Source organism: Bidens hawaiensis, unplaced genomic scaffold (assembly GCF_021521415.1).
Source record: "Bidens hawaiensis isolate Kalapana, Puna unplaced genomic scaffold, B.hawaiensis_p1.1 tig00011661_1, whole genome shotgun sequence".
In the NCBI taxonomy this organism is placed as follows: Eukaryota; Viridiplantae; Streptophyta; class Magnoliopsida; order Asterales; family Asteraceae; genus Bidens; species Bidens hawaiensis.
The window spans coordinates 159440-228004 of NW_027491918.1; the positions used below are offsets into that span (position 1 = coordinate 159440).

The 68565-nt window shown below is 34.7% G+C and overlaps 6 protein-coding genes across 6 annotated transcripts; 4 read left to right on the forward strand and 2 right to left on the reverse strand.

Moving 5' to 3' along the window:
- Nucleotides 1–9179: 9179 nt before the first annotated feature.
- LOC143538607 (uncharacterized) lies at nucleotides 9180–9674 on the reverse strand. The gene has a single exon (XM_077032125.1). It carries the CDS (start codon nucleotides 9672–9674, stop codon nucleotides 9180–9182), a length of 495 nt encoding a protein of 164 aa, XP_076888240.1.
- A 6121-nt stretch (nucleotides 9675–15795) lies between these two features.
- On the forward strand, nucleotides 15796–17069 carry LOC143538624 (chlorophyll a-b binding protein CP24 10A, chloroplastic-like). Its single transcript, XM_077032140.1, has 2 exons — nucleotides 15796–16025; nucleotides 16269–17069. Exons 1-2 carry the CDS (start codon nucleotides 15796–15798, stop codon nucleotides 16816–16818), a joined length of 780 nt encoding a protein of 259 aa, XP_076888255.1. The 3' UTR covers nucleotides 16819–17069.
- A 4697-nt stretch (nucleotides 17070–21766) lies between these two features.
- On the forward strand, nucleotides 21767–27558 carry LOC143538625 (uncharacterized). The gene is made up of 6 exons (XM_077032141.1): nucleotides 21767–22056; nucleotides 22163–22258; nucleotides 25505–25545; nucleotides 26173–26290; nucleotides 26514–26594; nucleotides 27348–27558. The coding sequence occupies exons 1-6, from the start codon at nucleotides 21844–21846 to the stop codon at nucleotides 27402–27404; spliced, it is 606 nt and encodes a 201-aa protein (XP_076888256.1). The 5' UTR covers nucleotides 21767–21843; the 3' UTR covers nucleotides 27405–27558.
- A 3551-nt stretch (nucleotides 27559–31109) lies between these two features.
- Nucleotides 31110–33488, forward strand: LOC143538626 (F-box protein At1g10780-like). Its single transcript, XM_077032142.1, has 3 exons — nucleotides 31110–31894; nucleotides 32749–33029; nucleotides 33117–33488. The coding sequence occupies exons 1-3, from the start codon at nucleotides 31156–31158 to the stop codon at nucleotides 33351–33353; spliced, it is 1257 nt and encodes a 418-aa protein (XP_076888257.1). The 5' UTR covers nucleotides 31110–31155; the 3' UTR covers nucleotides 33354–33488.
- A 216-nt stretch (nucleotides 33489–33704) lies between these two features.
- On the reverse strand, nucleotides 33705–36660 carry LOC143538627 (guanosine nucleotide diphosphate dissociation inhibitor At5g09550-like). The gene is made up of 13 exons (XM_077032143.1): nucleotides 36514–36660; nucleotides 36036–36098; nucleotides 35835–35918; nucleotides 35646–35753; nucleotides 35398–35570; nucleotides 35200–35311; nucleotides 35020–35100; nucleotides 34868–34930; nucleotides 34673–34774; nucleotides 34325–34449; nucleotides 34033–34243; nucleotides 33841–33915; nucleotides 33705–33761 (listed from the first exon to the last, which is right to left on the reverse strand). Exons 1-13 carry the CDS (start codon nucleotides 36598–36600, stop codon nucleotides 33705–33707), a joined length of 1341 nt encoding a protein of 446 aa, XP_076888258.1. The 5' UTR covers nucleotides 36601–36660.
- Nucleotides 36661–38199: 1539 nt separating this feature from the next.
- Nucleotides 38200–39051, forward strand: LOC143538609 (uncharacterized). Its single transcript, XM_077032127.1, has one exon. It carries the CDS (start codon nucleotides 38200–38202, stop codon nucleotides 39049–39051), a length of 852 nt encoding a protein of 283 aa, XP_076888242.1.
- Nucleotides 39052–68565: the final 29514 nt, after the last annotated feature.

The window sequence follows — 68565 nt, forward strand, 5'->3', positions numbered from 1 at the left end:
CATCCCCTTTATCCAAACCCCCCAAACAACTATTCCCACATGTCCTAGCAGACCTATTAATCTCCCTATGCAACAAAAACGCCAACTCCGCATCATCCACAACCTTCTTCTCACAGCGCGCCACAACCTTCTTCTCACAACGCGCCACAACCTTCTTCTTACAACGCGCTGTCGCCGTAACCATTCTACTCGCAACAACACCCAAAACAACCTTCCTTTTACTTTCTCTAACTGAAACCCTAGATTCTTCAGTCAACTTAACACTCTTCTTATTTTTATTATTATTCCGCTTCCTCGCCCTAACCGACTTGGCAATGGCATCCGGAATCCAACAATCAACACAAACAAAACACTCAAACCCTAACCCTAAGTCATACCTCCCAACACAATCCTTATGCACACTACGCGAACACTCGCGGCACTTTACGATATCATTATCATTATCATTATCATCAACAACAGAATTAAAACAATACGGACATAAAGCGGAAGAGCTTACGCGCTTAGTACAGCTTTTGCATAACAGAACGATGCGCCACATGCTGTCCAAGGGGTGAAGCCTGTCCCTAGGGTTTGTGTGGTTAATCCGGACGCCGCAGCTGTGGCAATCGGAGAGATTTGGTAAGTCTCTGGTTTTTTTGATTAATCGATCGGAGGATGAGTCGAATGAGACTGTGGATTCAGGTGAGTGAGTGATGGAGGTTTGGTTAGGGTTTAGATGATGATGATCGGTGAGTAGACGCTTACGTGGCGGAGGAGAATCTGGTGGATCTGGTTTTGATGTGTTAGCTTCCATTGAAGTTGAAGTTGAAGTTGAAGGTGTGTTTTGGATTTGGGAATTTAGGTTTTTGGTAAAACCGTTATTGTGAGAGGGTCTTCCTCCATTTGAGTCAGAGTCAGGGCCTTAATTTCGGGTTCGAACCCGACAAGCGGCAGGGCTGGAGTTTACGGATTTCACCCATTTCTCGCGCATTATGAAGGGTACGGTCTCGTTAGGGGACCTAATTCACAACCGGACCTCCACGACTATAGCCAAGTAGCTGACGGGCGGTGTTCCCTCAATCCATCTTTCACGGTTCGACTTCTACTTGTTCAATTCAAGTATTTTTTCTATTTTTATCTAAACTTGTAATTGTTAATTTGTTTATACAAAATTATTAACTAGGATATAGGCCCGCGTGACACGCGGGTGGAATAGCTTGTCACTAAATATATTGAAATATAAAAACATTTTTTGGCCGTCATTTTACACCTAACAAAAAATTTTATACTCTTCTAAAACAACTTGTTTTGAAATATTTTCAAAATAGTTACAAAATAGATAAAAATTGGAATTAGTCAACTTTAAAAAATTATGAAATTTTGTTTGATTTTTGACCAATCTTGCAACAAACTTTTAAATGATCACTGACATTAATATTTTATTAAAATTGGAAAACTTGAAAACATTTTACAATAAATGAATTTTCAAATAACTTTGGAAAGATTAAAAAATTTTATGTTGACTTTGAAAATAATTAAAGGTGAAAAAATATGATGTAAAATCAATGAAAACAAAATATAAACATATAGGAAATAAATTATCAAATATTTTTAATATTCTTTGAAAACATTATGAAGACTTAGACTATCAAATTGTTTGGATTTTATAATTAGAAGATTTATATTATGTTTAAAAAACTTTTTAGTTAAAATGGATAAAAATATAATACGTGTTTATTATATATTATTGAGAAATTTAGTGACATTAATATTTTGTGAACACACATTCAAAAAAAAAATATTGAACATACATAACCAAATTTAAAACGGTGAATATAAAAAAAACTTATGTTTCGGGTGTGGAATCTCATAATCAATTGAATCTACTATAAATAATAACAATAAGAAATTAATATGTGATTAATTTAATTTTTGAAATAGAAAGTGACATTAATATTTTATGAAAAGTTGTCATTTTAATAATATTCACTAAATCATATGTGCCGAATAATATTTATAAATGATGATAAAACGATTATTTAATTTATGATATATTAAGTATTAATTATTAGAAATTATGTCAATTTAAATATTGTGTTCTAAAATAACGCGGTTATTATTTTAGTATTAGTTAATAATAATAATTAATATTCACGTAAATTAAAGTAAGATTAAATTACAATTATGGTAAGTATTTTTAGTTTGACAATCAGTTTTTTGAATATTAAAATGATAACTTATTCTAGTTAATGCCAAATCACAAAAATTAAAATCAAATCGGTTTTAATTTTACTAATATGACTAATTAATTTAGAAATAATTACAAAAATGAAAATTAAATCGGTTAATTTGAAAACTTCAAAAAGTAATGGAAAGATTTTGAAATGAGTTTAAAATTATGGAGAGTATTAAAACCTTTAAAAATTTGTTGAAAGATTGGTCAATTTCTGAATTTAAAAAGAGTTTAAATATGTTAATTAAAAAGGAGTTTTTATTTTGTAGTTTTAAGTTTGAATTTGGTCTTCTATGTAAAGATATACATAATTTGAAATATCTTGATTCATGGGAATAATAATATTAATAAATTAGGAAAAGTTGTCATGTTTAATAATATTCACTAAATCATATGTGACGAATAATATTTATAAATGATGATAAAACAGTTATTTAAATTATGATATACTAAGTATTGATTATTATAAATTATGTCAATTTGAATATCGTGTTCTAAAATAACACGGTTATTATTTTAGTATTAATTAATAAGTAATATTCACGTATATTAAAGTAAGATTACATTACAATTATGACAAGTATTTTTAGTTTGACAATCAGTTTTTTGAATATTAAAATGATAACTTATTCTAGTTAATGTCAAATCACAAATATTAAAATCAAATATGTTCTAATTTTACTAATATGACTAATTAATTTAGAAATAACTACAAATATGAAAATCAAATCGGTTACTTTGAAAACATAAAAAAATTATGGAAAGATTTTGAAATGAGTTTAAAATTATGGAGAGTATTAAATAAAACCTTTAAAAATTTGTTGAAAGATTGGTCAACTTCCGAATTTAAAAGAAGTTTAAATATCTTATAATTAAAATCAACAAAATTTTATAACTTATTTATTGGGTTTTCCATATATAACGTAATTGGTTATATATAGAAAATATAATGTATCTTACAATATAATAACATAATAATGTTTTAATTCAAATATATTGAAATATAAAATTGGTAAGGTGTAAATGTTATTATTTATGTCAAAATAAGATGTAACAACTAATTAGAAAATGTAATGAATTAATAATAACAAAATTACTAAAATTATAATAATTATTATAAATTATAGAGATTATCATTAATAAATAGATAAATATAAGATACAAAAATAAAATTTTCTTTAATACATCGGTTCTGATTAAAATATATTAAATGGACAAAACCAACAACTATATATGATTGATTATAAAAATCAAATAAATTACATGAATTGTGAAAAATACATAAATACATGAATAATAACAAAAATATACATCAATATTAAACAAAAAATAAGATATCTTATCAACAAATCTTCAACCCATGAAATTAGCTATATCAAGTTGGAACATAACCTGAAATAAGAAAATTAAATATTAATATTCGTTTTACAAATAATAAATTTTAATCGTAGTAATGTTACATGCTATGAAATATTTACTCAGTAATTCATAAAATTCAACTTTAATTTAAATTTGGAAATTTATAAATTTTAAATTACATCGTTTTAGAAATAATAAATTTTAATGATGGTAATTTTAGACATTATGAGTGTTTGTTTAATCAGCCATTTAAAAAGTTCAACTAAAAGTTAAATTCAACTTTAATGTTTGACCAGATAATTTAAAAATGTTTGACCAACAATTAAATAAGAAAATCAACTTTAATTTAAAATTGGAAATTTAAACTTTTTAAATAAAATCGTTTAACTTACCAACTTAAATGTTTGACCAACAATTAAATAAAAAAATCAACTTTAATTTAAATTTAAAAATTTAAACTTTTTAAATCAAATCGTTTAACTTACCAACTTAAACGTTTGACCAACAATTACATAAAAAAATCAACTTTAATTTAAATTTGCAAATTTAAACTTTTTAAATCAAATCGTTTGGAAATTTAAACTTTTTAAATCAAATCATTTAACTTACCAACTTAAACATTTGACCAACAATAAATAAAAAAAATCAACTTTAATTTAAATTTGGAAATTTAAACTTTTTAAATCAAATAGTTTAACTTACCAACTTAAACGTTTGACCAACAATTAAATAAAAAAATTAACTTTAATTTAAATTTGGAAATTTAAACTTTTTAAATCAAATCGTTTGGAAATTTAAACTTTTTAAATCAAATCGCTTAACTTATCAACTTAAACGTTTGACCAGCAATTAAAGAAAAAAATCAACTTTAATTTAAATTTGGAAATTTAAACTTTTTAAATCAAATCGTTTTAGAAAATAATAAATTGTAATGATGGTAAGTTTAGACTTTATGGTATATTGACTTACCATTTACAAATTTCAAATTTAACTTAAATTTGGAATTTAAATTTCGAAATTGTAATCGTTTTAGAAATAAAAAAAAATTAATTGCGGTAATGCTACATGTTATGGAATGTTAAACCACTGATTTACAATTTATTATTGGCCTTACCGAAAAAGATTAATGATAATGTCCATGCATAAAACTTTTTATTTAGAACCTAGAAGAACAACATGTGAAAGAAAAAAACAAGAAAAATATAAAACTTCAAATAAATATAAAACAACCATTGTTATAGGTATAACACATGAACGGAAAAAACTTACCGGAAAAACGTAAAAACGTAGAAATATTAGCTTAATCGCCGTTTTTGATTTAGAACCTAAACTGATTTTAAAAAAATTAGTTAACAATGAAAACAAAGATAAAAATGTTAGATCTACAATAACCGGAAGAAAATATGATGTTTCCGGAAAAAGATATAACCTTGCCGGAAAATCATATAACATTGTTGGCCATTAGAGTATAATATATAACCTTACCAGAAAATGATTAATCTCGATCTACATTATCGGAATATAGAAGATGGTGGATGGTGGAGTTAGTAAGCCGAGAGAGAGAGAGAGAGGGGGGGAGAGAGAGATAGAGATTAAATACAAACAAAAACGGAAAACAAAAATCTTACCGGAAAACCTTACCAGAAAATCGTAAAAACTTCAAAATATCAATTCAATCTTGGATTTTGATATACAACCAAAAGAGAGTATTACAAAATCATATAACAATTAAAATAAATATAAACCATATCGGAAAACCTTACCGGAAAAAGATATTACCTTGGCGGAAAATCAAATAACATTGTTGGCCATTAGAGTATAATATATAACCTTACCGGAAAACGATTAATCCCGATCTACATTACCGGAATATAGAAGACGGTGAATGGTGGAGTTAGTAAGCCGAGAGAGAGAGAGAGAGAGACTAAAATGATTCTGATGGAAAATATTAAGGTTTAAATAAGTATTTTGGTGTTTGGTCAACATGACACAATATTAGAGCGTCTGAAAATGGTAGTTTGATGACTTGATTGCACATGTGGACAGCCTAGTTGAAGGACATGTGTCCACATTGTATTGCTTTAATAGTATTTAAAGATTTGGAATTGTTTATGAGCAATTGATATTTGAATAATTGATTATGGTGCATTAGATATTTGGATAATGTAAATTGAAAATTGTAATTGATCAGGAATTTAAGGTTTATGTGTAAATTGGAATTGATTAGGAGTTGATTATGGGTTCATGGTTTAAATTTTGTTTTTTTCTAAAATTAAGGAACGTAGAAGATGAAACGACAAAGTCATATTTACAATCTTTTTAAACAAAAATTCCAAAAAAAATGATGACATCGGTCCAACACCAAGTTCAAACAAAAAAAGATGTATTGTATGAAATATGACTAAAAAAGCGGTTATTTTATAAAATATGACAAAAAATTTCGGTTACATTATATGAAATACAGTAAAAATAAACAAAATTAAACGTGACCCCTGAGATTTTGGTCTAGATCCGCCACTAGGTCTCATGGAGGTCGAGGAGTTGACTTTGTACATAGCCCCGAAAAGTGTAGGTTTACACATGAGATCCTATGTTGTTCAAAAATAATTAGTGTTTTGAGCCTCACGTTGCGGCGGGGTGTGAAATCTTAACCGAAGAAACTAACAACGTTCAAACGTTACCACAAATCAGTTGTTTATCATTAGGAGTAACGAATCGAAGTAATTGTAGTGTGTGGAATTGCAAGAGTTACAGACAACCACAAAAGACAAAACTCAAATTCTTTGGCTGGTAGTGAAACATGATCTCCCCGACATATTTTGATATGCCTTATATTGAAAATATTAAACTTCAAGATCCTTACACATATGTGCATATAAAAGTTATATGTTAAGCCTCAAAGTTTAAACAATTCATGAATAGTAACATTTGTTAAAGGCAGACAGTTAGTTTTTAATATAGCTTAATGAGTTGCGCTTAATATTTCTATATTAGGATCTCTTGTATTACACTAGTTAAATAAATGTAATGTAAAATACATTAGTAATAAAATGTTTGTATCTTTAAAAAAATTAAAAAACTTTTGTATTAAACGGGTTAAAAAAAACCTATGCATATGCGTGGGGGTTAACTTTTAACGGTTAGTGTTTGTGGAAGGGTTGTCCATCAAATGTTGGGTCGGTGGTGGAAGCGACGAGGTACTACAAGACAGCCACTTTATCTTCTTGATGTACATAGAGAGATCGTACGTTTGGTGAAGGTTTTGAATTTTTGATGGTTGTGTGATGTACTTGGTGTTGATTGTTTTTTATATCTTGTTTAAGTTTTGATACGAAAAACAATAACTAGCACTTTGAAATTCAGTTTGATGAGTTGCGAACATGGTGGTTTGTTGAAAGAGAATGCCAGTGGCTAAGCACGATTAACGATCGATCCGAATAGTTGATTGACTGTTTGACAATTGACAAACTTTAGTTCTCGCTATCACATCTATTTAGATATTATTTCGTTCGACAATTCACAATTAATATAAAGCTCACTCTTCACAATAGACCGTTTTCAGGCCTTATTAGTAATCAGACCCATAACATATTCGGTAAGCAATATGGCCATAGCTGACAAGTCGTTAAGTAATTATGTTGATCTTTGAAAAAAAACTATATATGAGGGCTTTTTTTAATAGGCTTCCGAAATCTTAAAGACAACCTTGTTTATAAATAAACAAAAGATGTTAAATGTAATTTATAAAAAGAAAACGATTTAAGTTGCTAGAACTTAAATTAGTTCATAATACATTGGTATTATCTGCATTTATGTAACTCTCTTTTACATGTCTTATTTTCTTAATAAAAAAATTCAAAAAATTTATAACAAACATCGAGTAAAAAGTTTAACTAGAAAGTGTGATTACAATATGGTGACAATTTATGACACGACCGAAAACATGGAAATAAATCAAATTTTAGGTTGGCATATTAAACTCGTTTAAATAAAAAAGGGCCAAAATTTTAATATAACGTGTCTACTTCAAATTGACATGTTTAACCCATTCAATCAAACAACCCAACCGAATAACCCGTTTACCCATTATTGCATGTTACAAAAATACAACAAGATATAATTTATATATTACATTACAAAATTATGAAAAATAAAAACCAACGAATCATAAGCCCCGTTCAGTTAGTCACAATGGACCATGTGAATGAATGTGTATATTGGCCACTACGAGCCAGAAATTCATTAGGCTCCACGCTTGTCTCAGCCCGTCAAGCCGCTCAACCGGATTCAATTGCTCGAAGCTTAACCTGTTTCCAGGTCCAAAGGGCCCGGGGACTTTCACGCTTGTCTCAAGCCCGTCAAGCCATTTTTGGCTCAACCGGATTCAATTGCTCGAAGCTTAACCTGTTTCCAGGTCCGCATCTCTACGTAAAGGGCCCGGAGACTTTCCTGAGCATAAACCCACCAAAGTGAATTTTAGAGCCCAATCACATCGTTCTCTGGTTTAGGGTGATCTTGCATGCGAAAGTTTAATTATATAAAGCAGCAATTGTTTTCTCTTGTTACGATGTGGGATGATTCATGATTTTCTAAAATCGTACACAAACAGCATAAAGCTATTATAAATTTATAATTCATTAGGTTGCGATGGTACAATCGAACCAATTACCGCATTCGGTTAAATTTCTGTCAACTTGGAGTCTGGGCTCTCTAGCGAATATTTAGAATTTGAGACTACACTTAGGCAAAAACACGAACGAAGGAGGTTTGCAGTCGTTCATTTAATTTAATTGAACAAACAATCGAGTAATCAAGCGAATAGAGTTTTCTTGTTTGTGTTCGCTCGTTAAGAAATGTACATGTCCATCTAAGTTTATGTTCGTTTATTAACAATATAAACGAATGGTTCGTAAGCGTAAATAAACACAAAAGAAAAACATAAATGACATAATGTAGCGAGCAACAATCAAAAGTACGTAAAGATGAAATTTAATTTGTTTGGCTAAACAAACTTATAATAACTTTCAGTTTTATAAAACTAGATGAAATTGTTATGGATCTAAACTTTTTAATGAATATATAATTAGCGAATGTAAACTATAAAACATAAATGTACATAAACGAACATATATAAACTAACAAACATAAATGAATGTTAGTGAACAAAAATGATCGAACAAGACATGTGTTCATCTTCGTTCGTCTAAGTAAATTAACAAAAAACATATTCATATTCGTTTGATTGTTAAATAAACAAACTTCTCACCAAATAGTTCACTGGGTGTTCGGCTCATTCACAGGCCTAACTACACTAGTATACCGTTGATCTCTCAGCCAATGATTGTTGGGTGAGCCAGCATCAGGACCCAAAACAAGTATATGCGGGAGCGGTGTAGCGCTTGAAAGTAAAATGAGTAAAAAGGCACAGGCATTGTTTTCTCCATATCAAAGAGAGAGCTTTAAAAAATCGTTGGCCATAAATCAATGGAACAAATATTACATCAAGAAAATAACACAATCATATAATAAACACAAATTAAGAAACAACGAAAGAAATGTTTCATGTTTGGCGACACAATAACTGTTGCTTGCTTCACAGGGTTCCTTATTTTTGTCTATTAGCATACCTTACTCTATTTCCCCATGATCCCTCTTTATGCTCAGAGCGAAAACTAGACCGTTTCTTGAGCTCAGCTATCTGACCCTCCCACCCCCGACACTCTCCAACATGATCAACAGACACACGACCAACACAAAAATGACCAAATTCTCCACACTCGAGTGCACAATCGTACTCTTCACGTAAAACTGGGTCAACAAGTGTCTTGTACGCGGTTTGCAACAAAATAAACATTTTGGTGGTGTCTTGATCATGAGAAACATCAGGATGGTACTTGAGAGATAGTGTTCTATAAGCTCTTTTGATCTCTTGGGTTCCTGCTTTGTTTGAACTCAACAAAAGTAGTTTGTAAAAGTTAGTTTTATTAGAGCCTGATCCTGATCCTGAGCTTGTGTCATGGGACGCATATGTTGATCTTTTTGCAAATATTAAGGGTTTGATACATGTGTTTGAACCAAAATACAAAGAAATATTGGCCATGAAACAAAAGTTGTGATTTTAGTAGGCGGATGGCTATACAAGGTTTAGGGTTTAGAATCGGGGACGGAATATATAGCTAATAGTTTGGTGCTATAATTACCGCGTGTATTTTATTACTGACTGTTTCAAAAGTACGAGTAAATATACATATAGTATATCTTGTTAAAGCTTTATATAGGGACAATAGGACAAGAGGAGTGTAGAGACATGACGAGAAGCTCAAGGGATGAATATGAATATTCAACAAATTAAACAGGAAAGCGTGTTGACTCCATGGTTAATATCGATGGGAGGTTAATAGCTCTGCACAAAACATTCTTTGAACGTTTGAAGTTCATTTTAATATTATTTTGAAATAGAATAAATATTTTTTTTATATATATCCGCCGACTGACTGGTTCGTTGGTGAAAGTAGACAAGCGGTACGGTATGTAATGCGTCGTTTAAGTTTTGTAAGAATCTTACAGGTTAATATGGGGAAAGTATTTATTAGTTGATATAAATTACATGACAGTGTAAACTGCTGATCATTTATAAGCAATAAGTTAAGTCGTTAACGATCTTAATTACCTCGTTCCTCAAGCAACGTTCTTAGGAACCGAGGACCAGCTATGACTATGAGATATCGATTCTATAATATTTGGCTAGTAGTATAAATATTTATAAAAAGATGAGAACTGATATAAAATAACAAAATACACCTTAGGCAAAAGAAAAAAAAAGTAAAAAGTCACATACAGTTGGCAAGAAGCATGCAGGGAGATGAGAGCAAAGGCCAGTATATTGCCAATAGCCATAACCAGCTCATGTTACCCAAAACCGAATATGTTACACGGTCCCACCTAAAAAACCATTGCTTGCAAGATATTATATAAAGTTATATTGGTTTTTATTAATCTCAAACTATCGTCTTTTGGTTATTACCGGTTTTAACAAATGGATTGGCTGCTGACGATCTCAACTTTTAACGTATCTGTTCATAACGGTCCGCGACTAACAGAAGCCTAACGTAATTAGTTGTAGGTCGCCGGAAAAACATTTTTTGTCGGAAAACTCACAAATTTTTTCCCGAAAAACTCAGTATTTTCATCCCAAACATCTTGGTAGCTTTGTATCGGACATTTAGGAACAGTTTTCTACTAGAAACCCCAATTATTGATGAGGTCACCGGAACCCTATAATCATCGTCGGAATTGATTGGTGGTGCTCAACTGGTGGTGGTTGGTTGGTGTTGACTGGTGAGTCCATAGGTGGTGGTGGCAGTGTTCAGGTGGTGTTTTCCGACAAAAAAAATGTGACTTTTCCAAACAAAAACGTGTTTCCGGCGGCCAGCGACTATCGGCGTTAGGATTCTGTTAGTCGCGGACCGTTGAGAACAAATATGTTAAAAGTAGAGACCGGCAGCAACCAATTCATTAGATGGGACCGGCAGTGACCAAAAGACGATAGTTGGGATTAATAAAAATCAATATACCTATAAAGAAATATGCAAGAAAATGTACAAAATAGTAAATACCATTGTTTTGTAATGCATTTTTTTCAAAATAAGGGTTACAAATCTAAAAATATTCATTAAGAGGGTTAAAATGGATTGTGTTGTATTGGTTGAGGTAAAAAAAAATGTTTTGCAAGTTTCATTTCAATACATACTCGATAAAAAAAAAGAACTTTCAATATGCGCACTAGCAATATAAGTCCTTAATTGAGTTAATTCTAAGAAGCCCTTACTTAAAAAAAAAACAAATCATTTAGCTAAGTAATGAGTCCACATTTTTTTTAATTAAAAATTATGTTGGTTTAAATAATCTAAAGAGCCATGCATAATCATTTTTTGAGCTCAATATGTCTACCAAGCATGTTGGTATGATGGTATCTACTAATTATACTACTTGACTATTGAGAACTAAACATCTACTCACCATGATTTATTAACAACTGTTTTTAACCACCAACAAAATCTTTCATTAACTTGACATAACCAATACTAACTAACACTAACTGAAATAACGAAGCACATCACATATATGAATATATGATATATCAAGGACTAAGATATGCTTAGCTTAAAGAATGTAACATCATTTATTCATTAGTAATATTAGGGAGAAAACCGATCAAAACTAGCTGAAAACCATAATTAACTTTATTAAGTGGCGGAGCCACATAGAAACCATCGAGTTAAACCGACACCAATGTAGTTTGCATCTTACATAAAACATATGGAAATTTTCCAACGAAACCATTTTTAGTTTGAGATTGACCCCATTAATTTATTTAAAAAATTTTGAGGGGGTGAAAAAAACTATATATTTATTTACTAAATCAAAAAAGTCTATACGCGTTTTACCTAATAAAAGTTATAGTTTAGTAATTAAGCCCATGTCTTATTGTATAGCCAATTAAAGGCAGGTGTCTTTTTATTTGAACAATAAAAGGCCCAATCCATCTGTAACTTAGATTATATGTTGTGGGGATTAGTTGGGGGCTTTAACGAGAGGCTTCATCCCACTCACGGCCACTAAGGGAGGTTGGAGGGGAAGGTTTTGTTATTTATAGCTCGCGAGTATGGCTTTATCCACAACATGGTCAAGTGAGCGAGCAGGGCCGGCTCCGAGAAAGCAAAAAAAATGTTGGGCCGAAGACGAAATTTTTTTTTGGCCTTAAGTAAAAGGAGTATTTGTTGGGTTTAAACAATTTAATTTTTATATGAGTTTATTTGGTTATAACTGGGTTGTGTAAAAAACTTTTGTATTAAAATAGGATTGAACATGACTCAAATGAGAGTAAAACTCTTTACCACTAGACCAAACTAATGGTTATTTAATTGAGTTTAAACACTAAATATGCATATCGTTTTAATAAAAATACACGTAATTTAAAAAAAAATTCAGGCATGTGGCCGTCGACCACCCGGCCACACCTTATGGACGGCCCTGTGAGCGAGCAAGGGCTTTATCCAAAGCCTAGTCAACGTCCAATCAACACGTTGTGACATAATATTAGAGGATGAATCTGGGGTCAAGAAAGCCCCACGACACATAGTCTTGAACATAACCCAACAACCAATTACCCAACTTTTAATCTAAATAGAAAAAGACAGCCTAAAATCCAAATTGGCATTAGACAACTGAAGAGTCGTCGAGTTGATATTCTTAGATCTGCATTTGCCTTCTTATCAAAATTCGCTTCTAATCAAATTCGCTTTTTAATGCTGATAAGAAAGGTGACGAGTCAATATTGAAGAAACAAGAACGATTCTGATCAAACATAAAAAAATGAGTAAATTGTTAAACTTTTAGCGGGTGAATCAAGAACACAAACACGAGATTTGATCAACACACGATCGACTCTTTTATTAAAAAAACGACAAACGAGAAAAACTTAATTAATTTTGATACAATGTATGGCTTATATAGAGCCTATACATGACTAGTCCTATACTAACTCAAATACACAACTTGAATCTAAAACAATAAGATTAAATAAAATAAGACTAACTTATCTTATAATAATAAACTAATTATTATATTAAATATTCTCCGAGATATTAGGAGCCTTCAATCTGATTTGGTGTTGGATACGTTTAACACTCCCTCTCAACACCAAACTTCTTCTAACCGTGACACACATGAAGCACCTCGACTCGAACAACCCGTGATTGAACACAACAGGTCACGTCTTTCGGCTTCAACTCAAGTGTTGAATTCCAACACTCCCTCTAGATCCAAACTTGTTCCTTTAAGGTCTTTCACAACCCGCAACACTCGTATCTCTTTGGACTTGATTCTTGGACTCATCACACGCCTTCACACGAAGTTGCGTCTTGGTCCGTTACTCCTTAATCTACACAAGATCTAGGATATATTCAACTCACCTCCAAACGGCCTTATCACATGCCTTGATCATCTTCGGCGGTCTCCTACGAACCATTGTTCGTACAAACCGAAACCTAAAACCATCGAACCCGCTGTCTTGACAGCCCCAAAACCATAACTATTTGACCATTTTTAGCCATTGGTTCTAGCTCCGTAAATCATCCCTCGTTGTTGTCAACAACCCGAACCGTTACTGCCCTATACGTTACGATTTGGTCCCGAAACCAAACCCCGAACATATGATGATGTTGTCTCGTTTAGACAGCCCCGCAACGCTACCACTCGGGACTGTTGGGTCATCGATCCAACCCACTAAACTACCCCCGACACACGGAGATTTTATCATCTCGACACACGGAGATGTAACTATACCGACACACGATCATGGCACAACATCATTGCTCGACACACGGAGATTTTACCATTCCGACACACGGTAATGGCACATCATCACTGAAACCTTCAACGTGACGAACACCAAAAAAAAGTTGACACACAACCTCGTTGCACTCCGTTATACCGGCAGACCCGAACCACCTGGTAACTCTCTCACGTCACTTGTTCAATGTTGAACCTGGACACCTTTGATTAGAAACTTACTGTGATCGAAACACAGACACACCTTCGATTGGACTTTGCTTCCTACGATTGGCTTCTTGGTTCAATCACTAACCCGACAAACAGGTCGCAACTTGTTCATGATTAGAACCCCGGACACACCTTCCTTGATATGCATACACTAATATCAACCACCAACAAAGACAATAGCATCCCACTATTCCGTCTTTTCAGTCGCTAAACGAATTCCTTAGCTCCCCGCTCTTTCGTTTCTTCCACGACACGCCCGCTAGTTTTTCTGCCATAAAAGTCGAACTCGCTACGATTTTCAACCTTGGCTAGAAACAGTGTATGACACAATAAAAACGATAAATAACCGGGTTTGATAACGTCATCAGAGTACCCTTAACACCTTGATTCCTACAAATCAAATCAAATCAAATCAAATCAAATCAAATCAACATGGACACATGGTGGTTTGCTTTCCATGCAATATTCATTCCATGCAACCTCATGATTCTCTCTTTAGCTTTGAACTTTGAAGTGCTCCACCGACCCATTTAATTTCCAAACTGACCACATGCATAAACACTTAACAATGCGGGCCATTGAGCCAATTAAAAATCTCCCAACACATTAACATTCTTTCACAGTCTATACGACAACCAAATTACTAGTACTATTTTTATTTCCGTTTTTTTTTTCAACCACCGCCTGTGTCATCGATGTTGCAACCCTGGGAGGGGCTGCTCCGCCTTATGAAAAATGACTCTCAAAACCGCCAACACCAAGCTCTGATACCACTTGTTAAACTTTTAGCGGGTGAATCAAGAACACAAACACGAGATTTGATCAACACACGATCGACTCTTTTATTAAGAAAACGACAAACGAGAAAAACTTAATTAATTTTGATACAATGTATTGCTTATATAGAGCCCATACATGAACTCAAATACACAACTTGAATCTAAAACAAATAGGATTAAATAAAATAAGACTAACTTATCTTATAATAATAAACTAATTATTATATTAAATATTCTCCAAGATATTAGGAGCCTTCAATCTGATTTGGTGTTGGACACGTTTAACATAAATCATAGTTTTTTTATTATTCTTCAAACTTTACAACTGCATTTGAGGGTGTTTATGTGATTAAGTGATTTTATACATGATTACATTTTTTAAAGTTGAAAATTATATCGTATACAGTTACATCTTTCTATGTGATTAAAGACTTAAAGTTGAAAATTTCGGTGTCATGTGCTAGTCCAAGTACTCAAAAACGAATGACATTATAGGACAAAATTCTTAACCGTTAACGAGTGTACTGAAATACTTACATCATAAAACACTTTATTAGAAGAAAAGGAGTAAGATTAGTTTTTTATGGTAGGGTATTTGTCATCATATTTAAACACTAATAATAGTAATAATAATTTTTATTAATATTAAAAAAGGATTAAATTGTTTACATGAATATTTAAAAGACCAAACCAACATAATTTCTAGCTACCAATTCAAAACCAAAAGGACTTAAAAGTGGGGAACCACCAAAACCAAAGCTCATGGATACCATCATATCATTAGCCAAAATAATTCTATCCAACATTTGCCCATGCAGATTTCACTTATCCTACATGGCTCCATTTACTCATCCCATATAACATACACATTTAAAAAAAATGGCAGCTGCTACATCTGCTGCAGTGTTAAATGGGCTGGGATCATCCTTCTTGACTGGTAGCAAGAAGAGCCACACCTTGTCTGCACCAGCTGCAGCCGCTATCAATGCCGGTTCTGCCTCCGTCCCTAGGCGGTGTCTTATTGTTGCGGCTGTTGCTCCCAAGAAATATTGGATCCCTGCCATTAAAGGTGGTGGCAATTTACTCGACCCCGAGTGGCTTGATGGATCGTATGTCTTCTTTTACAATAACAGTTTTTTGTAACAAAAAAAAATCCATTTTTTCAATCTTTGAAATTAATTATAACATATAAGAAAATGGTCGAAATACAATGTAACGTTTTTTTTATACATAACATAGTCATATGTAAGAAGTAAAAAAGAATTTAAAAAAAGTAAACTATTTATAAATAAAATAATAATAATAATATTTTAGGTGTATTAATTCTCACAATAATTTATTATTTTTAACAGGCTCCCAGGTGACTTCGGGTTCGACCCACTGGGCCTAGGCAAGGACCCAGCATTCCTAAAATGGTACCGAGAAGCCGAGCTGATCCACGGACGGTGGGCCATGGCTGCAGTCCTTGGCATCTTTGTGGGCCAGGCATGGAGCGGAATCCCATGGTTCGAAGCCGGAGCCGATCCGGGTGCCATTGTCCCTTTCTCATTCGGAAGTCTTTTGGGCACCCAACTCCTACTAATGGGTTGGGTCGAGAGTAAGCGATGGGTTGACTTTTTCAACCGGGAATCACAATCAGTTGAGTGGGCCACCCCGTGGTCAAAAACAGCTGAAAATTTTTCTAATTACACGGGCGAACAAGGGTACCCGGGTGGCAAATTCTTTGACCCGTTAAGCTTTGCGGGTACGATCCAGAACGAGGTTTATGTTCTGGATAACGAGAAACTTGATAGATTGAAGTTGGCTGAGATTAAACATGCGAGACTTGCTATGGTTGCTATGTTAATTTTTTACTTCGAGGCGGGCCAAGGGAAAACGCCTCTTGGAGTTCTCGGGTTGTAAAGGGAAAACACGGGGGTTGTGTTATTAAGCTTCCTTGTAATCACGTGACATGTAAATTTATTAAGAGAAACACGGAAAAATGAAGCGGGTTTGATTCAGGAGCGTGTACAAAGCCAAAGTCAAATGAGTCAACGGGGTTGAAAATTTTAGGGAAACAGGTCAAACAAGTTGAAAGACGCCGAAGTATTTTTATTGCATGCATCCTCGTAAATCGTTTTACTCAAAATATAGATAATTATGGTAATAATATTTTTTTTCACAATCATAGTTCACACAATAACTTTTCATAAAATATTGGTTTTCTAACCTCGCCTTGTCAATTTCCGCAAAAGAAATAGACCAACGAATCATAAGCCCCGATCAGTTAGTCACAACGGACCATGTGAATGACTGTGTGTATCGGCCAAATTCACTTCGAGCCAGAAATCCATTAGGCTCCACACTTGTCTCAGCCCGTCGAGCCATTTCTGGCTCAACCGGATTCAATTGCTCGAAGCTTAACCTGTTTCCAGGTCCGCATCTCTGCGTAAAGGGCCCGGGGACTTTCCTGAGCGTGAACCCACCAAGGTGAATTCAAAGCCCAATCACATCGTTCGTTGGTCTTGGGTGATAAAGTAAGTGCCAGTTAATTATATAAAGAAACAAATTCTTTTCTCCTATTACGATGTGGGACGATTCGTGATGCTAAAAATGATAAAATCGTGCACAAACAACATAAAATTATTAATAATTCATACGATACAATCGAATCAATAACCGCATTTGGTCAAGTTTTTTGTGACCAGGTTCTCTAGCGAATTTGTAGAATATCTACGCTTAGTCGTGTAACTGTGTAAGGTTGTACACGAATCGAACGAAGGATGTTCATGCCTGTTCGTTTAGCTTAACTAAACAAACGATCGAGCACGGATGATTAGTCGAACAAAGTTTTCTTGTTTGTGTTTGTTCATTAATAATATCAATGAACAGTTCACAAACGTAAACAGACACACAAAGACGAACATGGATTTAATGAACATAAACAGCATAATTGAGCGAACAACATTTATTAAAACTACACTAAATTGTAAATTGTAATGGACCTAAAAAGTTTATAAAGAATATATAACCGAGTGAACTTAAAAAAAAAGTAAACTAACGAATATAAATGATTATAAATAAACGTAAACAAACGTTCACAAACGAGCCATGTGTTCATGTCCGTTCGTTTATTTAATAAACGAACTTCCCACCTAACGATTCGTTGGATGTTCGGTTCATTTACAGGCCTAATTACACCGTATACTATCAGTCTTTTAAGTCATTGATTGTTTGCGTAAGACAACACCAAGACCCGAAACAAGTATATGCGGCAGTCGGTGTAGCACTTGAAAGTAAAATGAGTAAACAGACTGGTTCTACATATATCAAGTTATCAAGAAATTGTTGGAAAAATTTTTACGTGTGCATTAGTAGGTTGTTATGACACAACAAATGCACACTAATAGACATTGATGCATGAGATATCTTTCATGAGGGGAGACATGTTTTTGGGTTCACTCTTATGGAGTGTGTATGTGTGTTTTAGTGTCCGTATCTTTACCACATACATACAGGGTAGGCTAAGGACCAATATGCTTTTGGGAGCGTCTCATTCTCAGTGTTCTCTGTGTGTTGTGGTTGAGGGAGGTACTTTGCTTCGTGTTTCCTTTTTGTGTGACGTGTGTTAATTTTTCTCCGTGGGAATGGGGGTGGGGGTGGGGGTGGAGGTTGAACACAGGAATTGCAAAAGAGAATTATCGTTGAATGTTTTCACATTTGAACATTTGAACTGGACGTAATGCTATATGGGTGGCATACTTTCATTTCATTATGTGGTTGCTAGTTAAGAATACTCAATACATGACGTTTATATATATTCAGGGTTGTTCACGTGTTGGTAACCACTTCGTGATGCTTTTCATATGTGGTTGTCGTTTAAGGATATATGTGTTATTTATTATATGTTCAGTGTTGTTTGTTGGTCGATATCCACTTCATGATGCTTTTCAGTAAGTGGTTGCTACTTAAGGATATTTTTCAATCCTTGATCCATGTACTTATTCATTTCGTGTTGGACCCACTTTACAATAGGAGTAGTATGCGCATTAACCAATTTGTATGCATAATGTAACAAGACCAATAGGAGAAAATGGATTAGAATGGTGACACTTGGATGAGACACGTATGTATAGATCAGTCCAATGTCGCTAATTATTATTTTGTTAAACGTTGTTAAAAATATAGTAGTCAAACACGTCATCATCAACGGTGCATCATAACCCATGCACACAACTCATTTGTAAAACCTACAATCCATCATCGCACTTATTCCGGTGTAAAGTTATGAAATACACGCCAATAAATTTGCACAAAATCTAGTTTTTAAATTCGATATCGTTTATCCTATTTTTTTTAAATGATATGATAACCGCTTAATCACATAAACTTTATATATTTTTAATTTATGAGAATCGAACAAGGGACACATGCATCAAAATTGTAAAAAAAATGATCAAATTTGAAAAGGAAAAAAAAAGGAAGCTTATTATATTTAATTTGTATTGTGTGAACATGATGATTTGTAATAAATGATATTAAATGAAAAGATATCAAATATTAATTTGAAAATTCACACATTGATGACACCATCTATAAATAAACCCTGCTTCTCAAGAGCCTGCAGCTGTCGAAAACCCAAATGTGTAATTCTGTCTTGTTTCTGTTAATCGGTATCATGATGCATGGTACCGAAGAACACATGTCAGCCGTTTACAGCATGTTGATTGCTCATAGCAACTACGTACAAGAAATCTGCAATTTGAGGGCAATGTGGTAAAAAGTTTAGTATTATATCTGTTGCAAATGTTGTTTAGATCGTGTGGACTAATTTCTGTTAATTTCAGATGATATTGGGAGCAAGTGAAACAAAGGAGGTGAAGAAGGGAGTTAACAAATCCAGGATTTCGAAGCGGATTGGTTCTTCCTACTTCAGTCTGCCCGCGGCTCACAAAGGCATCCATCCTGATCACACGAGTTCTGCAAAATCAGAACCCCAGCTTATGATTCAACCCATACATGGCATTTATTATATGTTTAGGGTTGTTCGCGGGTCGAATTCCATTTGGTGATGCTTTTCATTATGTGGTTGTTTTAGGATACTCCATACATGGCATTTATTATATGTTTAGGGTTGTTCGTGGGTCAAATTCCATTCGATGATGTTTTTCATTATGTGGTTGTTGTTTTAGCCTTTTAGGACACTCCTTTCATGACATTTATTATATGTTTAGGGTTGTTCACGAGATAATATTCACCATGTGACGCTTTTCATTATTTAGCCGTTGTTTAAGGATACTTCATATGTTTGAGGATGCTCGGGAGTCGGTATCTACTCTCATGTGATGCTCCTAATGATGCTTTTAGATTCTAACCCCACCAATTTACTGTTCCTGTTGTACTACATCCACTTAAAATTTGTGTCGTGCTCACTTTGTGATTCAAGTCGGCCCATTTTTATATTCTTTTATGAATATGAATAGTATTCGACTACTTAGGAAACAATTAATTACTCTCACCAAAATTAAACTTTTATTAAAGAGGTTTTCTTTTTAATTATTTTAATTTATTGATTACTAATTCATCAATAAACTTGAGCATATATATTTAGCTCGAGATTTAAAAAAAACAAATGAAAATGACCAAAGAGTAAGTAGTTGGAAATAACAAAATAAAGTTATAAAACTAATTCGGGGAAATTTTTTTAATAAACTTCAAAAATGAATAATTACTGAAAAAGTAAAAAATTAATATATATATATATATATATATATATATATATATATATATATATATATATAACTATGGATGAGATCGGTACTGTACCAGTACCAAAAATCCTGATCCTAAAAATCATAAATTATTGATAGCGGTACTGGTGGTATGTAAGGTAAAGTTCGAAAATAGATATAGTTTTGGCATATGGTGACACCTTTAAAATTTATAGGATCAAACTCGTAAGGGTCATGCTATACATACACCATCCCCATGGTATGGGAATAGGGCTATACGGCTCGTATAGGGCCTATACGAGTCGTATAGACCTAAGTTATTGACCTGCGTACAAACGTGTCAGTGTGTCAGCTTTTTGCAGTCTATACGAGCCGTATAGGCCCTATATGAACCGTATAGATTATCCAGCTCGTATAGCTTACGTAACTCGTCTGACCTATACGACCCGTATACGTTCTATACGACTCGTATAGACAGCATGTCAGCATGTACTTTGACCAGAGATTTTTAATTACTTTTCTAGTCTATACGACTCGTATAGGTGGTATACGACCCGTATAGACCAGGTATCATATTTTCTTTCTCAAACCAAGTAAGATTTGTGTGTTGCTTTGTAAGATAAATACGTTAAATAATGCGTCACCCGACAACTTCTATTTCATTTGTCATGTGTCTATAAGGCATTAATGTATAATATTAAAATTTATAAAGACTATATTTCAAAAGCTGAGTTAACACGAGCCAAAACATCTACACTAACAAATAAAACTAAAAAGTCGTTACCTCGAAACGCTCATGGTGTACGTAGGTTGTTATGTATATTTTTATTTTGTAACCAACTCGGGTGTTATTGTTAATATTTTGTAATTTTAAAATTAAAAAAAAAAGAAAAGTTATACGATTCAAATAGACCCTATACGAGTCATATAGCTCTATACGAGCCGTATAGGGCTTATACGATACAAAAGAATAAAATCCTGACACTTCTGCTTGAAAAAGGACTTGACAACTGCACCTATACGAGTCGTATAGAGCCTATACGACTTGTATAGGCCACTCTGGTGTATGAATAGCCAGTTACGTGTATGAATAACCCAAGCCAACTCGTAAACACACCAAAAGCAAACATTAATTAAACCGTTGCTCACAATCAACCAGACAAATCAATCACCGGCGGTTTTCGAGTTCCGGTAGCCGGATTAGTCGCCGGAAACCATGTCAAGAGACATCGATCAAGCAGACACCTCACAGTCACACTCACAACCACTAACCGCCAGCTCATCAAACCCAAACCCGACAGTTCGGGCCAAACCCGACCCGATACTCGCTACCTGTCGATGCTTCAGCTTCGTAACCGCCGTCGCGTCAATCCTTTGCATTATCGCTAATGTCTTCTCAGCCGTCCGATCTTTCTCTAACGGATTAGATGTATTTTTAATTTTTATAATATATACACAGATAGATAGATATAGTGATTGTGATTCATTTGCTATTATTATAATATTATAACCGTTGTAATGTTGTTGTTGTGTAGATATATGATGGTATATTCCGGTGTTACGCCGTGGCGATTGCGGTTTTGGTGGTGGTTGCTGAGACTGAGTGGTCCTTTATCATCAAGTTCTGGAAGGTTTTGTTGTTTATTATTACTTTATGTATCAAATATATATATGTTTTATGTTTTACGATATCCGATCCGTGTACAGGCTGTTTAATAGTAGGATTTTAAGTTTTTAACTAGAGCTATTGATTAGAATTGAATGAGATTGGTTGAATAGTAAACCCTAATTAGCATGTAATTGTGTTTGAGTAGGTGTCTTAGGGTAATCATGAAATATGCAGACGGCACTCTCAGTTTTAGATTTTAAGAATTAGTATACAAATAGTTAGGGCTGTAAATGAACCAAACGTTCAGCGAGCCGTTCGGCTGGAAGTTTGTTAATGTGAGTTCGTTCAATTAATTGTGTTCATGAGCATTTGATAATGCGTTCGTTTACGTCAATTTATCTTCGTGAATGTTTGTTTGTTTATGTTTGTTCATTATAGGTTTTTAATATTTTTAATGACTTTTCTAATCTTATCAAACAGGGTTAAGCAAAATTATTTAACTATAAAACAAAAATATACATGAGTCTATGTGATTGCTTTATATGTATTGTACATTAACATATGAATGTTAAAAAAAAGCGCCAACACAAACTTGGTAGCCGGACCGAACCATTGATTCTGACCATTCTCAGTTAGCTAAATCAAATAAAACAATGTTTGTGTTCGTTCGTTTTGTTCTTGTGTCACACCCGGCCCTGAGCGGCGGAAACAGCCGGGCGCGCGCGAGTGGGGATTGATAATTAAGCACGGGCCATTGCAAACATTCAAAGATTTTCATTGCGCATGAAGAGTTTAATACAAATACATTACATTGTTTAAAAATTATAAAAACATCCAAGTATAAAAACTGTTGAAGATTTCCACGCCATATCCCCATGCGCGGCGGGAACAACCACGCGCATCGAAGGGATAGAACTAAAATCTTCCAAAAAGCTAGTTTAGATGTTCAGCGTGAGGTGCTCTAAGTGTGACTCCATGCGCTACCTAGTTATCTCCTGAAAGACACGTAAAAATATTTGAATCAGTATAAACTGAGTGAGTTCACAAGTTTTAGTAACTTGATAAATCGTATTGCATCATAATCTTGATACAAATCATTCTGAAACATAATTCTGATAGCATTATTAAACACATGCTTGGTAAAACATAGATCTATCACATAGTCTGATAAAATCGTTCCGCGGGTTACGCGCGAACATTTCTGGGAACTGTGCTCGTCTGTGTAAGTGGCGCTGCCACTACGAGCTAAAATAATGTAATACCGTCCCGCGGGTTACGCGCGGACACTTCTGGAAAACTGTGCTCGTCTGTGTAAGTGGCGCTGCCACTACGAGCGAATAATACTGTAATCCCGTCCCGCGGGTTACGCGCGGACGTTGTGCCGGAAAACAAGGCGCTCGTCTGCGTAAGAGGGGCGACCTCTACGAGCGGGCTCAAACCCATAGTACTGCCCCATGACCATACTAGGCACTCGTCTGTGTAAGAGGTGCGACCCCTACGAGTGGGCGGATCAAACCAGCAGTCCCTACCCTTAGAGTTCCAATGGTAAAGTGATCACTTACTCGTTCTTGCGCACTCATATCGAAAACCATAGATAACTGTTCGCATTGCTCATCATGAAACATAACTTAAACACATAATCGCTTGCATTGTTCGTAAATATACCATGATAAAATGTAATTTAGACACGTGTCCCTCGCCCCGAAAACAGGTTAAAAACAGTGAAAATAGTGAAATGGGGGCTGTGAGACTCACCTGTGGTTCTTGTTAAGGGATTAATAGAGATTCGGGTTTTCTTGGTGTTGGCCTCGGAATCGAAGGTCTAGAATACGATTAAATAACAAGAAATCTATATTAAGATCAAGATATAAGGGTTGGAAAGTAGATCTCAAGGTTATAATCTCGGCTTACCTAGTAACAGGAACGGAATTGAAAATCAAATGGATGCTTGGGAGATAATTCAGAGCAGATTTGCAGTTTTAAGAGAGAAGTTTGAAGTGTGTTGAGTGATAATTTTAGGTTACATATTTATAGGCAAACTCAATGGAACACAATCCCTTGATTTAGGGGATTGTAATCTTTTCATATCTAGGTGTGATGATGATAAAGTATGGAAAGTATTATTATTTATTCAAAAGTGGAGGAGTGGGTAAAAGATTCTGATTTTCGCAGGACATGCAGGTCTGTGGTTGGTGAGAGTAGGGTGTATGATAGTTGACTGTTCATGCCACAGTGTGCTTTTGCCAGTGCACAGTAAAAAAAGTAGAAATTTTCTGAAACACGTTACTGTTTTCTTTTGGGCGGGAATAATCCCCTTTATTCTGAAGAATACTGTGTTTTGTGCGTGTAACCTTGCGCGTACAGCCTTATGCGTGTAGGATTCTGCGTATAGAATGTTTCTTTGCTGCGGGTAGGTACGTAACCTTCTCGCAGTCAGGGACATTGAGTTTCATTTGTAGATTCTCCAAGTGGTCTTGGTATTTCAACATAGTGATCAGTTATGTTGAAGTCAATTCCATCTTGGAGCTTCAGACAAACTAGCTCTCAATGTTCCCGCCCTGCGGGGAGGTTAGTTCCCTTCCGCACGCGCATAAACGATTTAGGGTGCACCCGCCTTAGCATCATGCGTGACGGTCAACCCATTAGACATCATAACGTTAAGGTACATGAAAACATAAAGCCAAAACATTCGCGCATGGCGCATATAACATATGCCCACGCTGGTTCTTAGCATGGTGCGCTCGCGCAGGGCGCACATAACAAATGCACGCGCTGACTAACATGGCGCGCTCGCGCAGGGCGCACATAACAAATGCACGCGCTGACTAACATGGCGCGCTCGCGCAGGGCGCACATAACAAATGCACGCGCTGACTAACATGGCGCGCTCGCGCAGGGCGCACATAACAAATGCACGCGCTTAATATTTACAATCACCTAATTATTAGGTTGATTACTTAGCTTAAGGGTTTGGGAATTTACCGGTTGTCACATCTTGAACCGTTCACGAACAAGCTCATTGTTTTAATGAATGAACACGGACAAAAAAATTTGTTCCGTTAGGTTTTCGTGAACCATTCGCTTGTCCGATAAAAGGTTAACGCATAAACATGAACAAGGCTCTATTTGGTTCGTAAACAGCACTATCAATATGAATAGTTAAGCTCTGATTAAGTCAGTTTGTTTTGGTTAACAGAATTGTTGTTTGATCATTTCCATTACGAGTTTATCTGATACATTGATTTAAGCTTCAATTGATGTGTTTCAGGTACTGGAGTATTGGGCTGGCAGGGGAATGCTGCAAATTTTGTAAGTTCGGTTTTACGTGTACTTTACCTTTTGATGTGCACTACATATAGTGCTTACGTTAAGTTATGTTTCGATTCTAGAAGTTTATCAGTAGGAAGTTATGCATAGTATTATAGTTATTATTTTCAAAGTCTTGGTACTTGATATATGTATGTACTAGCTTTTGTACCCGTGTATTACACGGGATTTGTCAAATAATAAAAATAAATTAGATCATTTATTTCAATTGTGATTCTCAAAATACTTATAAATTAATTTAATGTAGATTTAATGGAAAAAAACAAACGGGTGGTTAACAAAAAGTACTAAAATAGCATGGTTTTAATGGAAACGTCAAGAAATTTAAAAAAAAATATTAAAGTTGTGTAATTGGTCAAACCTCAAGTATGAAAATGAAACTTAATTCAATAAAATCCACGCTATGTTATAACCCACTTGACAAAATGGTTTTGACCCATGACCCATGAATAGCTAGAATGAATGAGATGCGAGATTAGGAATTAGAAGAAACGTAAGCTTGACACCTAAGCTTCAACATTTTCTTTTATTAGTATTGTAAGATATGATATATGTTGTGTTAAGAGTATCTAATGGAAGTTATGTTATGTGGTTCTATTTTTGTTTCAGTGTTGCAGTTATGACAAGAGCTTATCCTAATATATATCAAGAGCGCCATGAGATTCTTCTTCTCCAAGACATAGCCAGTTACACACTCCTTGCTTGTGGCTTCATTTATGTTCTTTCAGTAAGTCAAATTAACACCATCAAGTAGAGTTCTAACTTCTAAGTAATGCTGAATTGTGTACATTTTATTAAATGCCATCCTAGAATTCATCTGGTAGTAATTAACTTCTGTTAAACACATTAGTAATTCTAGGAAATAAAAAAAGTTGAACATTTCTGTTTCTTATTATTCTATGCCCTCTTGAACTTCAAAAAGTTTCATTTTAAATTTGGGAAATTTTCAGGGAGTCCTCTGCCTTGGTTTCCTTAAGCGAGCCCGTCAAAACAAAGAAATATCAGCTCAGCAAGCTGTTAAAGATCTGCAGGTAAGCAGTTCATGCTAGTTATCTTGAGCATCATATACATTTAGCTATCCCCTTTTCATTACTCTAATCTTGAATTGGCAATTGTGACCAATTTATATGTAAATGTGGATTTGGGTCGTGTTTTGTCTTTAACGGGCCAAATAAGTCAAGCTAAAGTATTTAAGTGAAAAGGATAGGGGTCAAATGGGTTGAAAGGCATTCAAAGATTATTCATTTCCGTAATCTTGAATTGGCAATTTTGACTTTTTTTAATCTATAAATGGTCAATCTGGGTTGTGTTTTGTCTTAAATGGGCCAAGTAGGTCGAATCTTGAATTGGCAATTGTGACTCTTTTATCTATAAATCGGTCGATTTGGGTTGTGTTTTGTTATTAGCGGGCTTTATAGGTTAAGCTAAATAACTATAAAGGACATGAATCAAAACGGGTTAATAAGCATCCAAAGATTATTTATTACGCTTATCTTGAATGGGTCAATTTGGGTTGTGTTTGTCTTTAATGGGCCAAAAAGGTTAAGCTAAAGAATTTAACTAGAGAGGACACAGGTCAAACGGGTTAATGGGCATCTAAACATTATTCAATTGTTAATTTTTTTGGATATGTTTACTGAAAATTGAATACTTTTACCCGATCCCTCGACCCACACGTCCCACATCTAGTTCTACTGTTATATTTGCAAATTATTGACATTAATAATTGAAAATTGATGTTCTCATGTTATGAAACAACTTTTTTTCTGATCTGGATGTTTTAGGAACTTGAGCGACGTCGAGCCGAACTTGAAGCACTGCTGATAGTTGAAACCCCATGATGCAGGTGTTAATTCACAAACACACGTGACTAGTATGCTTATGCTACTACTATAATGAAGTAAAGTGAGCAACACTTTTGTTGTTTCTTTGGTTGTATAAAAAGTGGATTTAAATAGTTTTCTTTTCAATTTCTGATGATTACAGGATGTAATTAGCATTTTTGATGCTAGAAATATTTTGTATTAGTTTCGTTTACCTTTTAAAACTTTGTGAAACCCATTCTAACTCCACATAAGCTCCACGTCACTCATTTTTTCTCTTTCACTCCATGTCATCCAAAGGAAATGGTTTAACTCATTTAACTTCATCTCTCTCCTATTAATATTTAATTTAAAATCAAACATTTAGTTTAATTACCAAAATAAATAATAACAAAACAATTAGTAATTAATACATATTTAATGCATATTGTTCATTTTAACCCGTTAGGCCATGATGTATGCTCTAACCTATTCTAACTCCATATAAGCTCCACATCACTTATTTTTTCTCTTTCACTCCATGTCATTCAAAGGAAATGGTTTAACTCATTTAACTCCATCTCTCTCTCCTGTTAATATTTAATTTAAAAAATCAAACATTTAGTTTAATTACCGAAATAAATAATAACTAAACAATTAGTAATTAATACATATTTAATGCATATTGTTCATTTTAATCCGTTAGAAGCATAATTCATGGGCCATTTTAACACACTTAACACAAGTGGGGAGTGGTTTAATCCATCTTTAAAGTGTCATGTCATGTTAACCCATGTAGAGGTTAGAGTATACCCCATGGCCTTAAAAGCATAATCCATGGGCCATTTTAACACACTTAACACAAGTGGGGAGTAGTTTAATCCATCTTTAAAGTGTCATGTCATGTTAACCCATGTAAGGGTTAGAGTATACCCCATGGCCTTAGGAATTTAGAATCACTAACCAAAAGGTGTCAATAATAACAAAACACTATCAAACAATATTCTAATGCGCATCTCGCTTAAAAAATGCATATGTACGTTTTGTGGAAAATATGTTTTCGCTATCGTTGGAGTTCTCATTAAAACTATGTTTTCCTTAGGGTGTGGGTAATGGGGGGTGAAGGGAGGGGCGCGGTCCAGGTGGCGGGTGAGCTGGCTCGCACACACCACTACACCCCTCAAGTGATTAGGGGCGCGGACGGCCCAAGTGGTCTGGACCACGGGGCTTGAACAAGCCTTTGAACATGGGGTGAATTAAATACTTGTGGGTGATCAATCAAGCCCCACTACACCCTATGGGGCTTGATCCAAGGCCATGTCATCGCCCACGTGTCAGATTTTGATTGGATCATTTGGGGCTCAACCAAGTCCCATTATCCTTAGCGTTATAGATGTTGCAAATGAAAATCTAGATTGTAGTTGATTTCACTAAATGAATTGGGATAAATTGTAATTGTTTGAAGTTAAATTTGTATGAAAAGGAGTGAATGCACCACTTTATTTCAAATTTAAACCAAAATATTTTTCACTCAACTTTTGTATCTTACATATCTTTAATATACCTCATCCTTTTTTTATAAAAAAATATACAATTAAATCCGAAGTATTAGGCTTTTTATACAAATTCTAAAAAGGTTGACGTTTAATAAAAACCATAAAGAAGCCAACATATAAAAACAATAAAATAAAAATGAGGACGTAGGTTTGAGCATGAGCCATTTTAGCGAAGAGGAAACATGGTTACCAATTTAATTTGTTATTATTAAATTCTAACTCGTGTACCGGTCATCATAAATAAAAAAGAATAAAACCAACATATTCACTCGATGCCATTACCATGATCATAAATAGGTTGACAGTTGCAAATGAATTATAATAAATGCGCTAAACATGTCTTAAACAAGTTGATGTGGTGTCCTAAATTTTATATTTGATTTTAGTTTTAAACGAGTCAACTTGTAGAAAATATCTCTATAAATTTTTTAACTTTAATTACATTTCTACCAACAAGAACAAATATGTGGTTCTTAGTTAGGCAACCTTACCATTGTGATACTAATTTTTTCCTTGCATCATGTTAGGATTAATCATTAACGACTCCCGTTAAACAATATGACATAAACCAGGCCATCGACATATCAGACAACACTAAAGCCGATGATGGTGGCAATAAAGAAAGAAACCAACTAATGACGGGAAAGACAAAATAATACAATAACATGAGTCACACAATCACGTGTCGTACGTTAAACGAAATATTTCCATGAACAATAGAAAATGCGAGGCTGTCACATTTTGCATTTTGATATATATAAAATTATGAAAAAAAATATATTTTCATTATATTTATTAAATATTGACATCAACAACCTCACAATCTCAATATCACATTATAAAATTTATTTCTCTCTCCTCAATCTACATAATTTAATTCACCCCAATATTTTACACACATTCACAACCCATCCCAACTTAAAAAAATATTTTTTAACAAAGTCCGTTTTAAATAAAATTTATGTCGGAATGTTCATAATTTTTTTTAAGAAATATCGTGTATTTAATTATTTTTTTTTAGTTCGAATATTAAAAGTTAATTGAATAATTAAGTTATTGGTGGTTAGTTTGGATTGCAATCTGGGTTTGCTCTACCAACCCAGATTGTCAATCTAGATTGCTTTATTTTCTTTTTCAATTTTTTTTACTTTGGGCCCACCAATCTCATTATGAGATTGTCAAATGGGAGTAGGCTAAGTGTCCATGTTTGAAAAACACAAAGTTTAGGGTTGATTGAGTGATTACTTTTTTTTTCTTACTAAATGATAATAATGTCATTGAAAATGTGATCTATCAATATTGTTTATTAATGTTACTTGTGCGTGTTTAAGGGTAAACTTGGAAATTGGCTAATAAATTTTAAAATGGACACTTGTAATAAGACAAATAAAAGAAGAAACGTGAACACTTATAATGAGACTGTGGGAGTAAATTAATTAATTAGTTAATTAATTAATGAAATAATCATACTCCGTATAATATTATTTAAGAGAAAATAAACAAAATTCAAAAATTTTAGTAAAAACCCAATCATACGCTCCTATTAATAATCTTGTTTCCATCTTCTGATTCTCAAACTCCCAGATTCAATTTTGCCTGATCGAATTCATCGTTCAATCAAGGTAACATTTTTCTAATTCATTCCGATTTCAATACTTTACGCGCATTAGGTGCTTAATTTTGATTCTGGGTTTTAATCTTTTGCAATATCATTCGATCCATCTTGTTCAATTCATTTGCGATGGTTAAATTACAACAATTTGGTATTGATTATGTGTTAATTAGGTTAAATTATTAGACTTTTATTTACTTGATCTGGTTATGTTCAGTTGGGTTAATAGGATTTATAAAGTTTTTGAATTTGTGTGAATTTTGAACTGACCCGCCAAGTGTCCGATGAAATTCCCCGAGAATTGACGACTATGTTTGTTTGGGATGTACATTTTGTTAACTTTATTAGTATTTTTATAGACAATTTGAGTTCTGTGCTTGATGTTAGTAATGGATTTCTAAGCAATGTGAGTTCTGAATTTATTGCATTTGTTTGAATTTGAATTGACCCGTCAAGTGTTCGAGGAAATTTCCCGAGAATTGATGCTCTTGCTGTTGTCCAGTACATTTTGTCAATCTTATTTATATATGTAGTAATAGAAATTTAAGCAGTTTAGTTCTAAATTTCTTGAATTTGTTTGAATTTGAACTGACCGCCAACTGTTCGATGAAATTCCCAGAGAATGGACGCCTTGCCCGATGCTGTTGTCCAGTACATTTTGTCAACCATTAACAGTGCCAAGGATGTTGCATCGTGTAACTGTGTCTCCAAGAAGTGGAAAGACTCGATGCCCTACATCAAAAGCCTTTACTTCCCTTGCAGCCTATTTGACCACCTCAAAAATGATCAAACTTCTGACTGTATTGTGACTCAGATAGTTGCATCTGTTTTCCGACTGGAAGATCTTGTGGTTTACTGCCCCTTCACCAGCACCGCGCTCGCTTCATGGCTGTCATTTGCGGGCCACTCATTGAAAAACCTTGAGCTCCGTATGAATAATTTTATTGATCAGAATTCAGTAACTGACAATCAAAAACTTGATTGCTTACAAGCTGCAAGAAACTTGGAGTCTTTAAAACTTTGGGGTGTGTTAATGGTCAATGCACCCAAATGGGATAAGTTTAAAAAACTGCAAAATCTTGAAATTGTCGGGGCGAGAATGGAGGATGTGGCATTGACTGAGGCACTTAAGTCAGCTCCTAGTTTGACCCGTCTTGTGCTTCTTGGTTGTGAGGGTTTAAGGACTGTTTGGATTGAGCTTTTGCATCTTGAACATTGCAACCTTGATTTTTATGGTTCGGGTAGCTGCTCGCTCACACTCACGGCTCCAAAGATTGAATATCTTGAGGTTCAAGGTTGTAGCTTAATTCGGGTATGTGAGACTAGTTGTTTAAAGAACCTTTCCCTTGCGAATAATGCCGGTAAACTTTCAAGATCATCCTTAAAGTTCATATATTTATGATGTAATTTCATTTTTTGGGACTTTCGTAGTGGTGTGCATGGGTCGATTTTGCGCTCAAATCAAACTGAAAAACCGAAAATTTGGTTTTTAGGATTTTGAAATCCGTTCTTTTTCTTGGTTTTCACACGAGGCTTGGTTCGGTTTTGGTTTTTGCCATTTGTGCTTGAATTTTTTTGGGTTGAAAATAATGATCCTAAATAATTTGGGCATGAAATTTTGGCACCAATTTTTTTTCTTTTTTAACCAATAATTGATCATGACACATTTGGGTGTAAAGTTATTGATTTACATATTTAGTAGTCTATTATAAATTACTTAACATTCAAAATAAAAAAGTTATAATCCATAAATTCAATAACAAAAGTCATTTTTCAGTTTTTATGGGCGCCGTTTGGTTATAAAAGATGGTTAGGTTTTTTTGGTTTTTGGTTTTCACAATGGGTTCCATTTGGTTTGTTTTACACGTTTTGATTTAAAATTTTTGAGTTACACCATCTATTATTTTTTTACAAATTACTTAAACCTTCAGAATTAACAATAACAATCCATAAATTCTTTAAAAAAATCGTGTTTTTTTTCCAGTTTCGGTTTGATTTTTAGTACATGAAAACTGAATCCAAGCTGGATATTTGGTTTTTGAGAAAAGAGAAAACCAAACGCAACCATACTGTTTTGTTTGGTTATGTCGTTATTTTGGTTACCGTCTGATAATTTCGGTTTAGCACACCCCTAGACTCACTGGGTCCTGTTTTCATGCATATGATGTTAAGACTAGAGAATTTGAGATGTGATTGTGGATCTTGTTGCTTGCAGGAAGAGTTTACATGGTTGACTTTGGTAAGCTCACCGCACTTGATTCATTATCGATTAGAGGTGTTCAATGGTGTTGGGATGCAATAAGCAAAATGCTTCAACTTGCAAGTGAAGTAAAACGTCTTTACATGAAAATTGAATTCACTGGAGACTTTGAAGCTCTTCTTCCCTTTCCCGAGATTGACTTTGTTGACTTTTTCAAAAGTCATCCCAAGCTCAAAGCATTTGACATTCATGGTGCTATGTTTGCTGCTCTATGCCAGAAAAACAGTCTAAAGAATGTGAGTTCTAAAAACAACACAATTACAATTACTTAATAAAACAAGAATCTTGATTAAGAAACTAATTATTTATTATTAATTTTTCAGGTGGATTCAAGTTTCAAGATTCCTTGTCTTGAAGAGGTGGCGGTTACTGTGAGATCACCGTTGAATGCTGAACAGAAAATGAGCACGCTCGAGTCGGTGGTGAAGTTTGGGAAGAAGTTAAAGAAGTTGAAGATCAAGATTCTTGGGATGAAAAGTGGACATAGTAGTGCTGATGATTTCTTTGAGGAGATATGCATGCTTCAATACATGAATCAGAGGCTAATTTCAATAGAATAGAACTGTGTTTTTTTCACTCGATTTGCAAATTGCGATTAAATCGATGTTTGGAGTAATACTTTGTTTAGTTTTAATTTTTTTGTTGATGTTGACATTTTTCTATATTGCGGTTTCAAATTTCGTGCACGGATCAATTTAGTTGTATCATTGGATGAAACATGTTGCGAAGAAAAGGTATTATAAAACAAACAAAACCATTATTACTTCTTTCTGATATTAGAATGAGAGAATAACATAATGTGTAAATCAGCAAGTCCTATTTTTAAACAAAAAATAATGAATATATTTCAACCGCATTGTTGCTCTGAATTAAAGCTCTCTATAAGTGAAAGAAGTTATGTTTCAAATAACTTATTCTTCGCTACCACCAGCACTCGCTGCACTCAGGTCAACCGTAAGGTCAAGTTCCTTAAACAACACAAAGAAAATCATGTGTTAGAACGCAAATATGTTTCAAGTGTGTAGATGCAAGTATGTAAAAGCAAACCTTTCCGGTTATTTTGGTGTACATTGCAAGAACATCTATCATCGTTGTCTCAAAGTGTGTCGTTGCATCATAACTCTGCAACATATATTATCATATACAACGAAGTAGTTACTAGTTAGTTATTCTGTTAATTAGTTAGTTTGTATGCACATGCAAATATCAACCACAAACAGCGCGTATACGCCTACTTACACTAGATACAAAGCAGTTGTCAGCATTACCATCTTCTGTTGGCTCAAATCTATCCAAAGTTTCATAAAAGACCTCGTCCACGGGTCCAAGAAGGTCAACTCCCGGCTTTAATTCACTCTCGGGGTCATCAGTCTCGGCTTCCGTTGTCACAAGTGAAATAAACTTGCCTTGTGGGGCCACATTGTGTGAATAAGAGCAACAAAACAGATACCTGAAAAGTCAACTCGGTCAAATGCTACTGAAAAGTTGGTTAGAAATATGAAGAAAAAAAAGTTCATGACTTTCGACATACATGTCTGATTTACGGTTAAGTTGCTTCTGTGGAATAATAACTTGGGCCGAGTGACATTCATTTGTATCTGGAATCGGGTGACTCATTATACAAATAGCTCGAGCAAGTTTCCCGACTTTTTTCACCTGTTTCATTAACGCACTCCAAAATCATAACAGTTAAACGAGAAACTTAAGTATTATGGAACCATTCAGATGGAAACATCTGATTCATTCAGACTTCAGACTGTTTGGTTCCAGATAGAAAAACATCTAAACAGTTAAAATTGGGTCTGAATCATTCAAACTCAGACATGTTGCTGAATGGGAAAGAGTCTTATTCAGATTTGGTTCATTCAGATCACAATACCTTATCGGGCACGTATGACGGGTCACACACAACTTTTTTGCATTTAGCAGTTTCTCCATCAGAAGTCACACCAACCACCTTCCCACCATCATCAAATTCCACCTGCAGTTCCAAGAATTATATAATTAGTTATAAATGTATCAACTTGACAAAATGAATATTAATACAAAAGTTTGTGTGATAATAAATTGTTACCTTACATTCTGGCTTGTTAAGCATGTAAGTCCCTCCATAAACTGCACTTAATCGCGCAAACGCCTATACGATCAACGCAAATCAATAATTTAAATCTAAGGTTTTTAGATTTGACCCGTTATTAATAACTTGAAATATGTAGACTAACTAACCTGTGGTAACTCTCCAAGTCCATACATTGGGTAAATGTAAGGGGAACCGGATTCAAAACGTGCTAACGACTCTGCATATAGCTTTAACGAAATAAACACCGAAAATGAAATAAATTAGTAAATTTCATAATCAAGGAAAATGAAGTATAATTATAAATATAAATATAAATAAATATTCACCCTGATTCTCTTCACAAAATCAATCGCGGGCTGTTCCAAATAACTGTCGCTAGTATAAAGCGCTAATGCATGACCGATAAATTCGATTGTATCATCTTCAAGACCATATTTACTGCACCGAAAAAGTGATAGTCACATTAACAGAATAACAGTTGATGACTCCAAGTGACATTAAAAGTGGCATATTTTAAATTATACCTAATGAGCTCTTTTGCAGGAATTGTGTTCAAATCTAAACCTTCATGCGATTTAGGATCATTTTCCTCGAAATCTTGAACATATATAAAGAATTTTCGTGCACGTCTTTTTTCAAACAGACCCATGATCGAAGATTTCAGCGCTTCAACGTCGGTTGCAGGAACTTTGTAGATCTGTATACCAATTTATATGCATATTAAATGCAAGTGAACAAATTTAAAAGATCGAGTTAACTTGTAGGCATTTACCTTCCCATTGTTGTATACAAAGCTACCATCAACCGCCTTGAAATTTAGATACTTTGTAACGTTGGTGTGGATCAAAGCGCGAACCAAGATACCGTTTGCCATCATGAACTATAAAACACAATGAAACTCGATATTTATAATCAGTCAAATAGAAAATCAAACATTATGCAAGTAACCATACTTAATTACCTTTGGAATCATATCAACATTATACTCCTTGCTACTGCCCAAAGATTCTGGAGGGTTTTCGTCTCCTTTAAACCGCTTCCAAAGCTATAATATCATGGAATATTAATAGCAATAATCAGATAATAATACTCATGGAAACTAAGGGAATATCATTCATGTATGGAAGATATTAATCATATTATACACATATATATATGGTACCTGATTTAACATGAGGGAGCTTGATTCTCCTCCGTAATAATCGTTTCTGTCCATATGCAACACCTGTTTAAATTGTTACGCGATTATATATCATATGAAATTGGATCTTGAATCGATATTTCAACTTCTATTCACATTTTGATTATGTGTTTAATCTGCTAAACTAAAGCATGTCAAGTTTATGTAATTTCTCAAACACAAATTCCAGTTATTCTAGCGGTTCTCAACTAATTATTGGTTACACAACCGTACCACATTCAAAGCAACGTATACTGATACATTACGTGATTCTCACAGTTCTCAACAAATTATTGATTCCAAAGAGAAATAATCATAATACGTAAATGTTAACAAGTTTAATTCTCAGTTTCCATAATCAAAACTATGATCATAAAAAGAATGTATATACATATTATAAATTTAAATTTAGGCTTCTTTTAAAACATATAGAGATGGATCCTAGGGTGGTATTACGTACTTTGAGGCCATCGACGGAGAGGAGACCGCTGAGGATGCATTCTTTGAGGCCGGTGCCAAGAACTATGACGTCGTACTCTTCATCCATTGCCTGTGGATTTTACGCAATATAATCTCACTGATTTAACAAATTATTATAAGAAGAAGAAGAAGATGAACTCATGGATATTATACACACATAAATAAATACGTTGATACTGTGTGTTCCTGATTAAATTATAGACCAAGAGACAGGTATTGAAATGGAAAGTTTGAATTGGACTGCTGTTTTTCTGGACACAACACAAGAACGGGTCTTTCGCGCGGAAGTGGATCTATATTTACTTATATATTAATTGTAACACAATTTATAATTCATGGCTATAGCTAAATTAGTTTAAATCTATGTTCATTACCATATTATGTATGTATATGTATGCAGGGGCGGATCTATAGTGTGTGATACGGGTTCACGGGAACCCACTGAGTTCCGAAATTTATATAGAATATAGGTATAATTTGTGATAGTGAACCCATATAAATTTTGAGAGTGAACCCATAAACAATATATAACTCTGGTCTGGTGGTAATGCTTCCCTCTTTAAACTCGCCATCCCATTTGTTGACCCGGGTTCAAGTCTCAACGATAGAGGATATTTTTAATTTTCCGTTTTTTTGCTTTTTTTTATACAGCAAAGTAAGTTAGGGTTTACTTTTTACTTCTACCCATCTCTACCATCGCTAACAACATCAGACATCAGACAACAACATCAAACCTGACCTGCACTTCAAACCCTAGCCCCCACCACCACCGCCGCCCGCCGGCGGCCTTCTCTCTTCCGCCACAAAGTCCTCGGCTCCTCGACTCCTCTGCCTTCCTCTCCATCCCTAGTCTCCATCTTTCCTTCACTCCAATCTTCACAGACTAACAGTAAGGTATGCTTTGATGTTTTGCTTCAAGCCTTCAATTATTATTGTTTGTTTACTGAAATTACAATTAGGAAGTATGATTATGTTGAAGTTTGTTAATTGAATTAGAAAATTAGTGATGTTTAAATTTTATTTGTAAGCATTATGAATATTAAAAGATATTTCTCAAGTGAACCATCAAACATTCAATCATCATCTTCAAGTAGTAAACAACGAATAGATTTGAATGACCTTCCGTGGGATCCTTCGGAAAGGAAACCAATTTCATCTTATCATCCAAGTCAAAAAGATGAAATTAGACGAACTTATTTACTTAGAGGTCCATGCCAACCAACAGAGCATGAGTTTCCACAAACAGATTTTAGTGGTAAAGCAAGACGTTTTAATAAGGATTGGTACACACAAGAGCATGGAAATTGGTTGGAATATAGTGTCAAAACGGATAAAGTGTATTGCTTATATTTTTACTTGTTTAAGGAAATTGGACACAATGATGCTTTTGTGAGTGAAGGGGTACGATGCATCTTGCAAGCGGGTAGATTTGATATGAGAAAGTCAAAGAGAAAGATTATGATTGAATCCGAAAGTTGAAACGGGAAGTGGACAAAATCAAGAACTATCACTTGCAAGAGCCGGAGATACACGTTGGAGTTCTCACGAAAAAACGATGACCCATTTGGTTTCTTTATATCCTAGTGTTATTGACGTGCTTGAATATATAGAAAATTCGGGAGATCTTGATGCTCACAAAAGTCAAGCAAATGGACTTCAATTATACATGAGACCATACACTTTTGTGTTTTATCTACATTTGATGAAGCACATTTTGGGTGTTACTAACACATTATGTGAAGCACTTCAAAGAAAAGATCAAGACATATTGAATGCGGTTAAGCTAGTCAAAACTACTAAAGAAGAATTACAAACCTATCAACTTGAAGGTTTTGACTCACTTTTGATAGATGTCACATCCTTTTGTGAAAAGTATGATATTGAAATGGTTAACATGGAAGCCGTTTATGTTGACCCGAAAAATCGAAGAAAGAAGACCGGCATCACTAATCGTCAACATTATGTGGTCAACAATTTTAAAACGGTACTCGACATGCAAATTCAAGAGCTTGGTAACCGTTTTAACGAGGTAACCACTAACTTGCTTATTTATATGAGTTCTTTGAGCCCGTGCCTTAATTTTGGAGCCTTTGATAAACTAAATTTGCTAAAGTTGGCCGAGATGTATCCATGTGATTTTAATTTTGATGAAAAAGACAAGCTTTTCTATGAACTCGGCAACTACATTGCTAATGTGAAAGAAGATACACGGTTTGACGACTTGAATGGGGTAAGTAAGCTTGCCAAAAGGATGGTGGAAACAAGAAAACACATTGATTTCCCGTTGGTCTATCGTTTAATCAAGTTATCGTTAGTTTTACCGGTTGCAACGGCGAGTGTTGAAAGAAGTTTTTCTTCAATGAAGCATTTGAAGACGGAATTGCGTAATAGGATGGGTGATGGATTCTTGAACGATGCTTACATTTGTTACATTGAAAGAGAGTTCCTTCAACAAGTTTCGATTGAAGATGTAATGCAACGTTTCCAAAAGATGAAAACTCGTAGAGAACAACTATAAGTAAGTTTTTTTTATTTGTTTTAAAAGACAATCGTATCTTTATTATGTATGTTATCCTTTCTATGACGATGTTTGTTTTTTGTTAATTTATCGTATTTATGTTATGTAATGAACCTTACGGCCTTACCCGACCCGAACCGAACCGTTGAACCGACCTAAACCTTCGAATCGACCCGAAATTTTTATGGCCGGTTGTATAAAAATTAGAGCATTTAAAAACAGTGAACCCATTGGAAAAAAATCCTGGATCCGCCACTGTATGTATGTATGCATGCATGCATGCATGCATGTATGCATGTCATCATCATCATCGTCAGGGCCGGCCCTATAGTTATGTCGGGTGAAGCTAGGGCTTTAGGCCCCCGATACAATAAGGCCCCCGATTAAAAAGTTTAAAATTTTATATATATATACCAAAAAAGGATATTAAAATTAGTTTAATGAGAAAACACCATAAGTAGTTGTTGCTCCAGTGGCAGAGGTACAACGCTTCGGCCCTATAAAGGTTTTCTAGACCCGGGTTCGATTCTATTAGGATGCAAGTGTTTTTTTTAAGTTTTTTCTTTGTTCATGTTTATTGAATGAGTTTCTAATTTTCCCCTAGACCAGGTTTATACAACTTTTTTCATTGTTGTTGGGAAATATAGAAGAAAGTTTTGTGCTTTATATATTCATTTTATTTGTATTATATAAATCAAAGTCCTTTTCAAAACAAAATTGGAAAAAATTTTAAGTTCATATATGAAACACCGCAATCGTTTAATTTATAAATTCTATAATATCACCTCTCTAACTTTCGGTAAGACCGTGAATTTCTTCTTTTTTTTTGCTTTAGGCCCCCAAAATGGTTGGGCCGCCACTGATCATCGTACTCATTAAATCCCACCAACAGGAAAGCTATGGTAGGATTTGAGGAGGGTAAGATGTAGACAACCTTATCTCTACTGCGTAGGAATAGAGAGACTACTTCCGATGAGACCCCAGCTCGATAGTAGTTTTGCATCAAGCCTTAGACATAAGACACATAACACTCAACCATTGGGACATCGGCTGATTGATGCACAGGCGGATTCATTCATGTTTCGGGGGGGGGGGGGGGGATAGACCACCACTGAAATTAGCCCATCAAGCTTAATACGTTAGTGGAATCCAAGAAAAAATCCACATGCTCCACAAGACAAAATTAAGAATGCACCTTGGCCATTAGAAAGCCCAAAAAGCTTTAATTTATCCAACTCGTGTGTTTAGTTTAGTCTAACAAACTGGAAACGAAAAACATCAAATCAGTTTCTTGTTTTTTTTAAATGAACTGACTCTAATATTGACCCTTAAAGCAATTATATGCATTAATTATTACTTTTCTGCATATATATTTTTGATGCACTGGTAAGCGGGTAACTGACGATGGAGTACATAAGTCTATACAACTACAAGGCTCATGAGTCCGAACATGGTGGCTATTCATTCTACATGTTTTTTTCTTTAAGTTGAATTGATTTATGCAATGTAGCTTTTAAAACCAAAACTTGCACAATCGACATGTTTTGACCCATTATACTCGACCTGTTTTGACCCGTTACAACCGAGTGTTTATATCGAACATACCCCCCCCCCCCCACTGGTGAAAGTTCCTATATTCGGCAATCAATGGTGACGTGATGCCTAATTAACCTTCCGCCACTTTAAACGTTATTTTCATAAAATTAGTAAAATAATGTCAAAATTAGTGCAATTTCACTTTTGTCCACCTGATAGCCCACACATATATACATTATATGCGCGCACTGCAAGCAGAGCGTTATGTATGCATGCATGTGTTAAAATTAGACCGATGATTTCTTTTTATAGTTGGGGAGGCTATACAATGTTTAGTTGGAACAACTCAATCTTTGATGAAAGTGTGTTTCAGTTTTGTAGTAAACATCGGGTGTTATTTATCGTTTTCCTCCCTACACACAAAAAAGGATGCTTTCTGGAATTTATAATGGGTAAAAAGAAAAAGGAATTACCCTCCTTCAAAATCAATTGAAGATTCTTTTGAGAAACTTCAATGGGAAATAGTGAAGACGTATTTTTTTTCCTTACGTTGATTGACTATCTTGTATTTTAAATTAACAATTAAGTGATTCTTTTGTTGTTAATTCAATGTAGTGTAAACAAGAAAATGATTCTTTGGAATGCGGATATATGGTTATATAATGTATGTTTGTTTTTGTCTTGCGACTGTAAGCATTTAGTCCTAGGTGTTTTGTTCGGGTTAATTGGGGTTTGGTTTGGTTTTATATGATGTGAATATGTTCTATTATTTTAAAAAAAGAAAGAAAGCCAACACACTACGTTAAAAACATATGCTTGTAATATAAAAAAAACATAAAATATACAATTTGTTGGACGTAATTTCCGTTAGGCCGACTCATCGAGCCTATGATGAGTTTGTGGCTTGTTTATCAAGTTGAGCACGTGACTTGGTTTACATGGAATAAATTACTTGGTTGACATAAAATAAATTACTTGGTGAACAAGTCGAGCTAATGACTTAGACAACAAGAAATTTATTTATTAATTATTATTTAGATTTGTTTTTACCAATTAGTATTTGAATATGATTATGGTATTTGTATTCTAGTCTAGTTGGGTTTTCTAATCTAAATTAGTATATATACCCGAACTTGTGGGTTATATCATTAAGGATTTAAGTATTGTAATTTTCGAGCTAATGAGAATTACAAAGATCGAGCGTATGATCTAAATTTGGTTTTTGTGTTTATCGATCCTGGTCACCAAACTTCACAATTTACAAATATATACGATATGAATACGTTTTAATTTTTTTAAAAAGTAAGAAAAGTAAACATCGGGCTATTCTGGTTTTTGTTGCTATAAATGTTGCCCGATACATGATCCGTATAACATTCAGATTATTTGGGTTTTGAGGTACACGTGTTTGAGTGAGGTTAACCATGTTGGGTTATTCGGAATTTATTTCTTTAAATTCTACCCGACATGAATTATAAAATGTATGAATATCTATAAAGTTGATTGTTATTCCAGTAACTATAGACTAAAATCCCATAAAATCCTTATGCATTAGATTACTTCTATAACCAACTAAGTTTTGTTCATGAGTAATTTTTTTTTAATACCACATGTTTCAAAAAATAATATATTTGTTTTTTAAACTCTTTAGAAAATATGATACTATGCAATAATAATCCTCCTAGCTAGTGTAGTATTTTCAAAACCTACAAATTTTATAATCTACTAAAACATTTATCACATGTATTAAATATATGGTTAAATTAAGAATCACGTTTTCGTATCATATGCATTGTACTTGGTAACAGCCTTGTGTGTTTGTATCCATTAATCATCGAGTATCACGCTTAGATGCATTTGTTTGTATGTAAAAGATAACCAAGAATTTAACTATTTAACTAGAAGAAGATAAGTGGATCATCATCTGCAATTAAGACCCAATTTACTTCTCTTTTCGTTGTAAACACTACTTTTTAATCAATAAAATTATATAAACTACTTTTAGTTATGTAATAAAATGTTATGATCAATTCTATCTTTTTGGTGTTGTGGATTATATATGTTCATATCAGTGCTATGAAATAGGGTTATCATAACATGATAAGACACGATGATCAGTTGTACTAAACACAAATACGACACGATAATAATCGTGTCATTTTTTTCAAACACGAATATATGAAACAATTAACCACTAACTTGCTTATTTATATGAGTTCTTTGAGCCCGTGCCTTAATTTTGGAGCCTTTGATAAACTAAATTTGCTAAAGTTGGCCGAGATGTATCCATGTGATTTTAATTTTGATGAAAAAGACAAGCTTTTCTATGAACTCGGCAACTACATTGCTAATGTGAAAGAAGATACACGGTTTTGACGACTTGAATGGGGTAAGTAAGCTTGCCAAAAGGATGGTGGAAACAAGAAAACACATTGATTTCCCGTTGGTCTATCGTTTAATCAAGTTATCGTTAGTTTTACCGGTTGCAACGGCGAGTGTTGAAAGAAGTTTTTCTTCAATGAAGCATTTGAAGACGGAATTGCGTAATAGGATGGGTGATGGATTCTTGAACGATGCTTACATTTGTTACATTGAAAGAGAGTTCCTTCAACAAGTTTCGATTGAAGATGTAATGCAACGTTTCCAAAAGATGAAAACTCGTAGAGAACAACTATAAGTAAGTTTTTTTTATTTGTTTTAAAAGACAATCGTATCTTTATTATGTATGTTATCCTTTCTATGACGATGTTTGTTTTTTGTTAATTTATCGTATTTATGTTATGTAATGAACCTTACGGCCTTACCCGACCCGAACCGAACCGTTGAACCGACCTAAACCTTCGAATCGACCCGAAATTTTTATGGCCGGTTGTATAAAAATTAGAGCATTTAAAAACAGTGAACCCATTGGAAAAAAATCCTGGATCCGCCACTGTATGTATGTATGCATGCATGCATGCATGCATGTATGCATGTCATCATCATCATCGTCAGGGCCGGCCCTATAGTTATGTCGGGTGAAGCTAGGGCTTTAGGCCCCCGATACAATAAGGCCCCCGATTAAAAAGTTTAAAATTTTATATATATATACCAAAAAAGGATATTAAAATTAGTTTAATGAGAAAACACCATAAGTAGTTGTTGCTCCAGTGGCAGAGGTACAACGCTTCGGCCCTATAAAGGTTTTCTAGACCCGGGTTCGATTCTATTAGGATGCAAGTGTTTTTTTTAAGTTTTTTCTTTGTTCATGTTTATTGAATGAGTTTCTAATTTTCCCCTAGGCCAGGTTTATACAACTTTTTTCATTGTTGTTGGGAAATATAGAAGAAAGTTTTGTGCTTTATATATTCATTTTATTTGTATTATATAAATCAAAGTCCTTTTCAAAACAAAATTGGAAAAAATTTTAAGTTCATACTATGAAACACCGCAATCGTTTAATTTATAAATTCTATAATATCACCTCTCTAACTTTCGGTAAGACCGTGAATTTCTTCTTTTTTTTTGCTTTAGGCCCCCAAAATGGTTGGGCCGCCACTGATCATCGTACTCATTAAAATCCCACCAACAGGAAAGCTATGGTAGGATTTGAGGAGGGTAAGATGTAGACAACCTTATCTCTACTGCGTAGGAATAGAGAGACTACTTCCGATGAGACCCCAGCTCGATAGTAGTTTTGCATCAAGCCTTAGACATAAGACACATAACACTCAACCATTGGGACATCGGCTGATTGATGCACAGGCGGATTCATTCATGTTTCGCGGGGGGGGGGGGATAGACCACCACTGAAATTAGCCCATCAAGCTTAATACGTTTAGTGGAATCCAAGAAAAAATCCACATGCTCCACAAGACAAAATTAAGAATGCACCTTGGCCATTAGAAAGCCCAAAAAGCTTTAATTTATCCAACTCGTGTGTTTAGTTTAGTCTAACAAACTGGAAACGAAAAACATCAAATCAGTTTCTTGTTTTTTTTAAATGAACTGACTCTAATATTGACCCTTAAAGCAATTATATGCATTAATTATTACTTTCTGCATATATATTTTTGATTGCACTGGTAAGCGGGTAACTGACGATGGAGTACATAAGTCTATACAACTACAAGGCTCATGAGTCCGAACATGGTGGCTATTCATTCTACATGTTTTTTTCTTTAAGTTGAATTGATTTATGCAATGTAGCTTTTAAAACCAAAACTTGCACAATCGACATGTTTTGACCCATTATACTCGACCTGTTTTGACCCGTTACAACCGAGTGTTTATATCGAACATACCCCCCCCCCCCCACTGGTGAAAGTTCCTATATTCGGCAATCAATGGTGACGTGATGCCTAATTAACCTTCCGCCACTTTAAACGTTATTTTCATAAAATTAGTAAAATAATGTCAAAATTAGTGCAATTTCACTTTTGTCCACCTGATAGCCCACACATATATACATTATATGCGCGCACTGCAAGCAAGAGCGTTATGTATGCATGCATGTGTTAAAATTAGACCGATGATTTCTTTTTATAGTTGGGGAGGCTATACAATGTTTAGTTGGAACAACTCAATCTTTGATGAAAGTGTGTTTCAGTTTTGTAGTAAACATCGGGTGTTATTTATCGTTTTCCTCCCTACACACAAAAAAGGATGCTTTCTGGAATTTATAATGGGTAAAAAGAAAAAGGAATTACCCTCCTTCAAAATCAATTGAAGATTCTTTTGAGAAACTTCAATGGGAAATAGTGAAGACGTATTTTTTTTTCCTTACGTTGATTGACTATCTTGTATTTTAAATTAACAATTAAGTGATTCTTTTGTTGTTAATTCAATGTAGTGTAAACAAGAAAATGATTCTTTGGAATGCGGATATATGGTTATATAATGTATGTTTGTTTTTGTCTTGCGACTGTAAGCATTTAGTCCTAGGTGTTTTGTTCGGGTTAATTGGGGTTTGGTTTGGTTTTATATGATGTGAATATGTTCTATTATTTTAAAAAAAGAAAGAAAGCAACACACTACGTTAAAAACATATGCTTGTAATATAAAAAAAACATAAAATATACAATTTGTTGGACGTAATTTCCGTTAGGCCGACTCATCGAGCCTATGATGAGTTTGTGGCTTGTTTATCAAGTTGAGCACGTGACTGGTTTACATGGAATAAATTACTTGGTTGACATAAAATAAATTACTTGGTGAACAAGTCGAGCTAATGACTTAGACAACAAGAAATTTATTTATTAATTATTATTTAGATTTGTTTTTACCAATTAGTATTTGAATATGATTATGGTATTTGTATTCTAGTCTAGTTGGGTTTTCTAATCTAAATTAGTATATATACCCGAACTTGTGGGTTATATCATTAAGGATTTAAGTATTGTAATTTTCGAGCTAATGAGAATTACAAAGATCGAGCGTATGATCTAAATTTGGTTTTGTGTTTATCGATCCTGGTCACCAAACTTCACAATTTACAAATATATACGATATGAATACGTTTTAATTTTTTTAAAAAGTAAGAAAAGTAAACATCGGGCTATTCTGGTTTTTGTTGCTATAAATGTTGCCCGATACATGATCCGTATAACATTCAGATTATTTGGGTTTTGAGGTACACGTGTTTGAGTGAGGTTAACCATGTTGGGTTATTCGGAATTTATTTCTTTAAATTCTACCCGACATGAATTATAAAATGTATGAATATCTATAAAGTTGATTGTTATTCCAGTAACTATAGACTAAAATCCCATAAAATCCTTATGCATTAGATTACTTCTATAACCAACTAAGTTTTGTTCATGAGTAATTTTTTTTTAATACCACATGTTTCAAAAAATAATATATTTGTTTTTTAAACTCTTTAGAAAATATGATACTATGCAATAATAATCCTCCTAGCTAGTGTAGTATTTTCAAAAACCTACAAATTTTATAATCTACTAAAACATTTATCACATGTATTAAATATATGGTTAAATTAAGAATCACGTTTTCGTATCATATGCATTGTACTTGGTAACAGCCTTGTGTGTTTGTATCCATTAATCATCGAGTATCACGCTTAGATGCATTTGTTTGTATGTAAAAGATAACCAAGAATTTAACTATTAACTAGAAGAAGATAAGTGGATCATCATCTGCAATTAAGACCCAATTTACTTCTCTTTTCGTTGTAAACACTACTTTTTAATCAATAAAAGTTATATAAACTACTTTTAGTTATGTAATAAAATGTTATGATCAATTCTATCTTTTTGGTGTTGTGGATTATATATGTTCATATCAGTGCTATGAAATAGGGTTATCATAACATGATAAGACACGATGATCAGTTGTACTAAACACAAATACGACACGATAATAATCGTGTCATTTTTTTCAAACACGAATATATGAAACAATTAAACCACAAGTTGATAACATACTTGAAACAAAAACTATAGAAGCAAATCATAACATCCATTAAATATAATAGCGGGTTCTGACGCGCATTAGTTAAATGTTGTATATAAGTAGACTTTAGGATTGCATATTTATTTAATTTTTAAAATTAAAAATCTACACATGTTACTAATAGGTTAACAAGTCTTTAACTTGTTAGGACACGAATTTTAACATGTCGACATGTTTAAAGACACGAAACTTGTTAAGTTCAAACTCAAACCTGTTAAAACATGTGTCGTGTCGTGTTAACAGATCCATGTCATAAATTGGCAGCCCTACTATAAAAGATGGTTCCCAATTTACAAAATGTGCATATGTTGTTGGAGATGAGTCCGATTACATGCATTAGTTTCTCAATGATTTTTTTTTTCCCAAAACAATGTCTATTCTTATGCAAAGATCAAAACCTAGTCTCCTTTGATCGCATGTAGATATTCTAAATGCGTGGTCAAGCCATATCAACTGTCGAGACAATAAAGCAAGTACCATAAACACCTTAGCAAACCACACACTTATTCAAGAAACCTCATCTATCTCTTTGAAAGAATAAATGATAATAATGAAGCTAACCAATTAGTGATAATAACAAAAATCAGTAACAATCAAAAAGTGTGAAATTATAGAGATAAAATAGTCATTAGTGAAAATTCTATAATAAATGATGAATTAATTATATTAGTCCCAAAAGGAAGGTGGGAATTATAACAACATCCGTCACTAAAGCATGTAAAAGAGAAAGCCAAATTTAATTCAAGAAGATGTGGGAGATTTTGGTGACAACTTCCCTAACTGATTTTCCTCCAAAATTGACGATAAAAGGTCTACGGAAACGGTGGCAGATGTCTATAATCGACATGATTCTATTACCGAATGGGTTATATCTGACGAGATGGAATAGGTTCATTCCAAGAAAAACAGTTAGTTATTCTGGTTATGAGGGTTAGAGCATCAACAATAATGACTCCTTAAAACAACAAAAGAACATGCATATTCACTCATCTGTCACGTTATAATAAAATCATTCTTTAAAAACATCAAAAACTCGACCAATAAGAAATCTTAAAAACACAAAAAAACATTGCACCACCTTTTACACCTAAACCCCCCACCTTCAAAAGGCCCACCTCCATCTCATTTTCTCTAGTTCTTAGAACTTTTTCTGAAAATGAGTCCGAAAAATCTTATCCACGATAAGTAAAAACTGATGACATGTAAAACACCAAAAAAACAACCATCAAAAACTCCTTAGTGGAGAAAAGATTAATTGGACGTATATATATCTTCCCTGTGCATTTGTTGTGGAAATTAAGTAGAATATTTGGAACATTTGTTTTAGGACTATGATATATATAGCGACTAAAATGTGGAAAAACATTGAAAGATTGGTCGGCATAGCTTTTGCTCAACTACTACGTACGGCAACTCAGTTGATCATGTCTTGGTTAGATGCCTTCTTTATATAAGGTTAAGAAAGTGATGCTCGAGAAAATTACTATTGCTGCTTAGTGGGTTATTTGGCGGTCTCGGAACAATATAGCAATCGGGAATGATAATGATTCACGGGAAATTATTTTTGATAGTACTGTCAATTGGTTTTTTTCCCCGGTGGTTTGTTAATAGGAGCCATAAAGCAAACATTGAACGGGTGTTGTGGTTTTTTTTGTAATGTTTTTTTCTAAACATACTTAGGGCATGTGTAGTGGGTGACGTTTTGGGCGATGAGGGGCGACTTGGACTTGGAACACACTATCCCCCAGGGGACAAACTAGGCGGGGGGGGGGGGGGGATGTGTTTTCCTCGCCATTTACCTTGAATAAAATAATAATATTTCAAAAATCCAACCGTTGGTGAACGGTCAAATTAATAAAAAAATTAAAAATCTTAATATAAATACCAAACCAATTCAACCATTTTCATCATTTTATATACAAACTCAAATATAAATACCAAACCACTTCAACCATTTTCACCATTTCATACTTCTTCACCATTTCATTTCATACTTTTTCAAAATGGATTCCCCGAACTCTTCCGACATTTGGGATCAAGTAATTGAGGATACTCAGAAAATTCATCAGATGCAGTAACAAGTGTTGGAGGAGGGGGGAGAGGTCATGAGCGCAATGTCGGCCGTCGCTAATAAGATAGCGTCTGGTTCTTCGTCGCAACGTAGGCGATCGTATATCCTTCGGATTGTCTTGATGTGAATGATCTTTTGATGAAGGGTTACTTCAACGACAGACCTAGATTCGACGACATTAAGTTTCAACGTCGTTTTCGGATGTCTAGGCGTTTTTTTGCACATCGCGGGAGATTTGAAGCGGGAGTATACGTATTTTCAACAAAAACCCGACGCAAGAGGATATTTAGGATTCACCGCCATTTAAAAGTGTACTTCGGCTCTACGCATCCTCGCATACGGCAACACGACCGACATCAACGACGAGTATTTAAAGATGGTTAAGAAAACAACGCGAGACTCGTTGGAGAATTTTTGCGTAGGTATAATTTAAATTGTTTAAACGTATTGTGTTAAATTATTTATATTAATTATTGTTTAATTTTAATATTTTTTAATAATTTATTTCTATATGAATAATACAAATATAAGTTGGTCGTTATCTGAAGATTCCAACTTCAAACGACCTAACTTGAATATACGATGTACATGAAAGCAAACATTCTATTTTCGACATGATCGGGAGTATAGATTGTCACATCCCGACCAAAGGCGGCGGAACATGCCGGGATGCAACGGATTGCCCAAAACACAAGACACTATTAAAGTGACAATATTTAATCAACTCATTTATTTCATAAATCAATAAACAACACATCTTGTTCATACAAATAAGTTGAATACAAGTAAACTAATAGATTGTTCGTTTTACTAATATTCTAATAGTCTTGATAACGTTTTTCGTCGAGTTCTCGAGTCAACCAAAGTCAAACCTGTAACATTTCATAAAATAAAGTTTATCAACACAAAGGTTGGTGAGCAATTCATAAGTTTGAGCATATAATATATAGTAAGGAAAAGTCACAAAACTCGTATACGAAACAATAAATAAAAGCAATATTTGGATAAAAAGATAAAATCGCTAATAGAATTACTTTAACGACACCTAGCTATAAGGGGATGTCAAATAGTCTAGGATTTTATGATTATCGTTAATTACATTACGTTAACGACACCTTGCTATAAGGGGATGCCAAATAGTCTAGGATTTTATAGTTCCACCAACCAAAAGCGATAAACACATAGGCATATAATCATAGAACACCAAATCGAGCAAGTATTTAAGTAAAGTATACAATAACGTTTGTTGTTTAAGACTCAAGTAAATAAAGCATTTAGTTGAATAAGTATGAAATGTCACCCCCAAAACAAAATATGGAAAACGGGGTATGAAAGTACTCACATTCAAGTTATAAACTTGATCGGTAAAATAACGGGTAACCGGAACTTATAAAAATGATTTTATAAGTTTCGGGTTAAGACCGAGGTTATAATCCACAAACTCATAACCATAGAACTTATAAAAATGATTTTATAAACTGAGATCTAACATTAAACATGTTTAAACAAGTATTTAACAAAAACTAGTAAGCAAAGTTCGGTTTACGGTTTAGAGCTATTTACGGTTAACCGAAGCATAGACTCTTAAAACCCATAACCATGGAACTTGTAAATAAACTAAAATGAGCAGAAGTTAAGCATGGATAGTATGTATAAACAAGTTATATAAGTATATATATATATATATATATATATATGTATGTGTCAAGAACACGAAGTTCTCCATGAAGCCTTGCCTTACAAGGTCTGAAACCTCACCGATCGGAACTGGAGAAGTAACTACCAAAGGTAACAAGGGGTATTATATTATATATATATATATATATATATATATATATGTTGTGCCACCATAAACAAGTATTAATAAGATTATATAAGTTAATTAGCATTAAAGGATTAAACTCAGTTTGACTTTTGGAAGTCAAACCTTCAAGAATACTAAGAAAATAACCTTGAATCTTTGATATTTCAGAGATTTTGTGGAGTTGTAGCAGGGAATAATAGATGGAAATGATGGTGTATATATAGGGGAAGGATGGTGGTCAAATATGGGTGTTAATATCAAGTATTTACATGCAAAGAGGGTCAAAACAAAACACAAAACAACAAACAAACGACCTGCTAATCTGAACCAGGTCGCGATACGCGACCTCCATACGCATCCCCCATCGCGTAGTGTGATGGGGTTGGACATCAGCTTTTCCAAAACTTTGAAAATGGTAGAATCGGCTCCCGAAGTTCGTTTTAAGTGATTTTTACGTGTTTTAAAGACCGAAAATGATGTTTTCAAGACCCAACAAGTGTAAAACAATATTGAAACATAAAATCCATTATTTTGAATATCTCGAGGGTTTCGGTTTACAAAACGAGTCGCTTTATAAGAAAACGAATAAAATAACGAAAACGAAACGGACCCAAAATTGATGAATGTCACATAGATTGCAAGCATTGAGAGTGGCCCAACTGTTTAACCGCATGTCAAGGTCAATACACTTGTGGTGACCATGGAGTACCAACGGTTAGTCTTCAAGCCATTTGTTCACACGACCTTTGGATTTGGTCGGCCTACTTCAGCTCCGTCGGGTCCAAAATGACATAAACGTTCTCAACACGTCGCCCATGCTAGAGTTATACATGAGCCGTAGCATACCGGTCTTACCATGTTATGCCAATGGTACCTACTATCGTCACGGATACTATTTGGGAAATGAGATATATTTGGAGTACTCGATCATCGTCAAAACGTTTCAAGACCCGATCGAAGAAAAGAGAATACTTTAAGAAGAAGCAAGAGTCCGCGCGAAAGGATATTGAGAGGTGTTTCGGGATTCTAAAAAAACGTTGACATTATTGAAAACCCATGTCATGTATGGCCGATGGCAAAAATGAGCGATGTCATGTATACGTGTATCATATTGCATAACAGAAAACAATGACAGAGCAATATGCTAACACTATATACCAAGGATCGTTCCAGAGCAATTCCCTGAACCAACCGAAGAACAACGAACACAAAACATTCATGAGCTCACATCAAGTGAGGTACATAGCCAACTTAAGGCGGATTTGGCTCAACATGTGTGACAACTGCCCTATCCGACCCGACCCAGGTACCCGTTTTCGAATCCGATTCTTTTTATAATTTAAATTTGATTATTAATCTTTGTAAATTTAACATTAAATAAATCATATATATATATGTATATTTTTATACTACTTACTAATAATAAATTCCTTTCCGCCGTCCCGCCTTTTTCTCTCTTGTCGCCGTCCCGCCTTTTTCTCTCTTGTCGCCGTCCCGCCTTTTTCTCTCTTGTCGCTGTCCCGCCTTCTTCTCTCTTGTCGCCGTCCCGCCCCTTTGCTTAACCCTTAAGCCTGGAACCCTCTCTTAACTCTTTGCTTGTCCTTTGGTTCTTCTCGCCTAAGGATGTCTGCGCAGCCCACGCGCCAGACTCCTTACAAGGAAGCCTGCGTGAAGACCAGCTGTTCCTGCGATACGCGAGGCGAACTGTTCCCGCAGCGCGCTAAGAATTGTAGTTCTTCCCGCGACGCGCTAAGGATTATAGTTCTTCCCGCAGCGCGCTAAGAATTGTAGTTCTTCCCGCGGCGCGCTAAGGATTGTTCTCTGTGCCTTCGCCCTCGCGCGCAGCTTTCTCGCGCTAGTCTTGTATCTTTCTGTTTTAGCCAACCCGTTTACTTTTGTGTTATCTTATCTTGTCTGAATAGTCACTTTCGGCGCAGCTTGCGTACCAACCCCATTAGTTGGTAGAAAAAGTGACTGGCATAATCTTTTGAAATCTGCTTTTCCCATGCCTTGACCTGTACCTTTATCTGACTCCTCCCATGCTTTATTCTGTAACCTGTCAGCCCTTTTTCCTGTTCCCCTGCTGCCATATCTTTTGGTATCTTTTGCTTTTGGAATCTTTTGCCTTTTGATATCTTTTACTTGATTTGATAAGATCTTTTCCTCTTTTTAAGGGATTGTGTTCCCTAGGGTTTCCCTATATATAATACTATTTTCTTGTTATTTAACACTACACACACAAACACTTAAACTCTCTGCTCTCTTATCCTTGCCCTCTGCCGTTGTTCCTCAGCCGCCTCCTCTCTTTGCCTTCGTCTTTTCCCTTGTCCTGCCCAGATTTCCGGTAATATATAATATATAATAATTTGTTAAAAGATACATATTAATATGCTAACATATATTCAAGGCATAAAACAAATCGTTAAACCAATAATCTCTATTTATAGGTTAACTTGTGCTTGTTTAAAAGTTGGTTCTTGCATTATCTTTCATCGCGCCGTTTACATGTGAGTAATCTCGTACCTAATCCCTTTTTATTTTTAATGTTTTGGGATGTTCATGTGTTCGTACAAACTTGAGTCTTAAACTTGTTTATAAACTTTTGTCGCGCAAAACCCCATGTGTTATGGACGTAGACTTGGCTGTTTATTTGTATGTGTGGATCATTAACCGTCTTGTCGGCCTATTCCGCAGTTTTCATGGATCCATTAGATGAACACGGGAGAACTATCGTTTATGATTTCTCTTTTGTTTACACTTGCACAGTTTCTTGTTTTTGTGCTCAATTGGGAGCACGGGTTGAACTATGAGCTATGATCTATTAGGCTTGATCACAATCTGATTACACCCTTGTTGAACACCAGTTATACACATGATGCGCGCAGATATTGTTATCTATTTATATGTATTAAACTTGATTTCTCACCGACACGCAAGTGTTGACGTTTTATTTTAACATATGATCAGGTTTGCTGTAGCTGTTTCTGGAAGCTTGAGGACACATAGGATGTTTTCTTTTCTTTTGGACCTAGTTTAAAATGTAACAAGACAAGTTTATGTTATTTGAATATTTTGAGTTATGATATGATTAATTTTATGTTACTTCGTGAAATTGTGTTGCGCGTGCGCGATAAATGTATTTAATAAATATTGACACCCAAATAGTGTCACGAGTAATGAAACAATACGTGGCGCCCCGATGTATAATCCGCCATCGGTCGGGGTGTTACAACATGCTTGGGATAATTGTCCTGTTGAAGTCAAAGACGAAGAGGAGGACGAAGACGAATATGAAGACGAGGAGGAGGACGAAAACGAAGATGAAGACGAAGGTAACGAATAGATTAGTATTTTTATATGTATTTTTTATTTTATTTTTGGTGTGTTTTTTATTTTAATTATAATTTAACTTTCTATTATTTAATTAAATTAATAAATTTTAATAATTTAATGTTTTTTGTATTTATTTAATTTAATTATAAAAAGAAAATAATTGGTGACGTGGCAAAGGAGGGGTTGCAACACCATTACACTCTAAAAACAAAAATCTATCATTTATTGACTGAGCGCCATGTGTCGCAATTCGACCCAATTTGTAGCCCATCCACTACACATAGCCTAATTGAGTACCATTTTAGCAGCAAGGGCAATACTCCAATCGTATATGGCTGTTACACCTCCTACGTTCATCCTTGACGCCTCAATTTGCGTACAGCCGAATCAAATGACCAAATCTCTTAACAAACCATATAATCATGTATACAGATGGTCTGTCCTTTAAAAGGTTCATGCTATATCCAGTTGATCTACATGTCATATGTCTTTATAGGAGCTACAAAATGGGCGACTTGTCATATGTGGCGTCCCGTCAGCAAATGATGTGTTTTTTGTTTTAAGAGTATAATGGTGTTGTAGCCTTATACACACACACACATACATATATGATAATAATAAAACTAAACCAAAGCATGCGACTAAAACTCATCGCCCCCCCCCCCCCATCGCCCCATTTGTTGCTGCGGGGGGGGGGGGGGAGGCGGTGTTCCAAACCAAAATCACCTCCTCGCCCTCAATTTCTCGCCCACTACACACAGCCTAATCCTTTAATATAAAATGAATAACTTTATAAAAATCTTGCTCTAATATTATAAGGCATATATTATAATTTTTACCAAGAAAACACACATTAAATTTTGGCAAATTCTAAAGGTACACCATCTACACCTATTAAGTAGGCATATTTGCACACCATTCAGCATACGTTTCGTATGCTTAGCATACGTTGCATATGCTGTAATACTTTTTCAGATATCATACGATTCGTATATAATGTTATACGGTTCATATGGCTTTTGTATAAACAATACGAATAATATGAAAAGCATATGATTCATATGAACAACTTTTAAGTAAAATTAATAAACGCTTCGTATGTAATGTTATACGGTTCATATGGCTTTTGTATAAACAATACGAATATTATGAAAAAGCATACGATTCATACGAACAACTTTTAATTAAAATTAATAAACGATTCGTATAAAAAGGATATATTCCGAATAGCTTAAATACGAATCATCTAAAATGTATACCGTTCGTATTTGTTAATAACAGGATAACGTAATACATACATGAATAGAAAACACCTAAAATAAGATTCTTTTTTGTTAATAACATGATAATGTAATATAAACATGAATAGAAAACCCGTACCTGTTCGGTTGTGAAAAAATGACAAGATTCCACAAAAACGGTGGCGAAAGATTCATCGGATTCCACAAAACTTTCTTCAAAATTATGCATTTCATCAACGAAATTTATCAATGTGGTTGGAAAAATAAATTTAGGTTGGTAATATTTTTAACAACTTTTGGAAGGGATGAAGGGGGAGAAAGAAGTGAGTAAAATATACACACTTCATTGTTAGATGTATATCGTTCAAAGAAGTAAGTGGGTAAAAAACCCTATGAGATCACACAATTTATATGGTTGAGAGATTCCTTTTATTCCTAATATTCGTCTTACAGTCTTACAATATGGTCAAAGAATCAATGAGGCCTAAATATATGTGAGACATTGATGGATTGAATACGTTTCAGGCTTCTTGCAAAAGTAATTGTACAATTTTAAAGATTCTTCGTCATACGTTTCGTATTATTTCCTATACAGTTCGTATAGATTACTTCTCATGAGTTTTCAAACACCTACATGCATACGATTTGTATTCTTTCATATACGGTTCATATGTTTATGTTAGATTACATGCTTCGTATGAAATCTTATACGTCTCGTCTTTCATATAATACGAACTGTATACAAAAGCATATGACTCGTATAGTTTCTGAAGCATATGACTCGTATGGTTTTCCATATGACTCGTATGGCTTCCTTGATTTGACTAACTTAAGTTATTATTCTATACGTTGCGTATGCCAGCATACGTTGCATATAAGGCCTATGATTAGATGAGGGAATGATGTGTAAATAAGCTAAGTGGTGTATCTCTAGCAAACCACTAAATTTATAAATTCCAACAACTTGCACAAATTTTCTGACCCAACGGTACTTGCCTAAGGCCTAAAGTCTAACAATCGGATAAAATCAATCTTGGTTTTTAATCACTAGGTCAATAAAGAGCAACCACACGTTCTTTTTTGATAAATTAACTCATCATCATCATCATCATCATCATCGTACTCAGTATATCCCACCAATAGCAATGCTATGGTAGGGTCTGAGGAGGGTAAGATGTAGACAACCTTACCTCTACCCCATAGGGATAGAGAGGCTGCTTCCGATGAGACCCCCGGCTCGATAGTAGTTTTGCATCAAGCCTTGGACATAAGGCACATAGCACTCAATCATCGGGACACCGGCTGATTGATGCATGTGCCCTTGTATTTCGGCTATCAACGCCACCACATGATGCCTGATTAACCTTCCCCCACTTTTAACGTTATTTTCACGAGATTAGTAAAATAACGTCAAAATTAATGCAATTTTACTTTTGCCCACCCGAGAGTTCACACATATATACATTATATGCGTGCACCGCCAGCAGGGCATCTGATAAATTAACTCACACAACCCTAAAAAGGTAGTGTATAAGACTTTTTATAACATGCAATGTGAATTTGAGCTGTATATTTAATTTTCATCATGGTTTAATTATTGATACATGTGTGATTATTTTACTATTCGCACATTATTTTCTTAAGTCTATTTTAGTTATAAGTTACTTGACGAGCAAATATTATACAAATGAACAAATACAAAATCTATATCTATATCAATATTTATACTATATATAAAACATGAGTTAGTGATCTCTTAATTTTTAAGAGCAATGAACTTTATGTCACAATACATGATACATCTGTATTTGAATCATAGTTACACATATATCTCATAAGTCATAATTCAAAACCAACTACCTCATGACTTCTTAACGGTCATATTTTTTTCACACGTTAATATTTTTTCTTTAAAAAAATTACATAATAAAAACAAATATTTTATTCTATTTAATTTGAGTATTATATTGCTATACTTTTTAAATTTTAAAATATTAATATTATACGTGATTACCAGTTAGAACTGACAGCACGTCGAGTTGGTTGAGCTCGAGTCATGAGTAAAACTAGATTTGGGTCGGGATGAGTCAAATACAAAAAAACGTTTAATTTGGTTCGGGTCGGTACGGGTTCGAGTCAGTAGGGGTCATGTTAGAATGATGTCAGGTTGGAATGAGTTTCGGGTCAAAGCAGGTTAGTTTAAAAAATGATTTATTTGAAATCTTAAAGATATATAAACGAAACCTCCCTACATTTTCTCAAATCATCATATTAATTTATTTGTAAAATGAAGGTTTCTCAAGCATTTGACCCGGCTTCACGGGTATGGGTCTTACCAAACCCAGATAGCCCTTAAACGGGTTATAACATCTCATGAATTAATAATTAATCTCATCAAATATTTGATATGATAATCCTATAAAATAGGAATACACTAAAAATTAATATCTAACTATTTATAAAAAATATATTATTTATAATTAAGAAACAGTTTTATAGTAAAAAAATGAGCGGGTCATGAGTTTCACCAGACCCAGATAGCTCTTAAATCCGGTTATAACATCTTATTTATTTGTGAAACTCTTTAACTATCAAATCCTAAGTATATTCTTAACTTCTTTACAATAACTAAAATTAAAATTCAAAAAAATATATAATATTATAAACGAATAATATAAAACACCCACATAATACGGAGGATAAAAACTAGTTACTGTATATTTCAGCTTTGCTTCTTAATTTTCGCCCACTTTCCGGTTACGGGGATGCCATTGTTTACATGTACCGGGGCTGATAAGTGCGTATCCAGCACCATATAACATGTGTAACCCAATCTTGGTAAGTGCTCAACCTAACGCCCCGCATAAGTAATCGGCGTGAATGACGCGCACGATGTTGGTTAAGCATATTTAATGCATATAACGTGCATTCAAGTGTTGGTTTCGCGCGTTCAGTTTCAGGTTGTGTGTACACTGTCATCAGGTGACGAATGTGTCAAAACTGATTATGCGTTCAATGTTGAGTTGTGTACGCACCTCGTCGCATCACGCGAACACCCAGTTAGAAGATAAAGAATACCAATTTTTTGTATTTTTTTCTTTCTTATCCGGGGAAAAACTTGATAAGGGGTGGCTTTTAACATATTTAGGACACGAAACATGTATTTTAAGGTAATGGCACTCGTGTCCATGTGTCCACTAGTATATATGTACCATTGTAACAGTTTCTACTTACTGTTACTAAGAGATTACACATCATTATAATCAGAATACATTATATATGGGATGTATACTTTGAGAAGTTATAACTTATAAGTTATAACAAGGAATGTGAAAACTCCAATCAAATGATAAAATAAGCTAGTTTTTTCATATGTATTATATATGTGAATTACTTAAATAAAAAATATATGTAGGTCGAATATTTATATGTGTAAACAAAATATATACTTATACAAATATGTATTATGTGTAAATTTTGTTTTGTTTTTTTATTTTTCATATGTATTTAAGAAAATATATTAAGAAACATATTCACCCTCTGTAGATTCCTACTCCTACACAACAACATAAATCATAATTATACAAATTAGAAGCATTTTGTTCGGTATATGATCATGTATGTAGCCCAAACCCTATGGTATAACCTAGATTTTAAAAATGATCATATAGCTATTTTAATATAATTATAACATAATCCTTCCGTAGTTTATTACACTTTAGGAATAGATAATTAACCAATGAGTAGCTAGGTATACGTAATGCTTTGCGCTACGTTAATTTATTTTCTACCCTAATAAAAAACCATCATAGTTCCTTCATTTAAGAACAGAATGAATGCTCAACTGTATAACAAAATTAAATCTAATGAAATAATTAGCCACAATTAAGACAATTGATTGGATGGATTTCATCCTAGTCAATAATTAAGCCGAAGAATTAATTTATCTTATAAAAGTTATGTTTGAATATTCTTAAGAAGAGAGAAGATAGTGTGGAGAAGATGATCATGCCCCCGGCTCTTGGCAATTAAAACCAAACAAGGGTTTGAGGTTAACACTTAATTAAGGTCTCTAAATAAATAAATAAAAAAAATACATATAAATATAACAATAGCAAGATTAAAAGCATAAAAATGTGTGCGTTTAAATGTAGGTATCAAGTCCGAGTTTGGGTACGTACACATGTTTATTTATTTTTTATTTGGTTGTTATGAAAATGCCCAAAATTTCATTTCGATTTAAGCCTTCAAAATCGTTAAGGTCGGCCTTAGAGATAGTGGAGGCGGACAAAGACGGATTTTATGAGGAGGCAGAGAGACTGGACAAGTTTTGAGGGCATCATTGCAGTCAAATTTGATTGTAAGAACTAAGAAGAACAAAGTCCATACATAACTTAAATAGTTGCCATATTTTTCAGACCAAATATTGAGAGTGCTTTTATAATTTCTCAATAATCATCATTTTAACTAAAGACCTCAATGGTAACAAAATTTTCAGGCTTTAATTAGACTTATTTATTAAACAAAACAAAAAATCTTACATATTTTATGTAACATGTCACTGAAATCATCAATTGTTCTCGAGACACGTCTGGTAAAATCATTTTTATAACTTTTTTACACATGGAATTGCATAAAAGGTGAATATCAACCGTCAAATTTTTATGAGGTTTTAAGACATTTTATAAAATAAGAAAAAAATCGCTGAAAAAAGAAGAAAAAAAAGTTCTTGATATGGTTATAGAAAGTAGTTTACGCTATCGCAATGATATATTGTACGATGTGCGCAAAGGATTGCAAACTTATGAAATCTGAATTAAAATAGAACCATTCATGACTTCATGGTAAACTTACTAGTTACTACATTCTGCAAAGAAAATTGTACTCAGTAACAACAAACAACTAGCTAAGTGCAACTATATACTTATATGTTTATTTGATGTTGGAGTCTAAAATTACAATCTAGATCATTTTGTCAAGTACTTTTCACCTAGTATATATCGTAGCTACGCCCTTTTGTCACATACAATATAATAATATATAGCTAGTAGCTCGTTATTTACTAATTTATGCATGGAAAATAATAAAGGTAACGACTGAATTAAATGTAAAATAATATTTATGACATCTTAAATTGATTAGTTTTTATTGTTTTTATAATTTTTTTTTCTTAAAATCATATCTAATCTAATTTAAACCCGTCATGCATAGATCACTACAAAATAAATGAGTATCACCCACGATCTAATCTGTTGGTAAATACCTCTATTGATGGAAATCCGTATGTTATACTGTCTTAAAATACAAACGTGGATAATTTGATTTCAGACAGAACACTAACGTAGCTTAAGTAGGGGTGTAATTAAAAACTGAAAACTAAGTATATATGCATGAACAATGACAACCAATTTGTACGGTATAATAAATCAAATCAAACAAATCGATAATCGAACCGATCAATGAAAACCAATTTGTATAGTATAGTAAATCAAACCAAACAAATCGTTAACCGAATTGATGGGCACCCTAGCTATAACTAAGTATATATATATGCATGAAATGAACAATTAGCACACATGTTATCTAAATATTAGTCATCTATGTGTAGGATTGTTTCCTTCCATATGGCCTAAATGTATGGCATAGTTATTGTATATATGATTATGCCTAATTAAGTAACTATTGTATATGTCATAATTATGCCTAAATATATGACATAACTATAGTATATATACGTGTGCTAATATATAGTATAATAAAAATTTAAAGCATATATTTGGTATCCTCTATATATAACCACTTCCAAACCACCATTTCTTCCACAAGCTCATTCCAACTCCCAAAATGGCTTCCATCACCAACACCGCCTTGATCATCTATACCCTTCTCGCGGCTTTACTTATTTTGGGCAACCTCCAAACCATCACAGCACGTCGTTCCTTGCAGGTCGCCGGAGGCACTGGTTTCCCAGCAACTCTCCCTATCCCACTACTCCCACCTTTACCCACACTGCCACCATTTCCTGTTCCTCTTCCATCCGTTGGCAGCATCCCTAGCTTACCGGGTATCCCTAACTTACCCGGTGTCCCTAGCTTACCGGGTATCCCTAACTTACCCGGTATCCCATCAGTTCCCAATTTCCCTTTCCCTACTCCCACTCCCGTCACCACACCGCCGTTCGTGGGAATATTTAATCCTCCAGCAGCTGCTGTTGCTGGAAGTGATCATCCATGAAGCTATAATATTTCCTATACATTTGCTATATTATGTACTTTTTTTATTATGTAATTTTTTAGGGATATAAGGATATATCTCTAAGAACATGTGCGTTGGATTTCTTGGAATTTAATTTGCAACATGTATTTGAGTTTTAAAGATTGTTCAACCTTATAAGTTTTAATGTTTTATGAAGTTTTCGTTTTAATATTTTAACATTTCTTGTCACTTTGTTAGGATAGCAGTACTTCTACCTGTTATTAAAGGTTTAATTAATCTTGATACTGAAATAAGTTAATAATGAATAAATGATATAATCTAAAACTCACTTATTCTACATTTTAACTTTTAATCTTCACTTAGTAACTTTTTGGTAAGACTTTGTTTTCCTTTTTTTCTTCTGTCCTCTGCGATCACGTGATTAATAATTTTATATTTATTTATTATTTTAGTATGTACAATCTTAGATATTGTTATAAATTAATGATAATGATTAATAGCTTATAAAATAAAGCCTAATATAAAACATTATTTTCTCAAAGTTAAACAAACTCGCACACACTCTCCTCTATTCTTTTCATGTATATATATGTGCATGTGTTCATATAATAAAACAAGTGTGTGTGTAATACACAAATTTTACATGTAAATTAAAAAGTTAACAAATTTTATACAATAAATAAAGATTTATTTAGAAATCTTTTGAAGTGAATCAATTTTTAAACTGTTACGCATAATAATAGTACTCGTAGTGAAATAACTCATTTGTTATTTATAACTGAGAGTGAAAATTGTTAAAGACATTAATGTTGTTCTTGGCTTAAAGTCATTGAGGATTTTTTGTAAGCAGTCTGTCTTTTAAATTTTTGTGTTTTGTTTTAACTTGTTTCCTTATTGCGCATTAATCATAACATACATCAAAATATAGACATATAAATGTATAAATTTAATGTTTATTCGATCTAAGCAAAATTTAAACACAACCGAAATTAACCATTAAAGATCTATATATATGCATATGTAATTTGTATATATTCTGTGTATTCATATAATCAAATCTGAGATTAAACATCTTAAATGGGGCCGTTAGAGATTAAAATTTAAACCGAATTGAAACACATGATGCGTTATATCTAGAAGAGCAAGTGACCTCTATCTACCTTTCCTAGTGAATAATAAAAAAATAAATCTTGATTTTTTTCAACTTTGTCTACTAACTAATAGAGCTTGACAGCTTCTTAAAAAAAATATAGGCCGCCACTTTTTTAACAAATAAGCGGGCAGTGTGTTTGATTTTTTTTTGTTAAATTAATAGAACCATGCATTATGACAAATAGTTTCAAAACGTTTACCTGCTTAAACTTCGTTTTTCCCGAAGAAACCAAGCAGTATATAATTGTTCTCTCTTTTATAACGTGAATCATCTCCTCGTCATAATCAACTGTTCAACTTTTTGAGCCGACCCCAAAACAGATTTCCACCACCACCACCGTTGCTACACCTTCGCCTAAAGAACAACCTGTCGTCACACATCAGTAACCAGCATCATCTCCTCGTCATCTCCTCACCACCACCCCTACTGCTATTTCAATTTTGCCTTTAATCCTTTGTTTTGGGTCTGCCTGTCAGGTGTTCGATAAAATGTCTCAATGAGTTAATCAGTTTTTTTGGGTTTACGGAGGGGAGGGCAACTGGCGGTTTCTCTCCTTTCTCCTCTTAGTTCGGGTTTTTACTCCCAAAACTCAGCTCGAGTTTGTTTGTTGGCCTTTTTGTCGTGAGGGGTTATGACAAGGACTCGGATTGTCAAAGGAGCCCCATCGGGGGAGGTGAGCACGGTAGGTGGACATGGTTGTCGGTTCGACATCATTTCTCGTGGTGGATTAATTGATGAGGGTGCTATGTTTAAGACCCTAGAAAATAGTGTGGGTTCGGTGGGTGTTTGGCCATGTCCTTTTAGGGGGTTCCATTGTTGCCCGGATGGACGGGCGGGGTCAAGGGGGATCTCTCGGTTAATGGCGCATATCAAACGACTTCATTTGTCGTCGGATGAGCGGAAAGGGACCCTACGGGACGCCATTTCCACGGATTGTGATTTATTTATTTCGGTTGGGGAGGCTTTTAAGGCCTCGGACCAGTGGGGCTATGTGGGGTGTGTATGCGTCCAAATGCTCTTAAACGGACATGTCATCATGCTGATGGAGTCACCAAGTACAACGAGGGTGTGGGAGCTGTGGAGGACTTTATTGTGGGGATTGATAAACCACATGTTATGAGGGATGTTGCTCCCTTGGGAGGGATAGTGGTGGATGAGGTTCTCCTTGACCGCGTCTTCTCTCTTCCTATCACAACTGTTAAGAGCATCCCTCATAGTTGTCGTATGGCATTTGCTCAAGCGTTAACTACGGCTCTGGGTAAGGTGGTTGCTATGCCAGACTCTGTTGAGGCATGGGTGAAACTTTTCTTGTTACCACGGTGAAACTTTTCTTGTTATCACGGTGCACGCTGCGTGTTTTCAGACCTTCTAAACGTCAGGAGCGCAGGTCCGGTAATGGAAATTCTTTGCAATGTTAGAGTATTCAACAAGCACTAGCAAGTTGGGGTACTAAGGATGGTTTTGATGCGCTTATTTTATCCCTTTTTGCCACACCTATAGGGGTGAACTCGAGTCATGGGGAGCCTCTCGCTAAGCACGATGATGTTGCGATATGCGCCAATGTGAAACAATGTTTACGAAAAGTGGCGGACGGGCATTTTACTGCCGCCATTAAAGTATTATGCTCTTCAGGGGTTGCACCTTTCGGCAATGACACTTTGAAAGCGTTAGTGGCTAAGCATCCCAATTTGCCCCCGCCGGTTATGCCTGCTTTATTGCTTTCTGAGCCTCCTCTTGTTGTTGATGAGGATTGTGTGCTTGGATGCATTAAATCCTTCCCTAAAGGGACGTCATGCGGACGAGATGGATTGAGGGCACAACATATTTTGGATGCATTTTGTGGAGAGGGGTCTCCGATCGCTGTTGGGTTACTAAAGGCTACTACTGCGATGGTTAATTTATGTTTGGGGGGGAGATGCCCAATGGTTTTGGCAGAGTTCATTGCGTCGGCTCCTCTCACACCGTTGCTCAAACCGGACAATGGGATTAGACCCATTGTCGTAGGTGCCATTTGGAGAAGATTGATCTCTAAGGTGGCTATGAGGGGTGTTGGGAAAGACATTACTAAATACCTGTGCGACTTTCAGTTTGGGGTGGGAGTCCCTAGTGGTGCAGAGGCCGTTCTTCATAGCGCGAACAAGCTTTTAAGTAAGTTCCATTCTGATGGGTCATTGGCTATGCTTACTATTGATTTTTGTAATGCCTTCAACTTGGTGGATAGGACTGCCCATCTGAATGAGGTTCGGGCCCGATGCCCATCTATTTCCTTATGGGTGAACTTTTTATTTGGGCAACCGGCCAGGCTATGTGTGGGGGATGGCCACATTTGGTCAACCACTGGGGTTCAACAGGGGGCCCTTTGGGACCTCTTCTTTTCGCCTTAGTTCTGCACCCACTTATTCATCTAGTCCAGAGTTCCTGTAAGCTTCTCTTTCATGCTTGGTACCTAGATGATGGTACAATTATTGGGGACCCTAAAGAGGTTGCCAAAGCTTTTGATATTATCAGGTCGGAGGGTCCCCGCCTGCGCCTTGAACTTAATATTAAGAAAACCGAAGTATTTTGGCCGTCGTGCAATGGGGTTAAGGTGCAGGAGGGGGTGTTTCCCTGTGAGATTGGAAGACCGGTGCTAGGTGTGAAACTCCTCTGGGGAGCCGTTAGCCGGGATGCCGGGTTCATCAGTGAACTTGCTATGAAAAGGGCTTCGCGAGCTGTGGAGTTGATGAGCTATCTCCCGCATTTGCGGGACCCTCAATGCGAGCTTCTATTGCTCCGCTCATGTATAGGAGTTGGAAAGTTGTTGTTTGGTCTCAGAATATGCCAACCTGTGTATGTAGGGGAAGCAGTTTCTGTGTTTGACAATGGCCTTCGGGGGCGATTGAGGACATCGTGGTTTGTGGTGGTCCCTTCTTTGGAGATTTTCAATGGAGGTTGGCATCACTTCCGACTCGTTTTGGAGGTTTGGGTTTATGTTCAGCTTCAGACGTTTCTACTTATGCGTTTGTGGCCTCGAGGGCGCAATCTTGGGAATTACAAGACCACATTCTTCGAGGTTGTGGTATTGATGGGTTTGACTCCGATTATGGGAGTGCGATAGATCGGTTGCACATTTCACTTCCCGATTTTGACATTAGCGGTTTCTCTAATAAAGACACCGCCCCCCCTAAAGCCCAACATGCTTTGGCGAGTGCCCTTTATAGTGGAATCATCAAGAGTTTGGAAATGAAGTTTGATTTATCCCCTCGTCAGAAAGCGGTGTTTGAGTGTCTTCGGGCTCCCCAGGCTCAAGATTTCTTAAGTGTTCTCCCTATTGAAGGATTGGGCCAACATATGTCGGCTTTGGAGTACCGGGCCATCCTGAAGTATCGGTTAATGATCCCTTTGTTTCCGGTAGATGAGCCGTGCCCGGTTTGCCGTAAGGTTTGTTTGGATTCTTTTGGCGAGCATGCGGTTCACTGCAAAGAGTTGCCTGGGTTTAAGTACAGGCATGATTTGGTGAGGGATGTTCTATGTGATGTTCTTAAACGAGCCGGAATTTCGGCTAAAAAGGAAGCCCCCGTAAACTTTCTTACGGATCCTCAAGAAGGAAGATCTACATTACGACCGGCCGATATACTTGTTTTTGGGTGGGTAGGGGGGAAACACGCTTGTGTCAACCTCACAGGAGTGTCCCCTCTTGTTGGGATTAGGGACACTGGATTTGTAGCAGGCCAGGCAGCATTGAAGGCGGCATCGGGCAAGGTTGCTAAACACGAGAGAGCTTGTTTGGAGAATCAACACGTGTTTATCCCCTTCGCCTTTGACACTTTTGGTTTCTTAGCTCCGGATGCCGTGGACCTTTTGAATAGGGTTCAGAAAGTTGTGTATAGTAACGTATCAGCCCATAAGAATCAAAACTTTGTTTTTAGTCGGATTGGGTTTGCTATCCAAAAGGGGGTTGCGGCGCAGCTTGTTGCCCACTTACCTGCCACTTCATTGTAAATCGTTTGGATGTTTCTATGAAATATAAAAGGACCCAATTCTTTTAACTTCCTAAATGTGGTTATTTTTATATTATAAAATTCTTATTTTGTTTAGTATGCTAAAAGAATAAGTATATTAAGAGTGTCTTTTTGAATGGGAGCTTGGCTTTTTTCACTTAAGAGTGCGTTTTGAGCTTTATTTTTTAATGCAAGCTTGCCTCGTGAGTAGTTTTTCTAGTTTAAGCATTGCTCGAGTTTGGCTTATTTACTATTTTATTTATTTATTTTATTAATATGTATTTGGGACTATATTTATATTTTTATAACAATAAGCTATGTAATATAACATCCGGCCCCTCATACCACTAAAACTGTCTGTTTTGCCCACGAAGAGCTCACAGATTTATTTTTGATTGCTCAGGTGGAGACTTCCCAGGAGGTCACTCATCATCCTACTACTTACACCTGAGCACACTTAGTCACTTAACTATTGACCTATCCTCTTGTTCACTACCATTAAACCCAAAACACGTTGATGATTTAAGAGGCGGTGCATTTACATATGAACCAAAGATCACTCTTGTCCACGGCCGATGTGGAATTTGTCTAGGATGTTACATGTAAATATATATTTAATATATTTATCTAAAGTTTACATAAATAGCATGTTCTCACAAACCTTGCTGAGCTCGGTAAGTGAAGCGTGGGCTCGAGTTTGTTTATTAAATGGGTATTGGCAGATGCTCGAGCCTGTTTGACCTTGACTTGATTCAAACTTTCAGCAAACTTATCCCGAATAACTATGAGCGGCATGGTTCGCTTACACCTATAAATGTATTAGCTAAATGAAAGCACATTTTAATAACGTGATTGTTAATCATGCATAACCAAGTTCTTTCTTATCTGTTCTATTCCATGTCAGTACGAGAATGTTCTATTCATTTGTTTTCAGCCCTTTCATCTCTCTCTCTCTCTCTCTCTCTCTCTCTCTCTCTCCACATCGATCTATTATTTCTTTCATCACACTCCTTTAAATGGGCCAAGTTGTGCATTAACTTAGAATTGGGGCCGTTCAAACCGCTCGTCGCTCGAATTCGTTCGGAAAATGCTCGCTCGTCTTTTTGCTCGATTATAAACGAGCCACTCTGCTCGGTTTTTTGTAAACGAGCCAAGCAACGAGCAAAGGTCTGCTCGGTTCAGTTCGGCTAAAATATTTTTAATTTAGTTTATATATAATTATATATGAACAAATATATAAATATATAGACAACAAATATAAATATAAGTATACAATTTTTTAAACTCTTTTAATTTTTTCCTATTCGGTCAGTTTTATAGTTTTATTAGTTCGATTCAAGTTTTCAAAATACTAAAAGTTTATTTACATATTCATTATATCTTACTTCAAACTTCTTTCTCCTAAAAATTTACAACTTATTATACGTTTGTCTAAAAACTACTATTTTGTTTACAAAATATATTTTTTACAGCCTCTAAACTTGTTTCTTATTGAAAAATTGTAAGTGAAAAAGAAATAAAAAATGCTCGAAATCGCTCGACGTTCGATCGAAAAAGCTCGATTCGATTTTGGCTCTTTTTATTTTTACCTCGGTTTGAATTTCAGTCGTTCTGTTCGGTTCAGTTGTAAACAAGCCAAGCAACGAGCAAGCCTATGCTCAGTTCGGCTCGGCTCGTGAACAACCCTACTTAAAACACATATATTAGTTAAGGCCCAATGGCTGTTA

What these genes read in the sequence shown, in the direction of transcription:
- LOC143538627 (XM_077032143.1), bottom strand. Translation starts at nt 36,600, where the DNA reads ATGGATGAAGAGTACGACGTCATAGTTCTTGGCACCGGCCTCAAAGAA. An exon ending in GCTCCCTCATGTTAAATCAG is followed by an intron (nt 35,919 to 36,035) that starts GTACCATATATA and finishes ATGATATTATAG; the next exon opens with CTTTGGAAGCGGTTTAAAGG. An exon ending in ACAACTGCTTTGTATCTAGT is followed by an intron (nt 33,916 to 34,032) that starts GTAAGTAGGCGT and finishes TATATGTTGCAG; the next exon opens with AGTTATGATGCAACGACACA.
- LOC143538625 (XM_077032141.1), top strand. Translation starts at nt 21,844, where the DNA reads ATGTCAAGAGACATCGATCAAGCAGACACCTCACAGTCACACTCACAA. An exon ending in CTTTCTCTAACGGATTAGAT is followed by an intron (nt 22,057 to 22,162) that starts GTATTTTTAATT and finishes GTTGTTGTGTAG; the next exon opens with ATATATGATGGTATATTCCG. An exon ending in TTATCATCAAGTTCTGGAAG is followed by an intron (nt 22,259 to 25,504) that starts GTTTTGTTGTTT and finishes GATGTGTTTCAG; the next exon opens with GTACTGGAGTATTGGGCTGG.
- LOC143538607 (XM_077032125.1), bottom strand. Translation starts at nt 9,674, where the DNA reads ATGGCCAATATTTCTTTGTATTTTGGTTCAAACACATGTATCAAACCC.
- LOC143538609 (XM_077032127.1), top strand. Translation starts at nt 38,200, where the DNA reads ATGAGACCATACACTTTTGTGTTTTATCTACATTTGATGAAGCACATT.
- LOC143538626 (XM_077032142.1), top strand. Translation starts at nt 31,156, where the DNA reads ATGGACGCCTTGCCCGATGCTGTTGTCCAGTACATTTTGTCAACCATT. An exon ending in TTCCCTTGCGAATAATGCCG is followed by an intron (nt 31,895 to 32,748) that starts GTAAACTTTCAA and finishes TGTTGCTTGCAG; the next exon opens with GAAGAGTTTACATGGTTGAC. An exon ending in AGAAAAACAGTCTAAAGAAT is followed by an intron (nt 33,030 to 33,116) that starts GTGAGTTCTAAA and finishes TTAATTTTTCAG; the next exon opens with GTGGATTCAAGTTTCAAGAT.
- LOC143538624 (XM_077032140.1), top strand. Translation starts at nt 15,796, where the DNA reads ATGGCAGCTGCTACATCTGCTGCAGTGTTAAATGGGCTGGGATCATCC. An exon ending in CCCGAGTGGCTTGATGGATC is followed by an intron (nt 16,026 to 16,268) that starts GTATGTCTTCTT and finishes TATTTTTAACAG; the next exon opens with GCTCCCAGGTGACTTCGGGT.